General features: G+C 47.6%; 1 protein-coding gene across 1 annotated transcript; it reads left to right on the top strand.

Annotated features, from left to right (window-relative positions):
* The first annotated feature begins 19,639 nt into the window (after positions 1–19,639).
* Positions 19,640–51,763, top strand: FAIM2 (Fas apoptotic inhibitory molecule 2). The gene is made up of 12 exons (XM_042780543.1): positions 19,640–19,654; positions 22,747–22,942; positions 26,096–26,196; positions 26,606–26,670; positions 27,136–27,189; positions 34,262–34,312; positions 34,637–34,676; positions 35,361–35,398; positions 35,968–36,055; positions 36,352–36,447; positions 38,108–38,161; positions 51,614–51,763. The coding sequence occupies exons 1-12, from the start codon at positions 19,640–19,642 to the stop codon at positions 51,761–51,763; spliced, it is 948 nt and encodes a 315-aa protein (XP_042636477.1).
* The last annotated feature ends 20,032 nt before the right edge of the window (positions 51,764–71,795 follow it).

Genomic DNA, 71,795 nt, shown 5'->3' on the forward strand with positions numbered 1-71,795 from the left:
TCCCAGATGCTGTGTGCACATGTCCCATACTGGGCAGGGGTGAGGGGAGCCAGGCCAGAGCGCCAACTCTGATGGCAGGAATGGGAATAATCTGCTCCTTAGAAGGGGGGCAAAAAGACCAGAGGTTGGATGCAATGACCTCAGAGAGTCCTCGCTTCTTGTCTTCCATTTTCCACAAACATGTATGTGTGTATAGAGTTTGGTCCCCATGCTCTCTGGGAGATTATAATCTAAAGGATTTAAGGATTAAACTCTCCAAATACTCTGAGCACCAGAGCCACATTGGCAGGCTTGGTGCCATCTCAGCCAGCTCTTTGCCGCCTGGCTTCTCTCCTCATCCTAATCCTCTTTGCCCATTAATTCGGTGAATGTCTTCAAACACTTACTCTATGGCAGGCACTGTGCTTGGCACTGAGGATATAAAGATGGATCAGACATGGTTTATTTCATCTCAGGGAGCTCCCAGGCTCCCAGGGAAGCAGAAGTATGAGGGTGAAAGAGAAAATACCTGCTCCATACTCCCCTTTTCCCAGAGGCCTTGTCAGGCTTAGCTACCCTCCGCCCACTCCTCCCCATCTCCAGCCTAGTCTGGATTGATCTCATTCTGGTGTGTCACAACCCCTCTCAGTGTAAGTCTCCCCATAACGTCTCCCTGTGGTTTTAGGAGAGTGGGGAATGGTTCAATCTAGATCAACACTCTTCAATAGATAGAAATATAATGTGAGACACAAATAAAAGTCACATATATAATTTAATTTGTTTTAATAGTTACATTATAAAAGTGAAAAGAGCAGGTAAAATTAATTTTACTAATATTTTATTTAACCAGTATACTCAATATATTATCACTTCAATGTGTAATTATATCACCAATCAATATTTTTAACCAATTCAAAATATTATGAATTATGTGTTTTGCATTTTTTTTTCAGTGCTGTCTTTAAAAAAATTAAGTATGTACATCATACTTACAGTATACCTCAATTTGGACTAGCCCCAAGTGCTCAGTAGTCAGATGTGGCTACTGGCTGCTGTACTGGTAACACAGATGATCGTTCCTGGGATTTGGTCTAAGGACCTCTGGTGGCACAATGCCAAAGGCATTTGACTGCTAACCAGAAGCTTGGCAGTTCAAACCCACCAGTCACTCCATGGAAGGAAGATGGGGCAATCTACTTCCATAAAGATTAACCACCTTGGAAACATAATAGGGGTTACTCTGAGTCAGAATCAACTTGATGGCAGTGGGTCTGTTTGTTTGTTTGTTTTGGTTTGGAATTTGGTCTGCTTTATTTAGTTTTGGAGCTGGGAGCTCAATCTCATTTCACAAGAAACAAGCTCTGTCCTCCTTGGGAAACTTTTCCAGGAAGAAGAGTGGCTACAGTCCCTGCCCTGAACCCTAACCCAGGGTGTCAAGTAGAGAGATGGGCTGAGACTGGTGAGAGTGTGGCACATCAACCAATCAGAGAGCTGAGGGCCAGGGGCCCTGGGGAGCTCCCATGTCCAGCCTGTGGGCATGTAGAGAGCCTAGAGACATCATGTCCTTGCCTTGCTGTCTCCTATATTCTGAATGCCTTTCTTCCCCTTCTTCCAACTCCATCTGCCAAAATGCTACCCTTCACAAATGTGTAAGCTATAAAATTAAATGAAAAAAGAGTGCAGTGCACAAAGAAGAGACCAGAAGGAAACACATGTATATTTTATGTGTATTTTAATCATGGTTTTCTCTGGGCTTTGCAACTAGGTAATTATGTTCTTCTTTCTACTTCTCTGCATTTTCCTTACAACTATATACATATAAACACACATACATCAATTACTTACACAATTGGAAAAACTGTTGTATACTGCTGTTTTGTCGTATCTGACTCTCATTGTGAGGAGTGGCTGGTCGTGGGTTTGAACCTTTAGCCTTCTGGTTACCAATGTGTACTAATACACATTTTTTTAAAAAAAAATTTCACCTGGTCTTTAAAGCTATTTAAAATGCCAAATTCTCTGAGAGTTTCCCAGCCTCCCTCTAAAAGGCTTAGTTAGCTTCCCCCTTTTATGGTTCTTACTACAAGGCCCTGGTTCTGTGGGCCTGTCTTATCTCCTCTCCAGCATCTTGGGGGTAAGGTCTGCATCCCAGCATCCCCAAGGGCCAAGCACAGTGTCTGCGACATAGTGGGGGTTCTGTACATTTTGTGGAGTGGATGACTGAGGCAAGCTAGAGCCCAGGGCTCCAAATAGATTTTATGCCTTAGGATCCTACAGAATCCTGCTTTTTCTTCTTCTTAGTTGAGCTACTTCCCTCCCTGGCTTCCATCCCCAATGTCTAAAATCACAAAGCCCTCAAGCCTAGAGGACAACTTGAGTGGTCACATTGCCCACTCCTCATACTCTCCTCCCGGCCTCCTCTTGCCAAACCTTGAGAGATTCTGTATTCTTCCACCTGGGTCCAACCTTGATAGGTTGAGGGCATGTCAGAGAAGGCATTCTCTTGAATTTAAAGTTCTCTAGAGGCTCAGAGCCAGGTCACCTTGCCTTCAATTCTGGCGTCAGTCCCTGCTCTGGGACACAACCTGTTCTCCTGGTTTTCTTTTCTGGACTTCCTGTAGCCCCTCCAGCACACCCAGTGCAACAGAGCCCTTGGCGTGGTCTGCAGGCTGGGTGTGAGTGTGCGTGGTGGAGGTGCCCATGGATAGCTGTCAGGCCTTGGCAGCGGCCTCTGGAAAATGGCACCCTGGCCAGGGTTCATGCTCCGGTCTCTCTCCAGAAGAAGTCTGCAGATCTGTCTCACTTCAGTGACTGTCAGCTGTTTCAGCAAAAAAGCTTTTTATTGTTTAGAATGAAGCTGATCAAACACTTGAACAAGTCCTGAGACATCTCCCAGACCTGACTGTCACCAGCGCTACAGAGAACAGCCTTCACTGCCTTGACTACACAAACACCACTGACATATTTGTGAGGCTCCTGGCTCGTGAGATGGAGCTTTCAGCTTAGGAGGAAGGGAGAAGACGTGGCACTTGTTAAGAACATAGAGCATGTCACACCATGCAGGGAGAATTGTTTTAATCATTTAACCCTCTCATCTCAGTGAAGTAGCTGCCATTAGCCCCATTTAACTGGTAAGGAAGTGGTTCCAGTGGCAGGTCTACATGTGGTTGAGAACTGGATGCTGGGGTCTGACTGCAGGGGCTGGCTAGCTGGCTCCATCACCTGCCAGCTGTGTGTGACCTTGGACAAGTTACTTCACTTCTCTAAGTCTCAATTTTCAGATCTGTAAGATGAGGGTGTAAGATGAGGGTGAGGAGCTCTGGTAGCATAGTGCCTAAGGCACTTGACTGCTCACCAGAAGGCTGGCGGTTCAAACCCACCAGCCACTCCTCAGAGGGAAGGTTGGGCAATCCTACTTCCGTAGTGATACTGCCTCGGAAACCCAAGGAGGGGTCGCTATGAGTCGGGGCCGACTCGACGGCAAACAACAACAACAACAAGATGAGGGTGATAAGAGGACCTATCACCGTCACGAGGATGGAATAAAACTATGTAGCACACTTGGCACAAACTAAAAATCCAAACCCACTGCCATCAAGTCAACTGCAACTCATTGTGACCCCCACTGGGTTTCCAAGGCTGTACATCTTTACAGATGTAGATTGCCTCATCTTCCTCCCATAGAGCAACTAGCGGGTTTGAACCCTCGGTCTTCTGGTCAGCAGCCAAATGCCTTACCTACTATGCCACCAGAGTTCCATATACACTTAGCACAGTGCCTAGCATATGGCAAGTGCTCAATAAATGTGAGCTATTGTTATTGCCCCAGTCATATGACATAGCTGGTGAGTGAAAGGGCTTGGTATTAAACTGAGGACCCTAAATAACTATGGCAAAACTCCGGAGGTGAACCACTACTCCCTCCTCTGTCTTTCTTATCTCTATCAACCCTAGTGGTGCAAATGGTTAAGCGCTTGGGTGCTAACTGAAAGGTTGGTGGTTCAAACCCACCCAGCAGCTCTGCAGGAGAAAGACCTGGTGATCTCCTTCCTTAAAGATTACAGCCAACAAAACACTATGGGACAGTTCTACTCTGCCACATGGGGTCACCCGGAGTTGAAATTCATTCAGCTACACCATCACCACCACCCAATTGCTCAAGCCCAAAATTTCTCCCTCTCTCTACTTTCTGCTGCCAGGCAGTCTTTCACCAAGTCCTAGATATTTTCTTCCTGGATTTGTGGAATTCTCTCTACTTTTACTACCTCCACAATAGGCCAGGTCCTCTCACTTCTCCCCAGTGAACACATCGCCTAATCTCCCTTCAACGACCTGCCTGCCCCCTGACTTCCCAAAGTCCTCATTTGCCTATGAAGCCAGGTTTAATCTTCCCTGCTTCCCTCTTCCTTTCCTCCCTCTTACCTACATATCTGTCATTTATTTTCTTCTTCCCGTCTCACTGGCCTTCTTTAGTGCCTCATCAGAACCTAATGCCCCAAGCCCCTTCTCATCTTTGCCCATGAGTTCTCTCTGCTTAGCACGCTCTCTCCACACCAACTCTACTTCTTCCTTCAGTCTCCTAGAGGCATTCCCTGACTCCCTCAAACTAAACTATTGCCCTTGTACTCTCCCCAGGTAGTGCAACTGATTAATGCCCTCATCTGCTAACCAAAAGGTTGTTGGTTCAAGACCACCCAGAAGAAAAAGCCTCAGAAGAAAAGCCCAGTGGTCAACTTCTGAAAAAATCAGCCATTAAAACCCTATGGAGAAGTTCCATCCTGATACACATGGGTTCATCATGAATAGAGTCAACTGGATGGCAACCCTCAAGGCAATTTAGGCTTTTATTTCAAAGCACTTGCCATTATGTGCAATTACATATGCTTTGTGTGGTTATTTATTTAAGTTCTGGCTCCCCCTCTTAACTGTATGCTCCATGAGGGCAGACATTGGATCTCTTGCTAACTTCTGTACCCTCAATGCCCAGCTCACTGCATGGCATGCAGGCAGTGCTGGATAGATATTAGTTGAGCTAATGAGTGCTGGTAGCCACCCACACATGGGAGGAACAGCACACATGCTGCTGGACCAAACTGCACTGAATGATGGAATTACTTCCGGACTTGGCATCTCTCAGCTTCCATGGGTGCTGCAGGGAGGGCCAATGAGTCCCAGGTGGGTGAGGGAAGTGCTGATTATGGAAAGGGGCTCCATGGGAGGAAGATGAGGCAATCTACATCTGTAAAGATGTACAGCTTTGGAAACTCAGTGGGGGTTGCTAAAGGGGTTGGTGGGGAGATCATCGATATCCACTCATCCCTCCCCAGAGACCTAGTCCAGCCTCCCATTGCTGAGCAGTGCTGGATCAATTATGGACTGACCTAACTGCTTCCAGCTGAGGTCATGCACCAGCTAGAGATGTGCCTGGTAGGTCGAGGTCTCCCCTGACCCTCTGGGCCTTTGGGCCCCTCCTCGCTTTCCACTGCTCCCTTCTCTTCTCCCCACCATTCTCTTCATGTCCTGGGACCATTCTGGGGATAGTTGGTATCCTCCCAGACTCCCTGGAGTTGAATGCTTACCCAAAGGGTAACTATACTAGGCTCAAAAATGGTGCAATTTTGAACCTAGTATAGTTTGGCCAAGGGTAGAAGACTTGGAAGGGAGAAGCCTGAAACCTCACCTCATAGGCAATTGCCTTCAGTGCCTGTGACTACAGCAGGCCTTGTATGAATCAGCGGCCAACTTCACTCTGGGTCAGGCCATCTTTCTCTGGGATTAAGCACAAAGCTGGGGCCTCATGTTTTCATTCTTCCATGCCTTTATTCCTGTGCCATTATAGTTTCCTGAAGGGCCTTTCTATCCACCCCTACCACCATGGTCTTTGTCTACTGAATCCTACCCTTTTCCTCAAGATGGGTTCAAAACCACCTCCCTTGAAGCCTTTCTGATCTCCCAACCAAATGTAACCTCTCCCCCTTCTGAATCCCCTGAAAGCACAATTGATAATCATCCATCATGTGTAGCTTTCTCTGCGGGAATATTAGGGGACAGCTGTCACTTTACATTCTAGAATTTTGTGGTGCTCTGTAACATGCTATACAAGTTGGGGCTGGCTATAAACTTCTGAATGATGATAAAGATCAGTAATGACCATTTGACACACAGTAGGTGCTTTAGATGTGAATTCCTTGAGGGTACAGATGAGTGTTCCACACTGTGAGCTCCCTAGCACTTAGCATGGGGCTGCCATCACATAGTAAGTCCTCAATCCATGTTTCTGGATGGATGTTCACAACAAAAGCATTCATTTGTCAAGCCTACCACATGTCAGGCATTGTGCTAAGCATGTCCATGTGTTAGCTCACTCAGTCCTCACATCCACCCTCTGAGGTAGGCACTAATATTCCCCACTAAAATGAAAGCTCCACAGGGCAAGGACCTGTATCTGTTCTACTCACTGCTATGTTCATATCGATGCTTGACATATAGTAGGCTCTGTAGCATAGTGCCTAAGGCACTTGACTGCTAGTCAGAAGGCTGGTAGTTCAAACCCACTCCTCGGAAAGAAGATGGGGCAACCTACTTCCGTAGTGATACTGCCTCAGAAACCCAAGGAGGGGTCGCTATGAGTCGAGTCCGACTCGACGGCACCTAACAACAACAACAACAGAGAAATACCAATTAAATGAGTGAATTAATGAGTGAATCTTCATTTTACAGATGAGAAAACAAGCTCAGAGAAGTTTAGCAACTTGCCTAAGGTCACTCATCTGTTGTTGTTAGGTGCCGTTGAGTTGTCTCCAACTCATAGCAACCTTATGTACAGCAGAACAAAACACTGCCCACTCCTGTGCCATACACATGATCTCTGCTATATCCGAGACCATCGTTGGAGCCACTGTGTCAATCCATCTCATTAGGGGCTTTCCCCTTTGTGCCTAACCCTCCACTTTACCAAGCATGGTATCCTTCTCCAGAGACTGATCCCTTCTGACAACATGACCAAGGTAGGTGAGATGAAGTCTGGCCATTCTCCCTTCCAGGCAGCATTCTGGCTGCACTTCTTCCAGGACAGATTTGTTATTTCTTTTAGCAGTCCATGGTACTCTCAGCATTCTTTGCCAATAACAAAACTCAAAAGCATCAACTCTTCTTTGGTCTTCCTTGATCATTGTCCAGCTCTCACATGCATATGAGGTGATTGAAAATACCATGGCTTGGGTTAGGTGCACCTTCGTCTTCAAGGAGACATCTTTGCTCTTCAGCACTTGAAGAAGGTCTTTGGCAACAGGTTTGCCCAAGGCAACACGGCGAAGCGTGTCTCCAGGCACATCCCTGACAGGTACCGTGCTCCTTCTCATACTTGAAGGGGGTCTTTGGCAACAGGTTTGCCCAATGCAATACATCTTCTGATGTCTGGCCTGCTGCTTCCATTGGTGTTGTTGTAGAACCAAGTTATATGAAGTCTTTGACAACTTCAATCTTTTCTCCACTTATCGTGATGCTGCTTATTGGTCCAGTTGTGAGGATTTTTGTTTTCTTTATATTGAAGTGTAATCCACACTGCTGACTGTAGTCTTTAATCTTCATCAGTAAGTGCTTCAAAGTTATCCTCACTTTCAGCAAGCGAAGTTGTGTCATCTGCATATCACAGTCTGTTAATGAGTCTTCCTCCAATTCTGATACCACATTCTTCTTCATATAGTCCAGATTCTTGGATTATTTGCTCAGCATACAGATTTCACAAGTATGGTGAAAGGATACAACCCTGATACACTCCCTTCCCAATTTTAAACCCCTTATTCTGTTCGAGCGACAGCCTCCTGGTCTATGTACAGGTTCCTCATGAGTACAATTAAGTGTTTTGGAATAACCATTCTTCTCAATGTTATCTATAATTTGTTATGATCCACACAGTCAAATATGATTTTGCATAGTCAATAAAACATAAGTAAACATCTTTTTGGTATTCTTTGCTTTCAGCCAAGATTCATCTGATATCAGCTATGATATCCCTGGTTCCACATCCTCTTCTGAATCCAGCTTGCATTTCTGGAAGCTCTCTGTCAATACACTGCTGCAACCATTTTTAAATTATCTTCAGTAAGATTTTACTTGTATGTGATATTAATGATATTGTTCAATAATTTCCACATTCTGTGAAATCACCTTTCTTTGGAATGGGTACAAATATGGATCTCTTCCAGTCAGTTGGCCAGGTAGCTATCTTCCAAATCTCTTGGCATAGCCCAGTGAGTGCCTCCAGCGGGGCATTCATTTGTTGAAACATCTGAATGGGTATTCTGTCAATTCCTGGAGCCTTGCTTTTCACCAATTCCTTCAGTGCAGCTTCAACTTCATCCTTCAATACCATTGTTTCTCAACCATATGTCACCTCCTGAAATGGATGAACATCAACCAAATCTTTTTGGTACAGTGACTCTGTATATTCCTTCCATCTTCTTTGGATGTTTCCTGCCTCATTCAATACTTTGCCCACAGAATCTTTCAGTATTGCAACTTGAGGCTTAAATTTTTTTCCACAGTTCTTTCAGCTTGAGAAATGCCAAATGTGTTCTTCCCTATTGGTTTTCTATCTCCAGGTCTTTGCGTATTTCATTATAATAATTAACTTTGTCTTCTCGAACTGCTCTTTGAAGTCTTCTGTTCAGCTCTTTTATCCTGTCAAGTTTTCTATTTGCTTTGCCTACTCTCCATTCAAGGGCAAGTTTCAGAGTCTCTCATCTAGTAAATGACAAAGTCAAAATTTGAACCAAAATGACTCTGATTCCAAAGCCTGTATTCTTTACCACTGAACTCTACCAATTGCAAGGGATACAGTGTGGTCTGGAAGGATCCAAATGCATAGTCTCTACCTTTAGGGAGATTCTTATCTGGTGGAGAAGTAGAAATACACACACATAACAAAACATGTGATGGTAACAGGACCTGTGATCATTCCAGAAATTGGGCAGGGTGGCGCTGTTTTAGTTCTCTAGTACTGTTATAACAGAAAAAACACAAGTACATGGCTTTAACAAACAGAAATTTATTTTCTCACAGTTTAGGAGGCTAGAAGCCTGGATTCAGGGTGCCAACTCTAGGAGAAAGTTTTCTCTCTCTACTGGGAGGGAAAATCCTTGTCTCTTTCAACCTGTCTTCCTTGGTTCTGGGTGATCTCCACGTGGCATTAGTCTTTCTCCATTTGTGCTCCATTGCTTCTGTGCCGAATCTGCTCTTTATATCTCAACAATGATGGCCCTACAGATACAGCCTCATTTACATAACAAAGAAATCCAGTTAGCAAATGATATTACATCAACAAGTATAGAGATTAGGATTTATGATAGATTTTTTTTTGGGGGGGGGGGAACACAATTCAATTCATAACAGGTGCAGACACCAAGACACAGACAAAGGCTAGACTTGAACTTGATCAGTTTCCTGAAAGCTGTTTTTTTCCATTACTATAATCTGCAGGGGAATGGAACCAGGCCCACTTTGGAGTGGACTTGACACTGCCAAGAGCAGGTAGGGTTGGGGATGAAGAGGCTTGAAACTGACCCTCCTGCAGTCATGGGACACTGTTCCCTGCAAACACTGCTCCAGCCTTAGCAGTTAGCTAGCTCCCCCAGCCCCAGCTCCCTACAAAAGCCAGGAAGTTGGTGGTAGGAGGAGGGGAGAGAGAAAGGAGAAGACGGGATGTGGTTTCACACCTTACCCAGCAATCCTTGCAGCTGTGAAGAAGCATGATTCAGGATGTTGATGCTTGCCAAAGGCTTTGTGTCCCTGTGTTTTGGAGACCATATCTGGGGTGGGACAGTGTCATGAGGTGAGAGGGCTGAGGAGGTAGGAAACCCCAGCATAGAGGGGTTGTGCAACCAGGTGATGGTTGACCAGCATAGGAGTGTCGAGTTCTTCACTGTTTGCTTGCTGGGGGTGGGGAGAGGAGCAGATAGGAAGGGCTTATATGGATAGCAGTGTTAGGGTGGGGGGCCAGAGACATTAGCCTATCATCTTCAGGGGAACAACAGGCTTTGAAATTTGTTGGGGGCAGCCATGGCTGAGGCCCACGAATACCTAGGAGGTCACATTGGGAGCAGTCTGATCCCTGAGCTGGTCTGGATCACCTACCTCTTGCAACTCACCCTGAGAACCGTGACTGTTGTTAGTGACTGGTTCGTTTTGGGCATGGGTCTGTGTACGAAAGTATCAGGAAGGATCTGGAGAGAGGTGCCTGTATAGGCCTGACTGTGCCCACCACTGTGTCCACCTAGTGACTTTCCTATTCCTCTCCTCACCGCAGTCTCAGTCTTGCCACTGAAACCCTCTCAGGCTGCTTGCCTTCCTGTAAGAACTGGTCCCTGAGCTAGGGTAAAATCTACTCTTCTCTCCCTAATTTGGCCCCCAGCACCATGTAACTTTGGGTTAGTCACTTGAGATCTCTAGCCTTTCACTTCCAGGACCATAAAATGAGAAGCACCACCTCTCTCCACACTTTGGCCCCCTCCCCTCACAGGCACTTCCCCCAAACAGAGTTGGCTGGTCACCAGAGCAAAACTGGAGTGGGATGGGCTGCCATGGTGTGCACCTGAAAAGAAGGAAAGGAAATGGACCTACAACCTTCCCACCTCCCATCCCCATAGAGCAGCACTGAAAACACTGCTGCATGGCCTTCAGATCTCTCCACTCACCCTGGCCTGTTTACTTACTCCTGTGGTTTAGTCACTGTCCACATGGTAATGACTCAAGGAATCCCAAACCTCCATCAAGTTCAGCCCAAGACAGGGAACCCTGATGCTGTTCAACTCCAGAAGCCCCAAGAGCTGGGGTCTGGGGTGGGAGGGAAGTGGCTTTCCCACAGAAATAACAGGCCTGGTGCTTCTAGAGGTGGGCAGTGAGGATGCCTTGCTGGACCTTTCTCCTAGGCATCAGGAGCTCTAGCCAAGTGCCTACCGGACATCTCCACCTGGCCATCTCATGGGTACCTCAACTCATCCTGACCATACCCTAACGTCAGCTCCTGCCTCTCATTTCAATCATGGTACCATTTTCCCAGACACTCAGCCTCCAAACCTTCCCTCCCTCTATCTTACATCTAGCCTCTTCCAAGTCCTGTTAACCCTGTGACAAGCTGTCTTTTCTCTCATTCTTTTCTGCCCCTATTTTATTTTTCAATTATCAAAATTTATAGAGCACTTGCTACAAGCCAAGGAGCACTGGTGGTGCAGGGGTTAAGCACTTAGCTGCTAACCAAAAGGTCAACTGTTTGAACCCAACAATTGCTCTGTGAAAGATGTAACAGTCTGCTTCCAAAATCTAACCATTTCTGTAAAGATTATAGCCTTGCAAACCCTATAGGGCACTTCCAGTCTGTCCTATAGGGTTGCTATCAGTTGGAATCAACTCAATGGCAATGAGTTTGGTTTGATTTATGGTTGCTATATGCCTGGCACTTTCCAAGTGCTTTGCAAATATTAACTCACTTAGTTCTCACAACTTTCATTTTGTAGCTGAGGAAACTGAGTTCCAAAGAGGTGAACTGTTTTGCCCAAGGCTGGGATTTGAGGTGAGGCTCCTTCTCCAGTCTGTGCTCTGAACCTCTATTCAAAGTCTCCAAGCTCCTCATGATCCTTCAGTCTCTTCCTCTTTCAATCTCTCCCATATGGTGCTCTCAGATGAATCCTTTTTTCTTTCCTCTTTAAGAAAATGCTGTAATGACAAAAATTACTACAGCAGTTTGATCCTTCTGAAGCATGACTTGGAACATGTTGTTCCCCTGCTCAAAAACCTTGAAGACCTTCCCCTTCCCTATCTGATGCTAACAGAATAAAGTCCATCCCCTAATTGAAGATTCAAGGATGTGACCCCAAAATCTCCCCCACTTTCTTCAGACACCCCTTCCTCTAGCTCATGCCTGCCTACCCCTCCCCAGCACTGCCCATTGCCTTTCTGTAGGGGATGAGCTTGGAATGGACCTTATCCCCCATGAAGGAAGGCTGTATGTCTGACTCCTCTTTGAGCCACCAAAGCTTCTGCCACAGTGCATCACACAGACACACACACACAACAGACCTGATGAATGAAAAAGCAAATGAATAACTGCAGAACTGGGCTGCCTTATGAGGTTGGAAAGTAATTATTTCATTAAACAATATTTGTGGAACCCTTAAGGCTAATACTAATACCTAATACAGAACTTATGCTATGCTGGGCACTGTGTTAAAGATTTTATATATATTATCATTTAATCCTCTCTACAACTCTATTTTACAAACAAGAAAACTGAGGCTCTGAGAGGAAAACTAGCTTTATTAGAGTCATACAGTTGTTAAGGAGAAGAGCTGGGAGAACCAAGGCTGCCTTACTCTTAACCACCATACTTAACTGCCCAGATGCCAGAATAATGTTTAGACAAATGTTCCATTGTCTGGTTAATGTCCAAGGACCATGTAGTGGGGACATATATAAGCATATCTTGGAGATACTGTGGGCTCAGTTCCAGATCTCTGCAATAAAGCAAGTCACATGAATTTTTTGGCTTCCCAGTGCATGGCATAGTGCCCAAGGCATTTGACTGCTAACCAGAAGGCTGGCAATTCAAACCCACTAGCCATTCCTTGGAAGGAAGATTGGGCCATCTATTTCCATAGAGATATCGCCTTAGAAACCCAAGGAAGAGTCGCTGTGAGTCTAAATTGACTTGATGGCAGTGAGTTTGGTTTGGTTTTAGTGCGTATAAAAGTTAAGTTTACTTTATATTGTAGTCTATTAAGTGTTGTTGTTATGTGCTGTCGAGTCGGACCCGACTCATAGTGACCCCTCCTTGGGTTTCCGAGGCAGTATCACTATGGAAGTAGATTGCCCCATCTTCCCTCCAAGGAGTGGCTGGTGGGTTTGAACCACTAGTCTTCTAGTTGGCAGTCAAGTGCCTTTAGACACTATGCTACCAGAGCTCCTAAGTGTGCATTAGTATTATGAAAAAGCTAGAAATAATTTAAGAATTACCAAAATGTGACACAGATGCAAAGTGAGCACATGCTGTTGGAAAAACGGCACCAATAGACTTACTTGACACAGGGTTGCTCAAAACTTCAAACTGCAACAAAGCAAAACAAAACACAGTATCTGCAAAGTGCAATAAAGCAAAGAACAACAAAAACGAGGTATGCCTGTAAGTAATGTCAAGGCAACGAAGTTCAACATCTAAGAAGCATCACAGGGCTGAAAATGTCAAGTGTCTGAGGAATGTCTGGATTTTGTAAAATGTTACACTTTATTCATCCAAATATTTATTAAACACCTACTACCTCTGTGCCAGGCACCAGTTTAGGCCATGGGTATAAAGCAGTGACATAACATACAAAAATCCCTGCCCTAACGTAGCTGATATTCTAGTTGGGGGGAGAGAGGGAATAAACTAAACAAAAAATAGTTATCAGAGGTGACAATTGCCATGGAGAAAAATAAGGTTGGGTGTAGTGTGGTGGACAGGGGTATGTTGGTGGCACCAGTACTTTGTATTGGTTCAGGTGGTGTCTGAGCTGAGATGTGAAGTGAGAGAGCTAGGTAGCTATGTGGAAGATACTGCCAACAGAGGACACATCAAGTACAAAGGTCCTGAGTTAGGAGCATACTAAGAGGAGCAACCAAGAAGCCTGTGTGTCTGGAGCAGAGTGAATGGGGAGAGCAAGGAAGGGGTGAGATTCCCAAACACGTGAAAATGCCAAGGCTCTGCATAATGTCCAGTTAATATTAATAGAGACAATTGACTGAGTGCTTTCCACATGCCTGGCATTATACTCAGTCCTACTGACACAAAGATTGCTACAGACAAGTTTCCTTAAAGTCTAATGGGGAGACAGGAACTCCACAGGGCCATGTGACAGACCATATGTCCAAGTGTTATGAAACTACAGAAGGGGAGCATCTAGCCTGGACTAGGGGCTGTCTTAGTTATCTAGTGCTGGTTTGACAGAAATACCACAAGTGGCTGACTTCAACAAACACGAAATATGTGTTTCTCACATTTTAAAGGCTAGCAATCTCAAGTCAGGGTGCTGGTTCTAGGCAAAGACTTTCTCTCTGACTGCTCTGGAGAAAGGTCCTTGTCTCTTTGAACTCTGCTCCTGGGAGATCTTCATGTGGCTTGACGTCTCTCTTTCCTCATCTCTCTCTGTTAGCTTGTTTAATCTCTTTTCTATCTCAAAAAAGGAGCTCTGGTGGTGTAGTGGTTAAGGCATTTGGTTGCTAACCAAAAGGTTGGTGGTTCAAACCCAGCAGGTGTTCCGTGGAAGATGAGGCAATCTGCTTCTGTAAAGTTTTACAGCCTTGGAAACCCAATGGGGGTTTCTATGAGTTGGAAACGACTGGATGGCAGTCGGTATATCTCAAAAAAGATTGACTCAAGATCTATCCTACATTAATCCTGCCTAATTAACATAACAAAGAGAACGCATTCTCAAATGGGATTATAACCATAAGCATAGAGGTTAGGATTTACAACAAATATTTTTGAGAGACACAGTCCAATTTATAACATTCCACTCTTTGTCCCTCCAAAATTCATGTCCTTCCTACATGCAAAATACTTTTACCCTACCACACTATCTCATAAGTCAACTCCAAAATCTCATCTTCCAAATCACCTAAATCAAATATGGATGAGACTTTAGACATATTCTACCCAGGGGCAAAATCCCTCTTCATCTGTGAACCTGTGAAATCTAGAATACAAGTTATCTGTTTCCAAAGTACATGGCGGAACAGGCACAAGGAAGACATTTCTGTTACAAACGGAAGAAATTGGAGGAAAAGAAGGCGATAACAGGCACTTTACATTAGCTCTCAAAGTTTGAAAATAATCTTCTGTTCTTCGGGACCATTGGGTAAGGGTCCTGCCCTCTAGATTCTGAGTTTTGGCCACATCCTCTGGATTCTGAATGGAGACCCCTTGGCCCTGAACTTCAAGTCTGCCACCCAGGCACACTGAGATGGCAACTCTACTCCCTTGGCTTTGGGCAGCCCCATTCTCCTGGTCCACCTGAGTGACGACCCTACCCCCTTGGCCCCACAATGCTCCATTCTTCTGTCCCTTGAGCATGGCAGCCCTCACCCTTCAGCTTTGGGTGATGGCTCCACCTTCCTGGCACACCTTAATGACAGCCTGACACTCCAGAACCAAGTTGGTGAAAACTTGACTCATTGAAACCTAGAAGGTGGTGGTGGTCCACCCTTTGAGATCCAGGAGACCATGTCCCCATCCTTTGAAGCCAAGAACACCCTGCTTCCTGTGCTCCTTCCAACAGTACGCTGATCTCTGAGCTGCTCTAGGGGTGATCCTTCTCTTTTCTTGGAGAGTGACAGATGTAGTCCTTATGGTCTATTTCCTGTAGAATTCCAAGAGGCAGATAGTGTTCTTTCATTTCATTCTTTCTCTGTCCCCTTCAGTTTGAGCTGATGGGTTTTCAGCTGTAGTAGTTGGATAGATCCATTAATCACAGGGTTAATCTCTTTAATAAAAGATTGCATAACCATGTCCTTGGTGAAAATTCTAGGACATGTGTTCTTAGTTTTTATAATAGAATTTTCCAAATCTTTAAGTTGTGTTTTCATTTTGCACAGTTCATTTTTAAGCCCGTCTCTTTCCTCTTGCATTTTACTATAAACATCTAGGAGAAAGGAAACCCATATAGCATCTTTAAGACCTTGCTTAGAAATCTCCTCAGCTTCATATCCAAGTTCATCAGTTACAAGTTCTATCTTCCGCTGAACATTTGAACATAATTCAGACAAATTCTTTGCCACTGCATAAAATAACATCGCCCTTCTTTCATTGTCCAATCACATGTTCATCATTTTCTTTTAAAGCCTCACCAGAAGCACATTTACTGTCCACATTTCTAGCAACATTCTGTTGCTAGTGCCATATATATTCTCTAAAATGATAGTTTCCCTACAATGTTCCTCACTTCCTTCTTAGCCCTCACCAGAATTGCCTTTGATGTCCATAATTCTATCTATAGTCTCTTAAAAGCAATCTACACTTTTACTATTGTTAGATGCTATCAAGCAATTCCAACTCATAGTGACCGTATGTACAACAGAATGAAACACTGCGTGGTCTTGCACCCCCCTCACAATTGTTACTATGCTTGAGTCCATTGTTGTAGCCAACGTGTCAGTTCATCTCACTGAAGATCTTCCTCTTTTTCACTGACACTCTACCAGAAGCAATGTCCTTCTCCAGGGACTGTTGCCTCCTGATAACACATCCAAAGTATGGGAGATGCAGTCCCACCATCCTCACTTCCAAGGAACATTCTATCTGAATTTTTTCCAAGACAGACTTGCTCATTCTTCTGGTAGTCCATGGTATATTCCATATTCTTTGCCAACACCACAATTCAAGCACATAATTCTTTTTCGATTTTCCTTATTCATTGTCCAGCCTTTGCATACATTTGAACCAACTGAAAATACCACCATGTTCACCTATTAGACACCTTAAACTCTTCCAGCCTCTACCCATTACCCAATTCCAAAACCACTTCCATATTTTAGCTGTCTGTTAGAGCCACATCCCACTTGTCTGCTACCAAATTGTCTTAGTTATCTAGTGCTGCTAGAACAGAAATTCCAAAAGTGGGTGGCTTTAACAAGCAGAAATTTATTTTCTCACATTTTAGGAGGCTAAAAGTCCAAATTCAGGGTGCTGGCTCTAGGCAAAGGTTTTTTCTCTGTGAGATCTGGAAGAGGCCCTTGTTTCTTCAGCTCATTTCCTGGTCCCTTGTTGTTGTTTGCCGTTGAGTCGGCCCCAACTCATAGCGACCCCTCGGGTTTCCGAGGCAGTATCACTACGGAAGTAGGATTGCCCAACCTTCCTTCCGAGGAGTGGCTGGTGGGTTTGAACCGCCAGCCTTCTGGTTAGCAGTCAAGTGCCTTAGGCACTATGCTACCAGAGCTCCTCCTGGTCCCTTAGAGATCTTCATATGGCTCAACATCTCTACTTGCTAGCTTGCATTTAGTCTCTTTTATATTGCAAAAGAGATTGACAAAAGATACACTTTACCCTAATCTTGTCTCATTAATATAACAAAGACAAACCATTCCCAAATGGGATTATAACCACACACATAGAGGTTAGGATTTACAACACATAATTCTGGAGGACAGAGTGATAACAGGAGTCAAGGAAGCTTTCTGAAGGAGGTGGCACCTGAGCTGTCCACCAGGAGAAGGAAAACACATCCAGAACGTAGAGGCAGAGAGGACGGGCAGACTAGAACCTGGAACAGCCAAGCAGAGTTAGAGCAACAGTACTAGTTAGAGCAACAGTACTGGGGGCTGGGAGCAGCCTGTGACATGAAGGAGTAGGAAGCAGAGCTGGGGAGAGAGAGAGATAAGGTTGGGAGATGTGAATAGGTAAACAGGGCATTTACTAGTATGTGAGGTGGAGAGAAAGTGAGTCAAGGAGACAAGGGCTGGGGAAGGAGGAGGCCAGAGAGGACAGGGAAGGGATCAGGTTTGTGGGAGCTGAGAGGGCCTCCTAGACAGGGAGCCCTAGGCTTAAATATGGGTGTGGTGCAGTTGGTGGTTACAGAGTGGGAGGAAAAGTATGAGTAGAGATGGAATAAGGACTTTAATAATTTAGGTGGCCACCAGAGTCCCTTCTTCTGGTCAGTCTTTGTTGTTGTTAGGTGCTGTCAAGTCGGTTCCGACTAGCAACCCTATGTACAACAGAACAAAACACTGCCTTGTCCTGCACCATCCTCACAATTGTTGCTATGTTTGAGTCCATTTTTGCAGCCACTATGTCAATCCATCTTATTGAAGGTCTTCCTCTTTTTTCACTTTCCCAAGCATGATGTCCTTCTTCAAGGACTGGTCCCTCCTGATAACATGTCCAAAGCACGTGAGATGATGTTTCATCATCCTCGCTTCCAAGGAGCATTTTGACTGTATTTCTCTCAACACAGATTATTTGTTCATTCTTCTGGCAGTCCATAGCATATTCAGTATTCTTCACCAACACCAAATACATCAATTCCTCAGTCTTCCTTCTTCATTGTCCAGGTTTCACATGCATATGAGGCAACTGAAAATACTATGGCTTGGGTCAGGCGCACCTCAGAACTCAAGGTAACATCAAGATGAGATGATGAAAGCAGAGGTAATTGGCCACTCCCACCTGCACCAGATCTTGGGTTCTCATTTCTTCTAGTAGGTCCAGATCTTTCTTTCAGGCAGATCCTGAGTCCTCACCACCAGCCCGCTGGAGCTGTCCAAGACACTCTGGTAGGAAAGTCCCCAGTTAACAAAAATAACAACTCACCCACCAGCCACTCCTCGGAAAGGAAGGTTGGGCAATCTACTTCCATAGTGATACCACCTTGGAAACCCAAGGAGGGGTCACTATGAGTCGGGTCTGACTCGACAGCACATAACAACAATAACAATATGCTTTGTGGTCTTCACAGTGCTTTCACCACCATAACTGGTATGTCTTACAATCAATCTAGGATGAACAGCTCTCTGCTATTATCCTCCTTTTCATAAGTGACTGCTGCAGCTCAGAATGGCTAAGGGCTTTGTGAAGGTCACACAGCCTAGTGGGTGACCAAGTTGGGATTTGAGCCCAGCTCTTGAGATTGCAAACCCCACAGTGACTCTGCAGTAGCTGTAAACGACAGGGCATGGTGACAGCTGAGTCCCAAGGACAAGACTGGGGAAGGAGGTGAAACAAGCTCAGGAAAGGGAGAGCAGGGAAGAGGGTGAGATAGAGGCACGGTGATAGAGGCTGATAGCAGAGGCAGGAAGAGAGAGCAGAGCAGGGGGTCGGAGAGCCTTTGAGACAGCACTAGGAGTCTCCAGAAAGACCTGGACAAATATCCCAGCAAGATGGAAAGAACAGAGGCCCATTCTTCCACACTATGTCTCTGTGAGACACGGTAGGGAGGGGTCTATTGTTTCCATTTCACAGGTGAGAAAACTGAGGCAAGGAGTGGTGCCTACACAGCTTGCCCAAAGGCCCATAGGAACTTAGGGCCCAGGAGGCCTGATAGAAGCTGGGCACAGTAGACAGACATCTGGGCCTTTTCCCCCTATAAAGTGGATGATGAAACAGATGAGGGAGGAGGTTATGGAGACAGAAACCAGGGCTGCATCCAAAGAGAGGAAAATAAGGCAGTGGCACGGATGGAGTCTGTCAGCGAGAGAGAGAGACGGTGGAGAGATAAGGCCCTGACAGTCGGCTCAGTTTCTACGCAGGTAGCGTCAGCTGGTGGCTTGTCATTGAGCCACGAGCCACGGGCGCCTCCTCCTGCCCCCCGCGGACCCATCCACTTGGGTTTCTCTGCACCATGATGCTCCACTGTCCACCGGGAGGGGAAAGAGGGAGCGGGAGAGTAGGTAGTGAAAGCACCTCCTCCCCCATCCACTCTGAAATCCGCAACATCCTCCGCCGCATCCTTCAGGCCCGGCCCCCTCTCTCTCACCCCACCCCCCACCCCCGCGCCCGGATGGTACGCTCCTGCTTGCCTGGCCCGGCTGCAGTGGATGTTGCTAGAACCCACGCGGAGGAAAGAAGAGACGCAGGCAGGCTGCGGTGACCCAGGCGGCCGCCCCTGCTTCAGGGACCCCTTCCCAGAGAGACGGCACCATGACCCAGGGAAAGGTACGGGCATCTCCCCCGCCTGCACCATCCTCCATCTGCCATCCTCCATCCTCCAGCTCCCTGCCTCCCTGCCATCCTAAGCAAGCCCTCTGGACCACTTAAAGCGTTCTCCCCTGGCTCTTGTGCAAGCGGTCCTTGCTGAAGTTGGGAGACCAAAAGAACCATTTAAGGTCATGAATGGGTCAGGGCCTCTTCCCATCTCAGGCCCACCTCTCCTTCCGGCCCTCCCCTGTCTCCCTTCCACCTGATGCTTTGGCTCACCGGACCCTTCACAGGCACTCAGCCCCCAATGAGTGACCTGTGTGTGTGTGTGTGTGTGCGCGCGCGGGCACACACACGCCTGGTGAGCCCCTAGAGGCAATGACTATAGGGCATTCCCCTCTGGTCCAGCCTTCTAATCCCAAACCCAACCACTTCATGCTCATCTTTCTCACCCTCCACTAAAACACTCCCCACCTAGCATTCCGTCCCATCATTATTCCACATCTGCACATATCTCCTTTGGTTGGGGGTTGCTATGGCAACCTGGCATTAGGATGCTCTAATTTTTGTTTTGTTTTTGGCTGAGACATCGGTTTGGATAAGACTGGATAAAATGTCTTTTTTGTTTGTTTGTTTGTTTGTTTTGTTTTAGGCCTGAATTGTAGATAACACTGGGGCAGACTTGGCTGGCCTCATAGGGTTATGTAACTTCAACAGCCTGTGGAATTATACAACCACCAGGGTTTGGGGGAAAGAGGGAGGGTCTTCTGGACCTCTGTTTGGGGGTGCCAATGATCAAGCAGAGAAATCAGGACAGGGAGGTCCCCTACCCTCCCCCTTTTTGTCTCTGAGATGAACCTCAGAGCCAATGTCGTCTTTGCAGATCCTCAGACCCTCTTCTGCCTGTTTTTTTAAGCTAATCAGGCCTCAAAATGATGTCATTGGGTGATGCCACCTCCTGCCATTGGTCAAGCCTCACTTGGGAATGCTGGATGTGGGGAGGGGGCAAGGCCCTGGAGGCTCCTGGTGCCTGAGGGGCAGGGTGGGGCTGGTGAGGAGGACCAGCTTTGGAGTAGGCTGAAGTAAGCATCCTTTTCCCAGACCTGAGCTCCTGGTCAGCCTGGGTCTGTGGGCTGGGATGGATTGTCCCAGGCATGATGAAGGGGGCTGGGAAAGGCAAGGAAGCTGATGAGCCAGGGCTCTGGGCTCTTCCCCAAGAAGGCCTGGGGAGTGTTCAATATTGTGAAAATGAAAACCTCCCCCCTCCTGACCCTCTCCACCCCCCTCCCACACCCACCAGTCACTTTGCTGACGTTGCTTCTTGTCTTTCGGTGAATGCGTTCATTCTGCCCCTGCTCCAGCCTGCCTGGCCCAGCTCACAGGCTTTCTGAGGGATGGATAATATTCCTCCAGTTCAGTGGGCCCAGGACTGAATGGGAACCAGAGACCATCTGGTCTTTGCCTGCTTCTGGGCTGACCCAGAATTGGCTTGCAAAGAAGAATTCTGCAGCCTTTTCAATAGCCCCTCAGGTTTATCATGTTCTTTTTGGAACGAGACCTAAGTCCCATGTCCTGAGGTACTGCCCTTTGGTTGCTATTTCTGTTTTCATACCACCCACTCCACCTCAGTCTTCCTTTCTGTGGCTGTGCCATGCAGGCCCTGAGTTATTAACAAGCTAAAGTTGAACACTGTGGGGCAGTACACATCTGAGTGTATAAGGACTTGAGATTTCAACCTGCCATTGGCACATTTCCTTCGGGCCCTCAGTTTCTTCCTCTGTATATTTAAGGAAAGGGCTGAACTAGATCACTTCTGAGGTTCCTTCCAGAAGTGACATTTGGTGATTTGGTTCTGGCTTGGTGGAGAGGCTGAGACTTGGGTAGGATGAGGCCAGAGCATGCCCTTAGCAAGAGACCTCTTGCCTTCCCTCCACATTCCCCATTCCTCTTTCTCCTTTCTCTTTCCTCCCCTCTTTCTAGCTCTCTGCTCTCCTTCTCCCCATTCCCCCTGTGTTCATCTCCAGTCCAGCTGCAGGAAGCCAATCTCAGTAGAAGATGTCAGGCTCTGTAGCCCAGTAGGCCAAGTGTGGCTCTGTGACCTTCAGTGAATCATTTCTCTCTGATCCTCTGTTCCCTCATTTAAAAACAAGAGTCTAAGTGGCTTATTGCTTCTATGAACAACTGCTTCCTTTGCCATCAGACCAGAATAACTGGATGGTGCCCAGTTACCATTACTGAACATTTTTATCAAAGATTCTTTAGAAGAATCATGATCAAAAGGGAGGAAATACGTAATAGAATTGCAAATTCTCATGGAATTGAGTTTTTCCAGAGCCACAGAGGCTGGATGAACTCCCAAAATATCCTCCTGAACTAATCTTTAACCCTTTAATCAAAATATATGCCCTGAACTCTTCTTAAAGCCAAACAATAGTTTACTTAACTAGGAAAGAAGGTCTTTGTAAAGCATTATGCTCTTTTAAGAACTATCTATATGGAATCAAATTGTCAACAGCAACTCGAAAGATTAGATAGGAATCTTCGGGGGCAGTGAATCTATGTTAATGGAGGATGAACAACTTAGAAAAGGAAGGTGAGAATTGTTGCACAATTTAAAGAGTATAATCCATGTCACTGAATTGTTCATGTACAAACTGTTGAACTGATACAGGTTTTGCTGAGTATATTCCCAACAACAACAAAAAACAGGAGTCCAAATGCAACTAGTGGGGAGATTAAGAACCTTTAATTTAATAATACTTTTGAGGGTGTGCTAAGTGCCAGACCCTTCTCTGGACCCTAGAGAAGCAGCAGAACCAAATAGGCCTAGTCCCTGCTCTGGCCCTAACTTTCCACCAGTGGTGGGCACTATTCAGAGTTTTCTCCTTCCTCAGTTTTTATCCTGGTTCCACTGCATGCCCTGGCCGGCTCTGACCCTCATGGGGCTCAGTTCTTCCTTCTGTCTATAAATAAGGATGTTCTTGTCTGTACCACTCTTCTAGTGCAGGTGAGAAGTAGCCAGGGAAGTTCCAGGTATTGAGGGGCTGGTGAGGAGGGCTTGGAAGGCTCCCTTTCCCTGGTGACCATCTCTCTGTGCCTCTACTCCACAGCTCTCCGTGGCTAACAAGGCCCCTGGGACTGAAGGGCAGCAGCAGACCAATGGTGAGAAGAAAGAGGCTCCAGCAGTGCCCTCGGCCCCGCCCTCCTATGAGGAGGCCACCTCTGGGGAGGGGCTGAAGGCGGGGGCCTTCCCTCCAGCCCCCATGGCTGTGCCCCTCCATCCCAGCTGGGCTTATGTGGACCCCAGTAAGTCTCTCAGTTCCTGGAGGCTGAGCGTCAGGGGGCGTGGCAGGTCCAGATGGGAAAGCTGGGTAAGGGGAGGTTAGTTGCCCAGAAAGTAATGTTCTTTGTGATTGTTGTGTGCTCTGTTGTCAAAGGCTTGGGATTTGGAGACCTCTTCTGAGGGCAGAGCAAGAAGGATTTCATGAAAATGGAGAGATACAATGTCTGTGGTCAGGGTGCTCTCAAATGGGGAAGAGGGCATTTTTCAACATCGTTGAGCTAGATCATGGAGGAGTTGGATGAGGGAGAAAAACCAGGGGCCAGCTAGAAGAAAAGGATGCAGAAAAGAGGTGGAGAGGAGGTAGAGTAGACTGAGGAGGGCAGTCTGAGGCTTAGCTGGCCAAGGCTTAATGGGAGCTGGCTCCAACAGGCCCACCCTGTGAGAGAATGTGTAATGTTTACACATTGGCTACTCTGAAACCTTAAGACCATTTGAAAGCCCCTGGAGGCCCCAGGGTTGTTGAGGGTCAGGGGACTGGGAATCCCCATCACTAGTCACTCTCCTTGGCTCTTTCCTTCCCCAAACCCCTGTTGGGGGTGGGGAGGGCAAGACATGAGGGAAGTGTGTGGCTACAAGCCAGGACCTCAGTGTCCCTCACAGCTGACATAGTTCACAGCAAACTCACCTGGCTGACTGTGACTTTCTTGCATACCAAGAACCCCCAGTGGGAGGGAGCGACTCTGTTGAGTTGAGCTGCCTCTGGAGAACTTTGCCTCAAGGCTGAGAATGTAGAGCCCCCAACCCTCACCCCCAGCTATAAGGACTGTCAACTCTTGTATCTTCCTTGGCCTTTTCAGCCTCCCTCAGCAGCCTTTCAACCTCCCCTCCCCCACCCTACCAAGCCCTCCCCAACCCCCACCAATAGCAAGATTCTAAAAGGGATCCTAGGGACAATGCCCTGGACAGAGCCTCTGCTCACAGGGACTGGGGCATCATGGTCTACCACTCTTATCAGAAACCTCCTCGGCCTAGCATCCATACCTATCCCACTGTGACCTACTGGAAGATCAACGAAGGTCTGGCATTTGTGGGAGCCCCTCTCACTGCCCCAGACAACCCACAGGAATGCTTTCCTTCTCCTTTTCTCCCCTTCCATGGCCTGGCCACTTGGGTTTTTGGCAGGGAGGAGGTGGACAGAAAAAGAAGGAGAGGTGATGGATAAGAAGATGAGAGTGTCCTAGCCTCAGGCTTGCAATGGGTCCACCTCTCTCCTCTCCCTCACTTTCCATATCTTGGTTGCCTCAAGGAATGTTTTCCACAGAACTGTCAGGACAGGAATGAAGCTCATTTCTGTCAACAGTTGACAAACATTTACTAAGTGTGTGCACAGTGCCCGGCCTTGAGCTAACTTCTGAGGATGCATGGAATTGCAAGACCTACCATGATGTCTGCCCTCACAGAGCTGGCTGTAGACAGCTACAACACAGAGAAATAGATGTTGTGACAGAGGCTGGGCAGCTCAGTTAACTCTGATAATCAGGGAAGGCTTCCTGGAGAAAAGGTCATCCATGCCGAATCCTAGGAGCTCTGGTAGCATAGTGCCTAAGGCATTTGACTGCTAACCATAAGCCTGGCGGTTCAAACCCACCAGCCACTCCTTGGAAGGAAGACTGGGCAATCTACTTCCATAGTGATACCACCTCAGAATCCCAATGAGGGGTCGCTGTGAGTCAGAAACAATTCGATGGCAGTGAGTTTGGTTTTGTTTGTTTGCTGAGTCCTGAAGGATGGACAGGAATTAGCCTGGTGAAGAGACAGGGAATTGAGTATTCAAGGCTGAAGGAATAGAATATGCGGGATCCCAGAGGCAAGGGAGCATATGGCTAAAAAAAATATACTCAGGCTAGAGAAAAGTGGAAGGGAGTAACATGTAGTGGGGCAGGAGGGCTCTGCTCATGCTCAAAAAACCCAAAAAACAAACTCACTGCTGTGGAGTTGGACCTGATTCACAGCAACCCTTCCTGGAGTTTCCAAGGCAGTATCACTACAGAAGTAGATCGCCCAACCTTCCTTCCGAGGAGTGGCTGGTGAGTTTGAACCGCCAGCCTTCTGGTTAGCAGTCAGATCCCTTAGGCAGTACGCCACCAGAGCTCCTGGACCATGGAAATTTTTGGTGAGGAATTTGAAGTTGAATAAAGGGCATTGAGGAGCCATCCAAGAAGTCTAAGCAGTGCAGTGTCATAGTCAGTTTGCCTGTTTTGAAAGACCAAGAAGGAGGCTATTGTTGTGGGGGGTGGAGATCATGGGGAGCTGGTGGGGGCAGCGTAGAGGGACTGAGTGGGCACATTTGAGGGCATGAGAATAGCTGTCTGAGGACAGCAAGGGCAGTGTACTCCCCATAAGGCACAAAGCCACAGGTTTTCATCATTATCTTGTTTAGTCCTCATGAGGTGGTTGTCATTGACCATGTCATAGAAAATAAGTTCAGAGAAGGTTGGTGACTTGCTCAAGGTCACACAGCTAGGAAATCCATACTCAGATCTGTCTGACTATGGAGCCTGTGCTCTTCCGAAAGTCTGAGTTCTGAGACCAGGGTCTGAGTTTTCATCCCGTCCACACCCCATTTCTTGCCCTTGTCCTGTCTTTATCTCCTTTCCAGACCTCCCCATAGTCCTGTTTCCCAGCTGGAGCACCAGCAGTTCTACCTTCTCCCCACATTTCCACATCCAACTAGTTTCTCATCCCTGCCCCAAGGGACTCAGAGTGGGATGGGCTCAGGACCTTTGGCCCTGGGATATGCTAGGTGGCACAGGGAGAGTGGATGTTCTTCTCTGATCCCTGACTCCCACAAGGGAGCCAGTGTCCAGAGAGATGTGATGGCGAATCAGATGGAAGGGTCACTTTTGTTTGTTTGGCTGCTTCGAGCCCTGGTCAGGGTTGAGGGGGAAGAGAGATGACAGCTCATTCCCAGGACCCAGAGCAGGAAAAGCAAGAAGTGACCAGAGAGAGATCTGGGGGTGGGGTGGGGTGGGGGCTTGAGAATGGGGCTAGAGAAGAGGGCTTTAGCAGGTCCAGAGAGCCAGTTTGACAGCCAGGCAGCTCTGAGCAGGTGAAATTTGGGACAGTATTTATGTGTATGGGGTGCCCCTCACAGCCCCTTCCCCTGCCCATCCCAGGCAACTCCAACTATGAGAGTGGTTTCCCCACGGGAGGCCTCGAGCGTTTTACCACCTTCAGTTGGGATGACCAGAAAGTTCGTCGAGTCTTCATCAGAAAGGTAACTGCCTCTCCCAACTCTCTGGCACTGGGAGACTGGGTTTGGGGAGGCCCTTGAGCAGACTCTGACCCAGCCCTCTGCCCGTGCAGGAGCCATCCCCCTCCCTTCTCTTATACTCCTATCTGGCAGCACCTATGGGGAAAGTGCCTCCTTAGTTCTCACCTACTACCCTTGCTGCAGCCTAAGCACACTGTCTCTTCTTTCCAGATACTGTGGGCCCCATTCCTGTGGGTGTGGGCTCTGGAAGGAACTTTTCTCCCCTTTCATCCTGGGTCCATTCTAATGACCCCTAGAAAGGAGGGTGTGGCTCCAGAGGCTGTCTGGGACGGAGTCACTGGGAGACTAAGGGCTAGACCTATCTAGCCTCACAGGGCTCCAAAAGCTGAGTGGAACCCCCTTCCACTCCCAGGTCTACACCATCCTGCTGATCCAGTTGCTAGTGACTGTAGGTGTCGTGGCTCTCTTTACCTTCTGGTGAGTTGGACCAGCACCTTCCAGGGATGACATTATCCAGGCATGGGCAGGGGGACCAGAATTGGACTTCTCTCGGAGTGTTTGCCTGAGGAAATTTGTGCAGGGGCACGTAGGAAATGGGGCAGTGGGTCCAAAAGACCACTTTCTGTGTGGGGAAGAACCTCAGTGCACTGAGGGTGAGGGGTTCTCCTTCTAGAGTGGGCCCGGGGTCTGCATGCACAGATGCCTCTGGACCTGCAGATGTCTGTGAGGCATTCATTTCTCTCAGGTCCACCAGCCTCACACCAGGTATCACAGGCACCCACAGACCAGGACTGTGAGCTGGGGGCCCTTGAGCTTCCAGGGGCTATATTTCCTCCTTCTTCCTCTCAAATCCCATGAACTGTGTGGGGCAGGGCAGATGCTGAACCAGAAATAGAGACTGAGGGTAATTTCTAACTCTCTCCCTCCTTCCCTTCTCTGCAGTGACCCTGTCAAGGACTATGTCCAGGCCAACCCCGGCTGGTACTGGGCATCCTAGTGAGTATGCTCTGACCCCCCCCAGGGTTCCTCCCAGAGGAAGATCAATGACACAAGGAGCTCTGTTGACAGATCCCAAGCCCATGGCCTCCCCCAACCCTGTAGGAACTGTCCTCAGAGATGTCCCAGTTCTGCTGACAAGGAAGGAAGGGTGGAGCTGGGGCCTCACATTGGTCCTGAGGGGAAGGGGGGCTGGGACACCTTGGCTCACACTAATGATAATCTTGCTGCTCCTATTAATATTGTTGTTATTAATGCTTATGAATTACTAATCATAATAACTACCTATTAGAGTGCCTAATAAGGGCTGGGCACTGTTCTATGTGCTCATGTACAGTATGGCATTCTATCCTCAACTTGTAAGATTACCTCAGAAACCTGAGGCTCCTAGAGGTTGAGTAATTTGCCTAAGGTCACACAGCTAGTCAGTGGTGGAACTGGGATCCAAACCCAGGACTCAGGTTAAGGACTGCACTCTTAACTACTCTGCTCGGTTGACTCCCTTCAGCATGTGGGCCCCACTTGGCTCCTATTTGTCCTATATTCTTTAAGTAACAGGGCAGATAACTTGGGTGAAGAGATTTGAAGGTGTAAGTAGTTCTGACGCACCAGTCTGGGCAATTCAGGGGTCATTCTGGATTAATTACAGGCCAGAACCACCTGAGATCAGAGCAGAACTGCTCTGGCTACAGCCTCTTCCTGGAACCATTGTGGGCCCCACCCTGTCCTGGCGCTGCTGGGGAGGAGCCCTCTGGCTGGGAAGGGGCTAGCAGTACAAGGTAGCTCAAGAGGAAAGGAGTGAGCCCTGAGTACAGAGCACTCATTCCACCTTGAGGGTTCACCTCAGAAGATGGACCAAGGACGACTGGGGATAGCTTTTTGTCCCAGGGATGGGAATGGGTCAAGCAAAAGTATGGAAGTGAGAATGGAAGTGGTACAATTGGTATTTCAGGGACTAGACCAGCCAAGGTCTGGGAAGTTCTATGTGCGGAACCCTGGGACATCTCAGAGTGCAGTGGATTTCATTGGTGGAGTTATGAATGCCCAGCCAAGGCTTTCCTAGGCTTCTTCCTGGAGGGGAGTTGGTAGGGAGGTGGATTCAGCCCTCAGATCACCCAAGCCCCAGTGGTCCCAGAGTGTGCCTGGAGTTAATACAAGCCAGCCAAAGGCTGACAGGAAGCAGACTCATCCTGGCCTCTGAGGCTCCTGGGAGGAGCAGAACTGGCTCAGTGAATGTTGGGGTGAGACAACACATTTACACCCAGACAGAGCCTTTCTTAGGGCGCAGGACAGAGGACTGTCTGCAGACCAAGCAGGGAAGCATGTGCCATGGGGAACTGGGAGGCAGGCTAATGAGCCCCCAGGGACTACGTGCGGGGGCCAGCCCACATGGCTGGTTGGCATGGCTCCCAGCACATCAGCATTGTCTGGCAGCATTGGATGCCCCATAAATTCAGGAACGGAGTCCTCGGCCCCCCTCCAAGCCTTCTGTGGGAGAGTCTGTGGGAGCCCATGCTTTAAGTAGAGGCTGACAAGGGCACAGCCCAAGAAAGAGCAGAACCCATGTCATTGAGGGGTGTGCGTGTGAGAATGTATGGTCAGGTGTGGAATCCTTCCACCTCTTTCTGGCTGGAGGTTGCGGGGAGGCGGGTTGGGGTAGGTTTGTGTGTGGGGGTGGGAGGGGAGGGAACATCATCACTGTGAGTCAGAAGTGGGAATGAACTGTATGCTTTTCCTGGGGTTCTCCAAATTCTTGGGGGAAAAACAAAACACTGCCAGTGAGTCAGTTCTAACCCATAGCAGCCCCTACTGGGTTTCCAAGGTGGTAAATCTTTACTGGAGTAGATTGCCCAACCTTCCTTCCAAGGAGTGGCTGGTGGGTTTGAACCGCCAGCCTTCTGGTTAGCAGTCAAATGCCTTAGACACTTAGCCACCAGAGCTCCTTAAGAGCTTAAATTTGGGAATTCTGCTGACAAAATACTGCCCCATTCCTCCAGGAAGCCTATGTGGGGCTCTGCCTTGCCCGCTCCTTGTCCATCAGTTCTATCCATTCTGCCCCCTGAGTCTATCTCTGTCTGGTGGGTCTTACCTCCTCCAACACACCACATGTCCCCCAGGGCTCTTTTAGAATAACAATAATAGCAATAAGAATAAAGCAGTTTCTTTCCTGTGTGTGAGGCACTGTGCTAAGTACTGTACATTATATTTCCCATTTGATCCTTACCACAACTGTCCTAGGCAGGTACTGTTATTATCTCCATTTTATGATAAGGAAACTGAGGCTCAGAGAGAAGTTATTACTTTCTAAGCAGCAGTGGCCACATTGACATCCAGGTCTTTCTGTTGCAAAGATGGTGCATGTACCTTCTATATTCTGCTGCCTCCTTCAAGGTCCAGAACCAGGTCCTGGAGGAAGACAAGGTGGGGGAGGACACTGGGTTTGGCAGCTGGCCTTTACCTGATCCTCACCACTCCCAACACACACACACACACACACACACACACACTGTGAACAGCCTGTGGGTCCTACCCAGGCTCTGACATGCAAGTCAATCTTTCACTTGTTCTGTGACTCATTCCTTGCCCCCTGGGATGGCAACCTCCCCTCCCGCTTCCTAAAGCAGTCATCTCCCTCAGTGAATTTTCACCTTATTGTCTGATAGCTCCCACTGAGCCACTGCGGGAACCGTAAGGCTCCCTACAGGGAAGGAGTAAGGTCTGAGTGTGGGGGGAAATAAAACAGGCAGAGTGTGAGACCAGACCTGGGGCTGAGTTGAGCCAAAGCCTCTCCAGGAAGCTGTCAGTCACCCAGCTTCTAATTAGAGTAACAGCTCTTGGGCCAGGTCCTTCCTTGCCTTGTGCCAGACCCTGTGCTCAATGTACATTGTCTCCTTCAATGCTGTAACAGCCCAGTGAGTTAGTACCATTATTTCTGTTAAACAAACGAGAAAACTGGGGCTCAGCAATTAGGTAACTTGCCCAAGGTCACAGCACAGTAGAGCTGGGATGTGAATGCTGGCTTGTCTGGCTCTAGAGCCTCGTTCCTGACTGTTCACTGTGTGTCTTCAGTCCCTCTGCCCATCCTCCCTAACTCTTGAGGGTTGAAGAGCTACAGACCAGAGAGAAAAAGAGACCAGCAACCTGTCCTCGGGAAGCCTCCAGTTTAGCCAGGGTGACAGGATGCTCACCCAGGACACAGATAGACATGGGTATTATTATTATTATTGTTGTTGAAGTAACTGGCCATTGACTCAAGTGAGTGCAGATGCCAGAATGTTTCTTAACCAGGGCCCCAGTGGGTAGGAAAATTTTACTGTCCCACATGGAGCAGGTTGGTTAGAACCCCGTCCCCTAGCACTAGATATCAGTAGAACCCTTCTCCCCCACCTCCAGTCACTGTGACAATAGACCAGTGTTTTTTTTTTTGAACCACTGAAGAAACTGAAGAATAGGAAAGGATTAAGATAGAAGGATCATATTCACCAGATTTAATGTTCAACCCCTATATACCACCTCTTTGGCCAAAGTTTTCAGAATTAAACCACCACGTCCTTCTCCCTAGTTTGTCTTAGTCTGGAAATTTCACTGAAACTTATGTACTATTAGTGACCCTGTTAATATTTGAAATATTGGTGGCATAGTTTCTAGCATCAGAGCAACAGGCAAGCCACCACAGTAAGACAAACTGACAGACCAGTGGTGGGACATTTCATTCAGTAGATATTTAAAGCGTGTACCTACCAGGTGCCAAGGTCCTTGGATAGCACAATGGTCTATGCGGAACTACTAACCAAAAGGTTGGCTGTTCAAACTCACCCAGCCATATTGCAGAAGAAAAACCTGGTGATCTACTTCCATAAAGATTACAGCCAAGAAAATCCTATGGGGCAGTTCTACTCGGTAACACATGTGGTTGCCATGAGTTGGAATTCACTCAACAGCAACAGGTTTTTTTATTTTTTTAACCCGGTGTCAGGCACAAAGGTTAGATGTTGGAATACAAAATGAATGTTGTAGGCTGGCCACTCAGCTGCTCCATCTGGGTAGGGAGTCAGATGAGCAGGCCTACAGGGTATGGGGGTACAGGCTTCCAGGAAGCCCCTCTAGCCCAGGCATTGGTGTCCTTGCCAACTCATTCTTTCCAGGCAGGAGCAGAGTGTGGAGGGCAAGTTGAGAGTGTGTTGTGATAAAAAGGCAGAGTGGAAGAGGCACAGCGTGGCCAGACATGGGCTAGAGAGGGAATGAGGTGGGTCATGCCGAGCATTGCCAGGTCTCTGGGAATTTTAAACGGGAGTCATGTGATCAGATCTGCCTGTAGCTTGGAGGGTAGAAGGCAGGGCTGGAGGCAGGAGGACCAGATGGATTCTTGTAACAACAGTCCAGGCCAGTGGGGATGGATGGAAAGTAGGGGGCAGATTTGAGAGCTGCTTGGGTAGGAGGATCAACAGGTCCAGGTGATTAATTGGCCAGGGCGGGATGAGAGTCAGGGATGATTCGAGGTCTCTGATTGGGTGACTTGGTAGATGCATGCAGTCTTCTGCAGTAAGGGATAGAGGAGAAGGAGCAGGGAAGGCGAAGGGTTCAATTCTAACCTGTAGTGTTGTACATGTTTCTGAATAGCCAGGCTTGCCCAGTAGGCAGTTGGATTTTCAGGTTTGAGATCGAGAAGGAAATTTTAGTTTGGAAATATGAGTGTGACCATTTGCCTGATAAAAGGAGTCAGGTGAATGAGTGACCCCCAGCCCCCAGGAGAGTATGAAGAGAAAGAACCCAGCCAGAACTCTGCGTTGAAGAAACCAGGCATATTCAGAGATGCCCTGAAGGGCAGTGGAAAGGAGTGGCCAGGGAGGTAGGAGGGAGCCCAAGAATGTGTCATGGTAGAACCAGGGGAAGCAGTGGGAGTGATTAAATGCTGTTTAGAAATAAGGTAAGTTAAGGACTGACAAGTATCAATTGCACTCAACAAGGCCACAGAGACATGGCAAAACCTGTTCTCATAACACAGGCTTGAGGCTGAATTTGTTGGGTTGAGGAGTAGCTAGAGATGGAGAAGAGGAAACAGGGAAGGGAGACAACTCCTTTAAGAAGCTTGACTGTGAAAGGGGATAAAGTAGCAGTAGCTGGAGGCAGGAAAGATGTTGGTTAAAGATGTAAAACAGCAAGGAGGTTTGGGCAGAGGACAGGTGCCAGGGCAAAGGTTGAATATATTAGAGATCACCATGGCAGTTGAGGGCTGGGACCCAGAGCCCTGGCTGAGGGGCTTGGCCTGGGATGGGGGGATTGATCAGAGAGCACATAGATGTGATTCATGGAGGAGCCCTTCCTCATCAACTGGAATTTTTCTGGGACACATCAGGCCAGGCTGTGTGGAAGAGTGAGGTGGCTGGGAGGTTTGCAGATGGGAAACTTTGGAATGGCTCCCAAGGGGGTGCTGAGAGAATTGTGGGTGGAGAGGGGAAAGGATGACATTGCCACATTGAGGGCCCTCTGTAGTGGGCCCTCACCACACACCAGTGTAGGAGACCACACACTGGTGGTGACACCAATCTGGGTAGGAGTGGGCATGCCCCATCCTTGGGTCCTCAGCCCTTGTCTTCTACCTCCCGCACTGGCCTCCACCTCCACTACCCTCCAGAAAACCCCCAGTCCTCCATCCCTATCTCTGGGCCCCTCAGCTCCTGCCAGCTTCTCAGTGCACACGGCCACCTGACCCAGCAATTCATTCCACAACCATTTTCTGCTCATGCCAGGCGCTGGAAGGACAGAGGAGGGCCCCACCATTGCTGAGCTTACGGTCTAGTAGGGTGAACCAAAAAGGAAGCAACAGGATAGTTACAGGCAGTGAGAAGGGGTGTGAAGGGAGCAAAATAGGCAGGGTGGATAGGAGTATAAGCAAGAACTCTGGAGCCAGAGTGCCTGGCTTCCGGTCCCGCTTTGACTATGTGGTAGCTGTATGACTTTGGCTAAGTCACCTCACCTCTCTCTGCCTCAGCTGTAAAGTGAAGAACATACAGTTGGTTGGATTCAAAACAAAATTCACAAAAGTAAAATTGATTTTGTCACATGCCGAGAGCTATGCCGAATCCACTCAAATGAAGTGATGTGCAAGGTACCCTGCTGCAGCCTCCCGCTGTCTCACAGACGTTCAGTCCCTCTCCCCCTCTCCTTGTTTGACAATCGTTCACCTCGCATCTCGTTCGTTCGCTGCTTGTGCTGTGTGCACCCTTTGTTTCTGTGGAAAAAAAATGGCTTCCAAAAAGCAATTTAGTGGTCAAAGCAATCCCTCAAAGGATAAGCAAGAGTGTAAATGGCTATATTTATATAGCATTTGCGTTGTATTAAGTATTATAAGTAATCTAGAGATGATTTAGGAGCTCTGGTGACATACTGCCTAAGGCATTTGACTGCCAACCAGATGTCTGGTGGTTCAAACCCACCAGCCACTCCTCAGAAGGAAGACTGGCTGATCTACTTCTATAGTGATACCGCCTCTGAAACCCAAGGAAGGGTCACTATGAGTTGGATCCGACTCGAAGACAGTGAGTTTGGAGTTTTTTTTTTTTAGATGATTTAAAGCATAAAGGAGGATGTGCACAGATGATATGCAGATACTGTGCCATTGTATGTAAGGGACTTGAGCATCGCAGATTTTGGTATGGGATAAGGGAGTCCTGAAACCACCTTCATGGAGGAGATAAGAGGATGAAATTAGTTAATATTTGTAAAGTATTCCAAGCTGTGTCTGGCACATAGAAAACACTGTAATAAGCTTTTTGTTTTAAGTAATACAGCATCTGGGGAGAGCACTTGGTTTGGGTGGGTGAGGGATAGCTTTCCCCCGGCACCTAAGATTCAGTATTTCTGAAAGCAGACTACCCCCTTCCTCTCTTTTTGGAGTTGGACCACAGCTCTGCCCACCACCAGAATGGCCATGGCCTTCTCCCCTCCTCCACTCCGTTCACCCTCCCTGCTGCCTGTGGGCAGGGGTGGCAGAGAGTGGGATGTGCTGGGGGGCTGGTGGAGGGTCTCAGAAGGGCCTGGCTGATGTATTACATCCATCTGTCTCTCTCAGTGCTGTGTTCTTCGTGACATACCTGACCTTGGCCTGCTGCTCTGGACCCAGGTACGATGATGGTTTGTGGGAACAAGAACAAGATCTTGGAAGCTCTGCTGTGGCTCTGACAGCCACCAATGTGCTGTGTTCCCGAGAGGGTTTCATCCCTCTCTGGGCCAATGTCAAACACGCCTGCCCCTCCCTCCCTCACTTGGTGCCTCTGAGGTGGGGGGAAGGTGGACGGACAGATAGGGACAGATGGAGGACATAGGGATGAGGCTGAAGGAAGAGGCTCTGAGGAGTACAGATAGGGCCAGGCAGAGAGCTGCAGCGGGGACCCAGCCTACAGCCTCTGGCACCTCACTATCCTCTGAACCCTGGCTTGTCTTACAGGAGGCATTTCCCCTGGAACCTGATTCTCCTGACTGTCTTTGTAAGTGATGAGAGCTTGGGGAGGGAGTTAGGGTGTCCTGAGGACAGATGTCGAAGAGAAGAGAGGGTGGGCTTTGAGGGCCAGGAAGTCTGTGTCAGGGACGTTCATTGTGAGGTCCCTGGGGGCCAGGAGTATTTTCACCCCATTTCTGCCAAGAGGGAGTTCTTATGGCACAGTGGTTAAAGCCTTCAGCCACTGACAAAAATGTCAATGGTTCAAACTCATAAGCCACTCTGTGGGAGAAAGATGTGGCTGTCTGCTTCTGTAAAGATAACACCTTGGAAACCCTGTGGGGCAGTTCTACTCTGTCCTGTGGTTCAGAATCAACTGGAGGGCAACATGGTTGGTTTTTGGTTTTTCTGCAAAGAAGTTCCGCCTTCTCCTCCCTCCCCACCCCTTTCCTCCTCCACCCCAAGCACAGCAAGGGTTACTTTTCATTGTATGCATCATCCTGCCTACAGCCGCAGACAGTGAATGAGAGAAGGGAGGGGGGTCTTAGAAAGGGGGGAAGAGCAGGGATGTGAAAGAGCTGGCACAGGCCTGTTGGGGATGCTCCTTAACCAGCCTGATTCCTGGAAGTCATAATGTTCAGGGGTGAAGCAGACCCAGAGCTGATGCGACATGCAAGGGGACTGGGCTGGTTCCAGACTCTGAGCTTCACCTCACTCTGCTCTCTTCCTTTAGACCCTGTCCATGGCCTACCTCACTGGGATGTTGTCCAGGTAAAGGGAACAGATGGGAGTGGGGAGGGGGACCCTACATTAGCCTGGGAGTCAAGGGCTGGCCACACCCTGAGGGAAGTTTTCCTTCCTGGACCATCTGGATTGGAGGGGGCTGGGGTGGCTTCAGGCAGACAGGATGCACCGACCTAGAGCCTTCTTCTTGTCCTGGACAGTGACCCCAGGACTTGGCCAGGGCAGTGGAGTAGGCATGGGGGATGGTAGAGAACAAGGTGATACCTCTCAAGCTGCAGCTCAAAAGACCCCAGACTCATGGTTACGCAGTTACCTGCAAACTACCTGCAGGCACTAGCAGAATCCCCTCCCCACTCCTTGTTCCTGTGTGACCTCTCCCACCTGTTAAAGATTCTTCTAACGTGACTTTTAATGTGAACATGCTGGGGAGGGGTCCCAGCGGAAAGGCTGAGAATGCAGAGAGCAGGGAGGAAGGGACACAGGCTTGGGCCAGAGGTGGTGGGATCGGGTCCTGGCAGAAGAGTGGGCCTATAAGAAGGGCTCTGGAAGGCCTGAGCCTGCCCAGAAACTGACCTCTTGGCCTGATGGTCCTGCAGTTACTACAACACCACGTCTGTGTTGCTGTGCCTGGGTATCACAGCCCTCGTCTGCCTTTCAGTCACCATCTTCAGCTTCCAGACCAAGGTCAGCTCTGTGCCCTGGGAGCAGTGACCCCTGGCCTGAAGCTGGGGTGGGGTGGGGGTGAGGACTCCAAGCTTGGACCAGGGCTGAGGAGAGGTAGAGGGATGAGCTGGGCCTGGAGAAGCTATCTGGGGAGGGCAGGGTGGAATGCCGGGTCCTGGGGCTGAGCACAGGCCCTTGGCCTGCTGTCTAGGCCTCAGCCGCCGGCCAGTACCATGCCTGGCTGGGGCCCTCAGGAATGCCACGCCGCTCTGTGGAGGCCTGCAGGGCCGGCAGCTGACACCATCCTGTCCCCGCAGTTTGACTTCACCTCCTGCCAGGGTGTGCTGTTCGTGCTGCTCATGACTCTCTTCTTCAGTGGCCTCATCCTGGCCATCCTCCTGCCCTTCCAATATGTGAGTCTCTAGTCAGACCCCCACATATATCTGCAGGCCCCTGGGGAGGTGGGGAGAGGGCCTGCCCATGTGGATGCTCTACCCTTCTACACCCTTTAGCTCCAAACAGTCCTGTCTGGCCCCTCACGGCACCTGTCACAGGCGTGTTGGCTATGTGGGCAGCCTGAGAGCTAAGCAAACAAGGCAGCTTTTCTTGGCAGGCTTGAGCACCTCCACGAGCCACATCCGGCTTCACCTTCTCCACCCTCCCCTCTCAATGGAGGTGAGGCTGAAGGAGGGTGGAGAGTATTTAAGCTCTGGGCAGAGGAGGGAGCACTCCACGGGGTCAACCAGGCCCAGAGGGGCCCAGAGGAAGGACCAGCCATTAGAACCTAGCTGCCAGGCCAGGCAGGAGGTGGAGCCATGGGGCTCTGAACATACCCCTGCCTACCTGAGGAAATCTGAGAGGACTCCTGGGCTCATTGCCCCAGGCCACTGCAGATGGGAATGGGGATAGATTGGGGACATCACAGGAGGGGTCTTGAGGTTTGAGTCCTGGGAACCCAAAAGGGAGCTATTGGACCCCTGCTGTGGGCTCAGTGGGCAGGGCAGAGATCCCTTAGCTCACACCTTTGGCACAAGCACTCCTATCACCCCAGAGAGCAGCTTTCCTCACCCCCCATCCTTTGCTCCCATCCTGCCCAACCCCAGCCTCAGGGCATTTGGCTCCCAGTCCAGGACATCAGGATTGGTTCTGGCATTTCTTTGGCTCTTCCCAGGATCCTGTTGACAAAGGGAGGGGCCGGAGCTGGCCTGGGGGCCCTCTGTGTGTATAGGATAGGGAAGTGGCCACAGGAAGGGGCCCCCAGAGCTACAAAGAACCCTTTGTTGACCCAAGTCAAACTGATAGGATTCCTGAGTTTCCAGGAATCCCTGGGGGTGTACCCTGTGGAGGGTCTGGCTGGGGTGGCACCCCTTGCAGAGCTTTCAGACACAGCAGAATGCTCCTGAGACCTGGGTGTGGGGAGCAGAAGAGGGGAAGGGATGCTGCCCCAGCCTCTGCAAGCAGTCCCATTGTGCACAGCTGGCAGGCAGCCGCTTACCAACCCAAGTCTTTGTCCCCTTCCATCTGAGCCCCTTGTCCCCACAGTTTGAGCCAGGAAGCTCCACAGAAGAGAGACAGACAGACCCTCTACTGGACAGGGATGAGCACACACCAAGAGACAGGAGCAGCCCTCAGGCCAGAACCAGGCTGGGAGGATGACAGCCCCAGTGGGATATGTCATCCTCTCTCCTTGAGCCTGGGGCTGTGTGTTGAGGAGAGAAGCTCCTGGGGCGGGGCCTTGGGAGCTCCCCTGCCAGCTTCTCCATGATCTCTGTCCTGGGGCTCCTCTTACCCAGTGTGAGCACACAGAGCCTTAGCACTCCACTGGGCCCTGAAGTTTCTTATGGACAGCTGGGGAGGGCTGTATGGTAAGAAAGGAGCCCTCATGGGAGGGAGGGCTATCCCACATCCCCAGGAGAAGCCACCTGGGAGGGCAGGGAGGAATGCCCAGTTCTGGGTCTGAGCACAGAGCCTTGGCCTGCTGTCTAGGCCTTAGCCTCAGAACCCTCCTTTCTACCCTTCTGCCCTACCGCCCTGTCTCACCATCCCTAACTCTGCTTTACCTCTGCCCTGCAGGTACCCTGGCTCCACGCAGTCTACGCAGTGTTGGGAGCAGGAGTGTTTACATTGGTGAGTGGGGCCTAGCTCCCTGAGGGCACTGCCTTCTCAGTCTTCTAATTGTGTCCCCAGGTCCCTCCATCATTCCTATCTTCCTCACAGTTCTCCCTGGACCCTTTTGAAGCACCTGTTTTGGGGGCTAGGTCTAGTGCTATGTCCAGGGAATTCCATCTGGTCTCCAAGACAGACCACCTGCCCTGGGCAGAGGGTAAGAAAAGCTGTAACAGCAGGATTGATGCTTTAGACAGAGGCAGAGATGGATGAGAGGAACCCCTCACACCTGGGGAAAGTCAACATTGCTTGTAGGGGTGGGAGAGTGGGAGTGTCCTGGCTGCATGAACCAAGGAAATATTTGCTCTCCTAGGGGTAATCTAGGAAGGCTTCTTGGAGCAAGGGAACTTCCAAGTCCCCTGTGAGAGGCACACTGTAAGACTGAGCTTGTTCTTTGTTGGTGTCAGTTTTGGAAGCTGAGGGTTGATGACAATGATTATGGTGAAAGTACCAAGAATCACTAATGTTTGCTGAGCACTTATTTCTCCCCAAGCAAACTCTCCATGTGCATTTAATCCTCACCCTAAGTCTGTACCTAGATTCTGTTGTTATCACTGGGTCCCTGGGTGGTCCAGGTTCTTGGCTACTAATGGAAAGGTTGGCTTTCAAACCTACCCAGAGGCACCTCAGAAGAGGGCCCTGGTGACCTGCTTCAGAAAAGTCACAGCCATGAACCCTGTGGAGCGCGGTTCTACTCTGCACACATGGGGTCACCATGGATCCAAATCAACTCAACAGCAACCGATCTGGTTGTGTTATCATCACATTACAATGAGGAAACCAAAGCTCAGAAACACTGAATCATCTGCCCAGGGTCACACAGCATCTTAGGACGTGGTGGGGCCAACTTAGGAACCTGGACAGTCTGGCTCCTGAGCCCCATTTAGGGTCTGAGGCTAGGTGGGGAGGGGGTAGGACAGACTGGGAGCAGATCCCCAGAGGTCAGAGTGACCAAGAACAGACACCTGCTTAGAGCAGCCCAACCCAGGACTTTGCTCAGGTGGACTCCAAGCATGTGGATATGGCAATGCTCCTGACCCATCCAGATGGGCAGGTCATTTGATGTCATCTTATTAGGGGGGAGGATCCCAAGGTAAGCATGCACTGTCAGTAGGAATAGTAACAAGACTCATCTCCTCATTGGAACATTCAGCTCAACTCTGTCTGGTCAGAATTCCGGCTTAGTCATAGAGTTTAGAGCCTTGTGGGTGAGAGATTGGTGGTGCAGAGATGGGGAGAAGGGTGGGGATCAGAACTGTGAGCAAAAGCATGAGGGTTTGGGATAAGGATCAAACCAGAAATGGGGGTGTGGTAGGTCCATTCATTCATCTTCTCTACAGGTCATTATTGAGCACCTACTATGTGTGTGTGAGGTTCTGGACTGTAAGCCGGGGTTGCCAGTGAGTGGCACCTCATAACACTCAGTAAATATTTCTGGGATGAATAAATGAACTTGAGGGCTGGACGGGACTAAGTAAGGATCATCTAGTGAAACTTCGAGCCCCTCCTCTTACCAATGACAGAAGTGAACTCGAGAGAAGTTGAGTGATTTGTCCAAGGTTTCCTGGCAAGATGATGGCAAAGCAACCAAGTGTGCGTTTGGTCAAGACTAGAATGACCAATTCATCCCAGTTTACCTGGGAATTTCCTGGGTTTTAGTCCTATAAATTCCACTTCCTAGGGAAAATCTTAAATCCTGGGCAAACAGGGCTGGATGATGATGACTCTGAGGCACTAACTTCTCTGGCTTCTGGACAAGAGATCCTTCCTGCAGGCAATGCTTTCAAAGAAAAAGCTTCCATTTAAAGGATGGTGTGGGGAATTGGGCTAGGAAGGAAGAAGTTCACAGGTGGGGAGGCCTCAGAGGCCAGTATGCGTCTGGGGACAGAAGGACCAAATCAGGGAAAATGAGGCTGAGAAGAGTGGAAGGAGGTAAGCACTGATGGAGGGCGGGGAGTTCAGTTGGCTTCTTGTAGATCAGGTCCCAGCAAGTGTGTGAGCTCTGAGGGAAGCTGTGCATACAAGTGGGGCTGAATGAGCAGTAATCTCTTGAATTTGTTTAATAATCCCTTGTGTTATTAGGACAATAAAAATAATCTCAAGCATCTGTTCCACCCTTCACATTTTACAAAGCACTTCTCAGCCTCTGACATACCATGTATTTTTCTGATTTGTTATTGGTCTCCCTCCAACAGAATGTAAGTTTCTTGAGGGCAGGGGTGCTTGACTGGCTTGTTCATCACTGCATTCCCAGTGCTAGGACAGTGCCTGGCACACAGTAGGTACCCAAAGATGTTGACTGAATGAATGGATGCCTGAGAGGTGTGATGAGGGTTGTGCCAGGCCCAGTGAGGTGCTGTCACAGCAAGGCAAGGAAGCATTGGCTGCACAGTTGATTTCAGCGGCGTCCCAGTAAATATTCTATGAGTCACTGGGGAGGAGAAAACACATGCCTAATTACCTTGCTAATGTCTCATTGCCAGATCAACACACCAAAGCCCTTGCTTGGGATCATCCTGCAGGTTATGTAAACAATGGTCAGGCCACTGGTGGTGAAGTCCCCAGCTCCAGCCCCTGCCCACCTTCATCTTCATCAGGAAGGAAGACATGTGGCAGGTCCTCTGGGTCCCATTAGGTAGAGGCAAGTTGAGGAGGGGATGTTGGGAATAACTCCTCCCCACCCCACCCCCTGCTGCCCCCGGGTTCTCTCTGGCAGAAGTGGTCAGGGCTTTCAGAGGCCCAGCCCCACATGAATCAAGGCCCCCATGCCCTGCTGTTAACTTCAACTCAGAAGGTCCTGGACCTCGCTCTGACCCTGCTTCCAGCATCAGTTCTGTCCTGTGGAGTCATGTGTGGTCCCCTGGCTTCAGCCCATTCCCAGAACAAGAGTCCAGCACTCACTGCTCAGTCTATCAGTGGGGGATTCTCAGTACAAAAGGGGACCTTCAGCACTGTAGTTAGGTAAGAATCACAGACTGCATTCTGTGCCGTGAGAAAGAGGTAAAGTGAAATGTCAGAGAAGGTCCCAGAACTGCAGTGGGAACCACCCCCCACAACTCCCACCAGCCTGTGCATTGAAGGCGTTGTGAGAACCAAATTATTTTCTCTCTTAAGAAACTTTGAACCCTGCCCCTACTCTGAAAGATTCTGCCATCTTTGAGGACAAGCCCCCCCAGGCCCCACCCCAGCTGGACTGCGCTGAGATTTGGGGGTCAAAGGAGCTAAGACTTTTTTTTTTTTTTTTAAAGAAACTCATGGAAAGGCAGCCAGGGAGTGTGAGGTCTGGGCTAGGCTGGGGTGCTGGGCAGGGTGGAGGGCCCAGGGCAGAGCAAGAGGGCCGAGGCAGAAAGTGAGGCTGCAGGACCAAGTGCCTGGCCCGCGGTTTCTAGCTATGACCTAGCCTCCAGTGCCCACATGACTTTGGACTAGTTGCTATACCTCGAGTTGGCCTTTCCTTGGGGAAACTAAGGTCTCTAAGCCATCTAAGGGAGCTCTGGTAGCATAGTGCCTAAAGCACTTGACTGCTAACCAGAAGGCTGGCAGTTCAAACCCACCAGCCACTCCTCGGAAGGAAGATGGGGCAATCTACTTCCATAGTGATACTGCCTCGGAAACCCAAGGAGGGGTCGCTATGAGTCGGGTCTGACTCAACGGCACATAGCAACAACAACAACAACAAAGCCACCTAAATTGGGAAGCCAAGTGCCAGAGACCTAGGGAAGAAACTAGGCACAAGACTTTAGAAATTAGGTGGCGGGCCGAAGAGGGGCAGAACTTGCTCTTCATTGCCCAACCAGTTCTGGGACCCCGGGAGGCACTGACAGTTGAGAAGCAGGGGAGAAACACCATGGTCAGGGCATTTAAGGAAGATTAGTGAGAAGCCATGTAGATAGGTCACAGGCTGGGAGACAGATGGGATGCCACTGCAACATCCCAGAGTCAGGAGGAGGGTGACAGGAAGAAAGTATGCGGTCAGTACTGATGCTTCCGGGCTGACAGCATTGGGGTGAGTGAAACTTGGGTAGAAATACTGGGTCTCCAAGGCTGAGTGTTGACTCCTGACCCTGGCAGGGGGCACAACCATCTGCCCTCAGTTCCTAGCAGGTCCTCAGGGAGTATGTCCTGAGACCCAGAGAGAGTGGCTTTGGCCAGCAGGGCTGGGATGAGAGCCCCATTTTCCCTGACTGTAGGCCCAGCATTCTTCCCTCTCCATTTCACAGATGGGAAAATGGACGTCTAGAGAGGTCCTCCAGACTGATTCTCCCACTGCAGGAGGGCTGAGCTCTGACACCCCAAGGCCAGGCTTTCAGCAGTGACTTCTGTCCAGCCCCTGCAGGGAATCTGTGTTCCACCAACTCATGACCAGCCAGCTGAAGCCATAGCATCTGGGGGAATTTGGGAGAAATACTCCAGTCTCCCCTCACCCCCACCCTCACCCTTCAGCCTACCTACTTTTCTAGTGGGGGGCGTGAATGTATGCTCTACCTCCTTAACAATTACGGACACACTTTGAAAAGTAAAAATGGCCACACAAAGCCAAGGCAGGGAATAGTCTTATTTCTGATTGATCTTTATTTCATTCCGTTTAGAGGCTCTTTGCCTCTGTAGTCTATAGGAGCCGGAGAGATCTTTCTGCCGAGAACCTTCTCTATTCTGCCACCACCCCCCCAGAAACAGCCCTGATACCCTACCTGAGGCTTAGTTCAGTGGATTCCTCTAGGATTGGGCGGAATGACCGGTAATTGCTCCTTCAGGGGAAAGTGTGTGCTGTCCCCCTGCCAGGCCTCACCTCAGTCTCACTCCCTGAGGTGCTAATCCCCAGGAACCAACGCCCAGCTCAAACCAAGAAGTTCACAACAACCTGACAGGGAGAAGGTGAGAGAAGACCTCTCCTCCCCCCCACCCCACCCCATCCCTGCAAACACTGGAGCTGGGGGACTGAAGGAGGGAGACGGGCAGAGGGACATCTATACTGGTATGCTGGGCAGGGCAGGGAGGGCACACTGGGCTCATATTTGGGATGGTGGTTCTCCACAGAGAACCAGGAAGAGGTGCCATCAGAAAGGCTGGAGGAGTGTGTGAAGTGGGAAGTTCTGTAGGTGGCTAAACTAGACTCAAGACCTAGTTCATCCTCCCTTCTTGGGTTTCCAAGGTGGTATCTCTACGGAAGTAGATTGCCCAATCTTCCTTCCAAGGAGTGGCTGGTGGGTTTGAACCATCAGCCTTCTGGTTAGCAGTCAAATGTCTTAGGCACTACGCCGCCAGAGCTCCTAGTTCATCGTCTTACCACTGTACAACTGTGAACCTCCCTGTGCCTCATCTTTAAAATGGGGCTAGTGTTACTTATCTCACAAGGCTAATGTAATGATTAAAGAAGATAATATGTGAAGGGGGAAAAAGAAAAAGTAAATTTAGCCCAGCACTTGGTACATGGTAGTTTGTCAATACTCAAAACTCAACTCATTGCCATCGAGTCGGGTCCAACTCATAGCGACCCCTCCTTGGGTTTCCGAGGCGGCATCACTACAGAAAGTTTGTCAATAGGTAGTTGCTTTTACGTTTATTGTGACTGTTGACCTCATAATTTAGAACACCAGAGTTTGGAGCCAGGGCACATACATTCAAATCCTGCCTCTGCCACATTCTAGTTGTATGGACTGACCAAATTGCATAATCTCTCTGTGCTTGAGTTTTCTTATCTGTGAAATGGGGATACTAATAGTACCCACCTTATAGGTTGTTGGGCCTTTTAAATGAATTGATACATGGAAGACACTTCCAACAGTGCCTGGCACTGTGACCAATAAGCATAACTTAGTAGTAGTAGTAAAAAGGAGCTCTGGTGGTGTAGTGGTTAAAGCATTTGGCTGCTAACCAAAAGGTTGGTGGTTTGAAGCTGCTAGCCACTCCGTAGAAGAAGGACGAGACAGTCTGCTTCCATAAAGATTTACAGACTTGGAAACCCAGTGGGGGTCGCTATGAGTTGGAATCAACTCGATGCAGTGAGTCTGGTTTTTGGTATTAGTAGTAGTGCAGTCTCTCACCAAAGGGTTGGTGGTTTGAGTTCACCCAGAGGCACTTGGAAGAAAGGCTGGCAGTCTACTTTGGAAATATCAGCCATCGAAAATCCTGTGCTGCCCAGTTCTACTCTGACATACAGGGGTCACCGTGAGTCAGAGTTGATGGCAACTGGGCTTTTTGTCAGTAAGAGTAAGTTGTCTAAGGTCAGAGGCAAATGTGAACTTAGCTCTATGTGACCCTGTTGTTAAGCTCTGTATTGTACACGCGCCCTTCCTCACAGAACCACCCCTGGGCTCTTTCATACAGTTGCATACAGTACTCCTTTTCATTCGGGGCCAGGATTTCTGGCTCATACATCTTCCAGACACTGTTCCTTCTGGGCCTCCTTGAGGTTCTTCCCAGGTCCCAGGCCTGCATGCAGATGTCTGTACTGTTTACATTTCAGATACCCAGGCCAAGGAAGAGGAGAGAAGTAGCTTCTGTTGGCATCAGGCAAGAAATGGACCCCAGGGTTCAATCTCACTCCCCTGCTCCATCACCCTCTCCTTTGTCCCATCCTAGGGCACAAGGACATAAGGCTGGTTATCTCTTTCCAAAGAATTCCCAAAGCCCAGGCTCACCCTCTAGCTCTAAAAGTGGTGGCAGGTCCTGGTGGGCTCAGGGCTCCCGGCATCCCCCACAGAACTCTGTGTTACTCTTGGCTTGGAGCTCTGTTTGCTTCCCTTCCCACCTTTTCCATTCTTCTACACACACACACACACACACACACACACACTCTCTCTCTCTCTCTCTCTCTCTCTCTCCATCACCACCATCATAACCACACACCACACTTACACACACATGCCACTACCACCACTGTAACTAGCACACATCATACCTACGTACACACCACACACACCACCATCATAACCAAGCACACATCACACCTACACACACACACACCACATACACCACCACCACAACCACACATCACACCTACCCATATACCACACATACCACCACTGCCACCATTACCAAACCCACAGCTACAAGCACATACCACTACCACACACCATAAGCAAACACACACCACACCTACACACACCACTACCACACACCATTACCACCGCACACAAAGCACACACTGAACCTACCACACACACACATATCACCATCAACACACACACAAAGCACCCACCACATCTACACACATACACACTCAAAGCAGTGCCACTTGGCGGAAAGAGACTGTGATTTGGAGTTAGAAGATGAGCTGTTCCCCTGGCTGTGTGAAGTGAGCAACTCCCTTGTGCTCACAGCCCCTCAGTCTCCTCAGCTTCGTGATGGGGATGATGCTACAACACCCACCTGCACAGAGGCTTGTGATGGGAACTAAGTGAAAGTCCTCGTGAGGGAGTTCTTCCATGTCATTTCTCCCTCTTCTTTTTTTAATTTTTAATTACATAATGGGAGCTCTGGTAACGCAGTGCCTAAGGCACTTGACTGCTAACCAGGAGGCTGGCAGTTCAAACCCACCAACCACTCCTCAGAAGGAAGGTTGGGCGATCTACTTCCATAGTGATACCACCTTGGAAACCCAAGGAGGGCTCTCTATGAATCGGATCCGACTCCATGGCACATAACAACAATAACAACAACAATTACATAATATATGAATTCATGTTTTTCATTAGAAGATAGCAATGCAGATAAAGCAAAAGTTGTTTTGACCACACCCATCACTGCCCTTCCCAGAAGTAACTGCTGTAGTCACTTGAGTGTCTGGCCTTCCAGGCCCTTTTATACACATTTTTCTCAGTATTCACTGTATACGACAGATACCGTTTTGTCTCGTAAGATTTATTTGTCAACACAAACAGGATCATATGACACAGATTTTTCGGCAACTCGCTTTTTTTCATAATAGCATATGTTGGAGATGTTTCCACCACTTGCTGATGCCCTGTTGGCAGAGCCCGGGGCTGTCTGCAGTGTTTCACTGTTAGAACATTGTCGTGAGCAGCCATGGACATGCCAGTCCATGCCTCCTGCTGGCATTTCTCTAGAACAGACATAGCCCACATGTTTGTTTTTTTTTTTTTTTCCTGCCAGTTCAACACATTGCAGCCTCAGCTTTGTATGTTCAGGACCTGTCTGTCAGTGACCCTGAGCTGGCCTTTCCATGGCATGGCTGTCCCTGCACCCTCAGTCTTGCCCTTGGAGGCCACACTCAGGAAGGACAGTAGCCTGGCCTCAGTAGGGCCAGGCCATTGTGTGACCAGGGGGTCCTGGCCAGGTCCAGCCCTAGCTAGTCAGGTGAACCAAGAAGGTTTGCCTTTGGCTCCTCTGTCCTCCACACATGCCCCTCCTCCCCACAGGCCCACCCACCCCATCCCTATCTCTGCCAGGATAGGAGACAGGGGATCTGATTGCAGCATTAGAGAACCAGCCACAGCAAGCCATGACCTGCTCTGAGACACCTTTCCTCACTGCAAAGTAGCAATAATAATAGCCACTTTCTGGGACAAACAGAATGGGGTAAGAAAATATTAGTATGTGAAAAACAAACAAACAAAAAACCAAACCTGTTGCTGTCAAGTCAATTCTGAGTCAGAGCAACTCATGTGAGGGAGTGACACTGCTCCATACATACCGTATGTCACCGCCCCACAGGGTTTCCTGGGTTATCCTCTTTGCAGATACTGATCACCAGGACCGTTCCGCAGCATCGGGTGGTTTGAACCAACAGCCTTTCAGATAGCAGTGGCGCACGAACCGTTGGCACCACCCAGGGACCTGTTTGTGAAAGCGTTGTTAAGTTACTTGCCTCCTGGTCCCACTCCTTCCTCTTGTCCCAATCCCACACGCTCTTCGTACTGGGTCTTGTATTCAGCTGGCTGCTTGCTAAAGTACCTACTGTCCTCTAAAGTGTTAGCCATCCACTCAGTAGTTAGCTCGCAACTAAGATCTTTTTTAAATAATATATTATTTTCTTTATTCTGCTGTTGGGAATACACACAGCAGAACACACACCAGTTCAACAATTTCTACATGTACCATTCAGCAACATGGATGACATTCTTTGAGTTGTGCAACCATTCTCACCCTCCTTTTCTGAGTGGTTCCCCCTCCATTAACATAACCTCACTGCCCCCTAAGGTTCCTAGTTGCTTTTGGCAGTCTGATGCCTTATAGATAGTTCTTCAAAACCAAAAAATAAAAACCAAACTCACTGCCATTGAGTCGATTCTGACTCAATTCTGACTCATCGTGACCCCTTTTGGGTTTCTGAGGCGATAAATCCTTACGGAGGTAGATTGCCCAGTCTTTCTTCCCAGGAGTGGCTGATGGATTTGAACCGTCAACCTTTTGGTTAGCAGTCAAATGCCTCAGGCACTATACCACAAGAGATAGTTCTTAGCAGAGCATAATGCTCAAGGCAGACTTTCGTTAATAGTTAAGCTAAACTGTTGTTTGGTTTTAAGAAGACTTTGGGAGGCATGTAGGAGCTCTGGTGGCGTAGTGCTTAAGGCATCTATCTGACTGCTAACCAGAAGGCTGGCGATTCAAACTCACCAGCCACTCCTCAGAAGGAAGGTTGGGCAATCTACTTCTGTAGTGATACTGCCTCTGAAACCCAAGGAGGGGTTGCTATGAGTCAGATCCGACTAGACTGCAATGAGTTTGGTTTTTGTTTTTTCAGGGGATATATTTTGGTTTAAGGTTTAAAGATTATCTCAGGACGATACTTCAGGAGTTTATCCAGCCTCCATGGTGCCAGAAAATCTGAATTCTGTGAGAATTTGAAATCCTGCTCAGCATTTCCTCACTTTTGATCAGAATTCTTCTATAGAATCGTTGATCAAAATGTTCAGTAATGATAGCCAGGCACTGTCCAGTTCTGGTCTCATGGCAAAGTAGGCATCGGCTAAGATCTTAACTAACAGCTAAGACATGAACTATAATCAAGATGTCTGCTCTCAGCCAAGATGTGAGCTGACAGTGCTTACCGTCACCCAAGAGGTTATCAGCAGGTTACTTCCCCCTGAATATATACTCAAAATAATGCCTTTTGCTCTTTCTCAATGGTCAGCTCCATGTGGGCAAATTCCCTGGGACATAGTAGGTGCTCAACAAATATTATTGGGAATAAATGAATGAAAAAAAGCCTTCAATTGACTCACAGGCATGAGGTCACAGGCGGTAGGGTTGAAATTTGGGGTAGCCCATCCCAGATAGTAACATGTAGATAAGTATCCTTGGCCATTGGCCAAGGGCAGGAGCAGTCCATCTCCTTTCTCTCCAAGAGGAAAACCAGCTTGCTGATCTAGGTGGCCTCCTGGGCAGGCGCTGCTTGGAGGGGCCGCCTCCAGGCCTGATCAGGTTCGTGGCTTTTAGGTTGAGAGATTCAATTTCATTAGCTCACCCAGGGGTGGTGAGGCTCTGAGAAATCAGCCAAGCAAGCTACTGACTGATAAGCCAGGTCGGCAATTTATTAACTTACGCTGGTAGCTGTGACCACTAAGCAGCCTGTGGCATTGAGTCGGCCCCTCTGCTTGTTCCTTCTTGCTCCAGGAGGAAAATTTACTTGGGAAACCAAATCAGAAGAGGCAGAGTAGAAGGGAGCAAAACGTCACTAAAGAATAATAACAGTTGATGGTACATACACAGTCATAGTTAACCCCCAAAACATCAGGCATGGGCACTATCACCAACCCATTTTGTAGATGAGGACATTGAGGTTAAGTGGGTGGCTCAGTTACTGAACAATGGAGCCAGGACTCAAATCCATGTTTTGTGACTTGAGTCTCATGTTCTCTCGTGCCCTCCCCTCCATGCAGCTGAGCTCAGAGAGCTGGGCGCGCCCTGTGCACAACCCCCAGCCCTGACTGTGGCTCCATTCTCTGGTTTCCCTTCAACTCAGATCCTCCTGCTAGGGCCACATGGCTTCCCCTAGTAACAGCGCTGCCTCCCTGGTGAGATGGGGAGACGCCTGAGTCTTGTGAATGCAGTTCCCCAGAGGGCATCTCTTCTGCAGATGATAACAATAAAACCACATTAATAGCCACCATTCATTAAGGGCTTGCCATGTGTCAGGCACCGTGCCAGGTGCTTTGCATGCATTATCTCATTCTCAAAACAACCTTGTGAGGCAGACACTCATCTCCCTTTTATAGATATGGACTGACAGGCTCAGAGAAGTTAAGTTCCTCGCTCAGAGTCATACAGCTAGTGAGCAGAGGAGCTGAGATCAGAATCCAACTAAATTTCAAGTCCATACTCAGTCATCCCCCACCCCCACCACACCTTAGAGGGTGACATGTCTTGAAATCTCACATGCTGGAGTCTCTGGCCCCCTGTGCACTGGAGGCGTTGGCACCGAGGCAGGGATTCTCCCAGGCTTTCATGGGGCTGCATCCAAAGCAACTCCAAGTCTGGGCCTCAGAAGTTAAGGAGTTGGTGGCTGGGGTGAGGAAGAGGGAGCTGGGCAAGGTGAAGTGCAAGCTTCAACGTCAGGCTCTAGCTCTCCTCTTCTCCATCATCTTCCCTGTTTCTCCAACCACACTGATCTCCTTGGATCTTCACTCCATACTCCTAAGACCTCCAGTTTTCATTAGGCCTTCTCAGCCTCCAAACCCCTATTCCTCCTTCAAGCACCAGGTAAAACGCCACCTCTGCTGGGACACCTTCCTCCTGCACGATCAGTAGAACCCTTCTCCACAGCCCTTATACCACTATTAAAGCATTTACCCAGTGTTACTATACGCATGCACTGCCGTCAAGTTGGACCTGACTCATAGAGACCTCTCCTTGGGTTTCCGAGGCGGTATCACTACGGAACCTTCCTTCCGAGGAGTGGCTGGTGGGTTTGAACCACAGCCTTCTGGTTAGCAGTCAAAGGCTTAGGCAATACACCACCAGAGCTCCCTAGTGTTACTGTAAGTATCCCCAAATCTGTTGGTGCAGTGGTTGAGTGCTTGGCTGCTAACTGAAAGGTCAGCGGTTTGAACCCATCAGCTGCTCTGCAGAAGAAAGATGTAGCAGTCAGCTTCCGTAAAGATTACAACCTTGGAAACTCTATGGGGCAGTTCTCCTCTGTCCTGTAGAGTCGCTAAGAGTTGGAATTGGCTCTGTGGCAACATGTTGATTTGTTTTTTAAATCCTCCACCAAGCTCTGCTTTGTGTTCCTCATTATCTCCTCAGCTTTCAGCAAGTACCTGACACACAGCTATTATTCTCTCTATATTTGCTGTATAATGAACGAGTTTTGAGGACCTAAAGGAGCACAGGTCTTCCACGTCCAAGTGACGGAAGAACTGGGCACAACCCAGTTAACAAGAATGTGGATTGATTTAAAGAATTCCAATCTTGTGTGGACCAATGGTTCATAACTTTTGAGACGCTGGTGAACTTTTGACTTCTCTTGCCAGAAAAGTGCACCATGTCTGCCAGTTTCACTTGCTTCTTCCACAGAGCTCTGCTCCCTCGGCCTGGACCCCAGAAGGTAGCTTTGTGAGAAGGGTGGGATTCAGAGCAGACCGAGGCAAGGGGGCAGCAGAGTGGCAGAGAGGAGTCGCCTCTAAGAGAATAACTGTTCATAGGCCATAAGACCAAGAAGACGCCCTAAGGAAGAGCCTGTGTCCTGCCGGGGGATCCCATTAACCCTGTGTGGTGCCCTTGCTACCCATAAGCAGCAGAGCAAAATGGTTAAGTGCGGGAGCTCTGGAGCTGGCCACCTAGGGTTCAAATCCTGCCTTTGCCACTTCCTAGCTGTGTAACCTTGGGCAGATTACTCAACATCTCTAAGCCTCCATTTCCTCTAGGAATAATAGACACTGTCCTTGATAGGGATGTTATAAGGATTAAATGGGCTGTGCAGGCAAAGCCTCTGGACCAGTGGCACGGAGCAGACACTCAGCCCACACTCCCCATTGTCAGAGTGCTCATTTATCCTCCAAGAGCAAGGCCCTGAGGGAATGACAAGAATACTAGGCCTCAGCTTAAAGGGCTCTCCCTCCAGAAAGCCCTCCCTAACTCATGTAGGCCAGGTCCCTGGTTCTCAGCCCCTTGTGGCACTTGGTACCACGCATCACACTTGCAGTTACTTCCCTACTAGACTGTAAGCTCTGTGAGGGCAGGGATCTTGTCTGTCTTGCTGACTGCTGAATCTCCAAGCCTGGAACATAGTAGGTGCTCAGTAAATAGGTATTGGATTGAATTAGGGAGGGGAGGTGTTGGGGAAAGTTCCAGATTCTGGCTGTCATAGGGAGATCACTGAGCAGCCAGGCAGCAGGTTGTAACAAAATTGGGGGTTGGGCCTGGGTGGGGGTGCTGGGCCCCCTTCACTAGTGTCCCAGTGACCAGGCCGTCTGACTCCTCCTCCTGCTTTCTCTGTCTCCCTGTCCCCAGTTCTTGGCATTTGACACCCAGTTGCTGATGGGGAGCCGCCGCCACTCTCTGAGCCCAGAGGAGTATATTTTTGGAGCCCTCAACATTTACCTGGACATCATCTATATCTTCACCTTCTTCCTGCAGATATTTGGCACCAATCGGGATTGAGTAGCCCTCCTCACTCCCCACCCACCCCCACCCCGGCTTCCTCCAGAGAATGCTCCCTTTCTGGTCCTCTGACCCTTCCCATGCTCTTGCAAGCCCAGATATAAAACTAGCTGCCAGCCCAGCCCTCGGCCAGTGCTCACTACCCCAGCCCAGCCCTCGCCCTTACCCTGCAGCTTGTACATATGCTATTGGAGGCCTGGAACCTAGGTCACCTCAGCCCCTGTACTGCTCCCCCGCCCCCACCAATTACATCTCCCAATCTGGGACTGTCAAGGCTGCTGACTCCCTTGCCATCTGCTCCTCTGGGTTTCAGGATCTGAGGGCGAGGGGGAGGAGCCCAGCAGAATCGCAGATGTGGGAAAGAGACCCCAGGAGCCTGGCTGAGACCCCCAGCCCCACCAAGATTCCTCTTAAGGTTGCTTGACCTTGGGGCAAGCCATCCTGTGTCCAGTCCACCTCCTCTTTTTTTTTCCCCCTGCTAGTTCAGGCATTGACACCTTGTAAGGAAGGGGGGCATGGCTGGGAGAAGAGGAGAGGGTGCTCAGGGTGCTCTGTGGAGGATGTGGGAGGATGGGGGTGGACAGAAAAGCTGCCCAGGCTGCCCACCCTCCCTCAGCTCTAACAAGAGAAGAGGGACAGGAAGCCAGGGCCACCTGCCCTTTGCCTTGGTTTACCCTCCCTGGTCAGACACAGCACTGCTGAGACAGGAGGTGGGGTGAGTAGACCCTGCTCCTAAATGGGGGCCTGCCCTGGGGTTCCGAGGGAAGTTTGAGCAGAGCTAGCTGGGAGGTCTGGGCTGTGCCGTGTGGCCAGTCCACCTGGCCTCCTTCCACCTGAGAGGCCTTGGAGTTGCAGGACTGGACCCTGTATCCTTTCACCCTCTTCTCCTGAGCCCCCAGGCTGCTCCAACAAGCCTGAGGCTGATTAAAGTGTGCTTGGTCCCTAGATGGCTGGCTGTTCCTGGAGGTGGGGTCCTGCTATCTACTGGCTCACTCCATCTGAGGGGCATCCTGCCCACTTCATAGCCCTCCCCACATCTTATTTCTTACTTCTGCACACCTTATTTCCTGAACCCTCCCCCACCTGCTGCCATTTGCTGGTTTATCTCTTGCCAGGCCTCCTGAGGCCTCAGTTGGCAGTGCCCACAACCCTACCCCCAGTTTTCCTGGTCACTCAGCCCAAAATCCCTAAGCCGCCTCCTTTCCTTATCTCCTCATCTTCCAGTTTGGAAGCTGACCAGCTGATGTTAACAGCCAGGGCCAAATCCTTCAGCTGGTCCCATGTAATGAGGCTGGGGCTCCTTATCAGCCTCCAGGTGGCTGGGATCTCAGGTAGGGTGTGCGTCAGCCACCCAGCCTTCCACAGGCTCTGTGGGAGGGGACCTGGGGGCAATGTCCGGGGGAGTGTACATGCAGCCAGTTATGAGCCAGTGGAAAGTTACTAGCTGGAGACAGGGAAACTTCTAAAGGATACCAGGACCCTCCCTCGGACTCTCCCTTGAGGCTCTCCTTTCTCCTCCCTTTGCTGGGGGCTCTGTTTGCCCCCAGGGAGAGTGACTAGGTATGTTATCCATCTGTTCCCTGTCCCACCTTTCCCCACCCTATTTGTGTCTTTCAAGAAATATTGCCGAACCACTTGAAGTTTTGTTCCATCTTGAGCATTTGAGGAGAGAAGGAACCTAAAGCGTGGGAGGGGTGGAAGTGGTGGTGTGAGATCAAGGTTGTCATGAGCAGTGGAGCCTGCCCACTAGACGCTGGTCTAAACCCATTGCAGCAATTCTGTGAGTCAGTGTTCTGCACATCCCCATTGCAGAAGAGAAAACTGAGGCACTTGGGTTTGGTAATAAGCCTGAGGTCAGTCCTCCCTAATCATCTGGAACTCAGACCTACAGCTGCCTGACTCAAAAGGTATGACTCTCCCAGAGGAGCTAGGGCTTGAATGAGCTGCAGGAGAGCCCAGAGAGATGGAGGTTAGGCCTGGCCATTCTGAGGACTTAGGGTGGGAGGCAGGATTGCTGGTTTCTGACTCCCATTCTTGCTGGCAACAAACTTTTGGTATTAGGCAAGTGTTTCTCACTACCTGTGATTGTGTTTTCCTGTCAGCAAGATGGAAGAACATGGCCAGGGTGGAGGGGCGGTGGAAGGCACCAGGACATTTACTTCACTGACTTCCTTGCGCAGTTGTCACCTCTCCTCTGAGACTCCCCTCCTTCCCCCTAATTTCTGGCCCCACTTCTAAAGGGGTTGCCTCCCTGCCCTGCCATTCCCAGCCTGGGCCCTGGTCAAGCTTCCCAGAATCCATTTCTTTGAGTCCACCTGTTCCTGGGATAATTTATGCAAAAACTGGGAATTGAGAAGCTTATCCAAGGCTGAACTCCAGAAGCCTGGGGGAGGGGGCAGACCCTTGGCAATAAACAAGATCAGGGCTCCAGTAGTCACCACCCCCAGAAAGCGCTCCTTTGCAGCGATGAGAAGGCCAGCAGAGTCTCCTGAAAATATGCTGGGCCCAGAAAGGCTTCTGGGGCACCACTGAGCTGGCAGCAGAACCAAGGTCCCTGAGTCTCTCTGGTCTGGGCAGTGAGGAGCTGCAGGAACACCTGGATGGGTCTCGGAAGGAGGAAGGGCGAGGGATCAGGAATGCAGGATTATGAGAAACCGAAGCTGGGCAGGTGCCACAGGCTGCGGGGGAGGAGGGGAGTCAGCTGGCCCCTCACATTTTTGGCAGGGGTAGGACTGGGCCGGGGAAGGAATTGTTTGGATTCTATAAAGCTAGAGGCAGCCAGGAGTTGGACAGCTGTGATATGAGGCTGGTGGTATCCTGTTGAGGGGGATAAGGTCCTCTCCTTGGGGCTATAGATTGGGTTGAGGAAGAAGATGGAAGTCCCTGAATTCTCCCCACTAATTCGCAGGCACAAGTGTGGCTCCTTCTGTATTATCTGGGGAAACACCAAGAATCTTGGTTCTTCTGTCCCCTGCTGTTCCTCTCACAGGATCAGGTAGATACCTTGCTTCCAAAAGGCTCTGCCCCTCTCCTTCCCTAAATCCACTGGGGCAAAGTCCCTGGTGCCTGTAGGCTCTCCCAGGCAGGCTGAGATTTTTGCACAAGGACTTTGCTGCCCCCTCGTGGCTATTTGAGAAAAAGCAGGGAGAGAAAGAGGCAGGATGCCAAGGGGTTAGAACGGAATGTGGCCACCAACTTTCTCTTTCTTGGTTCTTCTCACATCTCCTCAGGCGTCTCTTCTCATCAGCCTCTGGCTGTTCCCTTTGGTCCAAGGATTGTTGCATCCCCTGACACTGTTTATTTTGTGGGCTGCTCAAAAACAGCCCCCCTACAACATCCCCTCCCCTGAGCTGCTCTCCTGAGTGTCTGAGGGCAGAGATACACCACTAGGGGCAGGTCCTGTCTGCCACACTCCCAGACACAACTTTTCTTGTTCTGACCTCCCCCAAGGTTCCCAGGTTTCTGCACCTATCCCCTTCCCTGGCCTCACCTCCCGGGGTCTGTGACTGATTGGAGATAAAAATAAAAGTAATTATGACTCCTGAGCCGTTTCCTTTGCCTTTTGCTTGTTACCAGTATATTTCAGACGGTTGGCAGAGTCTGTGCGCGTGCAGTTTAACTCAGTGTGAGGTTTCACCCCAGAGCTGCTGCTCTCAGTCTAGCTAACTTTGATTTAAGTCTCCACATTTGTATTTATGTAGGAAAAAAAAAAGTATCATGGGTCCTCCTGCTAAATAAATGCTTTACACTTGCTCTCAGGATCCCAGAGTGGGAAGGAATCCCCAAGAGTCTGCACTGTGATGGCCTGTGCTTCAGGCTTTTTCACCCTTGACTTAACAGGACTTATATCACGTAGTCTTAATAAATAGCTTTTGAATGAATGGAGGAATCAATCAATCAATCAACTTCAATCCTTTCATTTCAACCCACTGCCATTAAGTCAATTCCAACCCATGATGACCCTATAGGACAGAATAGAACTGCTCCATAGGGTTTCCAAGGCTGTAAATCTTTATGGAAGCAGACTGCCACATCTTTCACCTATGAAGCGCGGGTGGGTTTGAACTTCCAACCTTTAGTTTAACAGCCAAGCACTTAACATTGTGCCACCAGGACTCCTCTTTTTCATTTTACCTAAGAAGCAGCTAAGGAGCAGAAGATGTAGTTATACACAAGCTAGTAACTGGGACTGGGATTAGAGTTAAGTCCTTTCTCAAAGGCACCTGAAGTGATGATGATTTAGGGAGACATTCTCTGTGGGAGACTTAGGACTGGAAGGACAGTGTAGGAGGGGAAAACCATCATACTAGAGTAGTGGGAGACATTCTCCTCACCTCTGAGAAAGTTTTGGTATAAATTCAGCTGGACCATGTTGATTTGGGTGAGGGGAGGGGTGATATGCAAAGAGTCTGTGACCAGCATGATGACACTGGGGAAAGGAAGGACACTGAAACATGCACATAAGATAGAGACAACAGAGGCAAATACTAGTGCATGCACAATACTGCATTACCACTAACACCAGACACCAGACTATGGATAAATGCATAGACAGGTGAGAAGATCAGGTGGGGGTAGGTGAACAGGAATATACCCTAGACCAAGGATAGATTTGGCTGAAGATAATCTTACATATGCACTTGTGCTACAAAACTAGCCACATATGTTACAGAAGCAAAAGAAGATAGAATTGGAGTAACTTCTCAGAGACAAACACCCTGAGAGAGAATCATTGGGCCTGCTGACTCAGGACTTAGTCTCAGGGGACATCATGCTCAATTGGCACAATATAGTACATAAAAATCTTGTTCCACTTTGGTGAGTAGTGACTGGGCTCTTAAAAGCTTTCATGTGGCCATCTAAGATGCAACTATTGGTCTCCTCTCATCTGAATCAAAGAAGAGTGAAGAAAATCAAAGGCAGCTGGAAACAATTAGTCCAAGGATAAGATGGACCACAAGAACCTCAGCCAGCCTTCATGACCCCAAGACCAGAAGAACTAGATGGTGCCCAGCTACCAATGTCAACCACACAGAAAGGGATCAAAACCTGAGATCCTGAATAGCGTGGGAGGAAAAATGTGGAACAAAACTCAAAAACACAAAAATAACCAGAAAGACTATGAGCCCGGGTTACCCTTTGGGCCTAGAAATGGACTCACTCCCATGGATTGGCTCTTAGCCCAACAGGAGAAAGACCTATGTGCAGAACACCTACCCCAGGGCAAAGCACTCACCAACTCTAGAGAAATGCACCCCTTAGAGCAATCAGCCATGAGACACCAGAGGGGCAGCATTCACATAGAGGGAAAGCTGGACAGACAGGAATGCATAGTTAGGGGCACAGGCAGGGGGTAGTCACAGGGACGGGAGGGGAGGAGAGTGTGTTATGGTTGGGGATGGTAATAGGGGCATGAAATCAAATGTGCACAAACTGTTGAATGTAAAACAAATTTGCTTTGTAAAATTGCACCCAAAGCACAATAAATTTTTTTAAAAAAAAAGGAAAAAGAAAATAAATAAATTCTGCTGGAGCCAGGAGATGAACTAGGTCAATAATTAGGGGAGTCTGAAGAGATAATAAAAACAAAAACCAAACTCACTGCCATCGAGTCAATTCTAACACATAGCGACCCTCTTTGGGTTTCCAAGGCAGTAAATCTTTACAGAAGTAGATTGCCCAGTTTTCCTTCCACAGAGAGGCGGATGGATTTGAACCGCCAACCTTCTGGTTAGCAGTCAAATGCCCAGAGCTCCCTGAAGAGAGAATAAGTAACATTAATTAAGCATGGACAAAGCATAAGTACCTTGGTGGTGCAAACGGTTTGCACCCCACTACTAACCTGAAGGTTGGAAATTTGGATCTAGCTGGCAGTGCCACAGAAGAAAGGCCTGGTGATCTGTTTCTGCCAATAAAACCCTCTGGAGTGATTCTACTCTGTAACACATGAAGCCATATTGGGTATCAACTGGACGGCAAAGGGCACACAAAGCACCTTCACAGGCACCGAGAGATGGGTGGAGAAAACACCAGCCACACTGTGGGAGAGAAAACAAGCGCAACAGCTCAAGACCACTTGGCTGAACCCCAAGTAAACGCTCATTCATGTTGCCCCTGCAAAGAAGGGACTGGTGAGAGAACGTGGAGCAGTGGAAAGGGGGAAGCCTCTAAATCAGGGCTTGAAGAGTGGGAAAGGCTGAAGAACAAGAACTGGTGGAAAGGAAGGGATGGGGCAGGGGCTGGGGCAGCTCTTGGCTCCTTGTCTCCCCCACACGCACGCCAACCAGCCCTCAGCCTCACCATGACTCTTCTCAGCAGTCCATCTGTGTTAGTTTCCTAGGGGTTCTAGAACAAATTACCACAAACTGAGTGGTTTCAAACAACAGGAATGTATTCTCTCACTGTTGGAAAAGCCAGAAGTCTGAAATCAAGGTGTTGGCAGAATTGGTTTCTTTTGGAGGCTCTGAGGGAGAACCCATTCTATGCTTCTTTCCCAACTGGCAATCCTTGGCGTTTCTTGGCTTGTTGCTGCCCACCAATCTCAAATGTCATCTTCACATGACATTTTCCTCCACGTCTCAAATTTTCCTCTCTGTTCTCTCATTAGGATACCTATCATTGGATTTGGGGCCGCCCTAAGTCCAGAATGATCTCATCTCAAGATCTTTAATTTAATTTCATCTGCAAAGACCCTATTTCCAAGTAAGGTCATATTCACAGACACAGGCATTTAGGACTTGGACATATCTCTTTTCAACCCACCATCCATTCCAATGTGGAAGCCACTGCCTCAAGTGGTGACCACAATGTACACCTCCACCCCTGGGAGAGTCCTCCCACCAAGGTTCTCCATTCCCATTCCCAGCTTCCAAGTGGAGCTGGAGAAATTCCACAGCTGAGCTGATCAGATCCAGCTCACAGATGCTATCTACCTTGATACAAGTCTGGCTACTTCCACCAAACTTGTGTCTACTCTTTCACTGACCATGCCCACTCCCTAGTCCCCATCCCGCACATGACCAAGATAGACTTCCTTCTCAGCCTACTATCCCAAAAGCCCTCTCCAGGGTCAGGTCCCTCTGCATTCTTTTGGGATAACTCTGCCTAAAGGAATGAGCTTCACCTGTCCCTCATTAACTCTGTTCCCCTTTGTTGGCTCCTTTTCCTCCTGAGCCATTGTGTAAGAAGTTCAACTGCCCTGAGGCCACCACACTAGGTGGGGGGCTATGTGTCGACACTCTGACCAAGAGTTCCAGCTGAGCTCAGCCTTCCAGCCATGCCCGCCAAGGTGGCAGACATGGGAGTGAAGAAGCCATCTTGGAAATGGACTCTCTAACGTCAGCTATTCCAGACTCCAGCCATTTGAACCACTGCCTGACATTTTAATCCTCCCATTTGTGGCTGAAGACAAATAGAGTATAGACCAACCATCTTCTGTGTTCTGCCCAAATTCTTTCCACAGAACTTGAACATAACCAAATGGCTGTTGTTCTATGCCACTAAATTCGAAGTAGTTTGTGATGCAGCAATAGATAACTGGAACAGAATTTGGCACCTGGAAAGAGGCACAGCCATAACAAACCTGAAGACATATGGCATTGGTTTGGGGACCAGATGGTGGGTCCTGACAGACCTCCAGGAGACTGTTAGGGAAAGCCTGAAGGGCCTCAGGAGAGCGTTGGTGAAATTTTGAAGGAAAATGTTATTGGAAGCTGGAGGAACAGAGACCCTTGTTATGTAATGATGGAAAGCTTAGTTTTTGTCTGCACTAATGTAAAAAATAGAAAAAGTAACTAATGAACTGATGGATCTAAGATTTCCAGACAGAATGTTGAAAGTGTTGATTGGCTTATTTTAGCTTCGTATCATAAGATACAAATGGTGAGAGAAGAGCTACAAAAGTGATTACTCTGTTTTTGAGCAGAATTTGGAAGAGATATAAAGGGCTCAGGACAGTGTTTCCAGCCAGGAGAGAATTTTCAGAGTAATAAAGGACCTGAGGGCAAAGGTCAGATCCAGGACACAATGAGGAAACACTGGATGAAGAGGAAGCCAAAGCTGTGACTGTGAAGCCTTTGTTAAGACCTCAGAAAAATCTAAGACGGTGCCTCCTAGAACCTTTCAGACAGACAGAAATACACCTGTGGATCTTAAAGCTGTGTTCTGCAGACTCACTCTGTTAATAAAGCATCTAAAGGTTTTAAGAATATTATCCCTTAGCAACCTTGTTAGGGGCACAAGAGAGGGAAGGTCCTGCATTAAAGAGATTTATGAATATGATTTTTGTCTAATGGAGTGATCCCCAATAAGATGCATAGAAAACCAGAGTTTTTGTAAAGACAGTTACATTGGTAAGCACCATAAACTTGGAACAGAAACCATATAAAATGAAAAGAGATCTTAGGACTTTTGAACCTCTATGGGCAGAAACAGGCTGAGAAAACTACTCAGCTCCAAATGTGGGCTATTTTCTATGGAAAAGAAAGGTTTACTCAGAAGGCAAGAGGGTAGAGTTAAGAGCTGCAAAGTATCAGCTTATGGGCAATGAGTTTTTGCAACGGGGAAGGAACAACCTGAAAAAGGAGGGTGAGAGTGATTGCACAACTTAAATAACATAATCAGTGTCACTGGATTCTACTTGTAGAAATTATTGAACTAGTGTATGTTCTGCTGTATATATTTTCAACAACAAAAACAAAATATTTTTTAAAGAAAAAGAGAGAGAGAGAGCCACAGAGAATCATTACCAGGGAGTAATACTAGACTCTAATCAAGGAACTCTACCATTCATCTATCACAGTTTATTGTACCATGGTGGCTTGTGTGTTGCTGTGAGGCTGGAAGCTATGCCACCGGTATTTCAAATACCAGCAAGGTAACCCATGGTGGACAGGTTTCAACGAAGCCTCCAGATTAAGACAGACTAGGAAGAAGGAAGGGACCACCCACTTCTCAAAGTATTGGCAGTGAAAACCTTATGAATAGTAGTGAAACACTGTCTGATATATTACTGGAAAATTTTATGAGTAGCTCTGACACATGGTCTGCTATAGTCCCAGAAGATGGGCCCCTCAGGTTGGAAAGCACTCAAAATATGACTAGGGAAGAGCTGCCTCCTCAAAGCAGAGTTGACCTTAATGATGTGGATGGAGTAAAGTTTTTGGGATCTCCATTTGCTAATGTGGGACAACTCAAAATGGAAAGAAACAGCTGCAAACATCCATTAATAATCAGAACATGGAATGTATGAAGTATGAATCTAGGAAAATTGGAAGTTGTCAAAAGTGAAATGGAACACATAAAGATTGATATCCTAGGAATTACAGAACTGAAATGGACTGGTTTGGCCATTTTGAACCAGGTAACCATATGATCTACTATGCCAGGAATGACAAATTGAAGAGGAATGGAGTGGCATTCATCATCACAAAAAATGTCTGTCCTGAAGTACAATGCTGTCAGTGATAAGATAATATCTATATACCTACAAGGAAGACCAGATAACACTACTATTATTCAAATTTATGCACCAACTATTAAAGCCAAAGATGAAGAAATTGAAAATTTTTATCAACTTCTGCAGTCTGAAATTGACCAAACATGCAATCAAGATGTATTATCACTGGTGATTGGCATGCAAAAATTGGAAACAAAGACGAGTCACCAGCAGTTGGAAAATATAGCCTTGGTGATAGAAGTGACTCTGGAGATCACATGATAGAAGTTTGCAAGACCAAGGATTTTATCATTGCAAATACTTTTTTCAACAGCATAAAGGGAGGCTATATACGTGGACCTCACCAGAAGGAATACACAAGAACCATATCAACTACATCTATGGAAAGAGGAGATGGAGAAGCTCAATATCTTCAGCCAAAACAAGGCCAGGAGCTGACTGTGGAACAGAGCATCAAATGCTCATATGCAAGTTCAAGTTGAAGCTGAAGACAATTGAAACAAGTCCACAAGAGCCAAAACATAACCTTGATTATATCCCACCTGAATTTAAAGACCATCTGAAGAACAGATTTGACACATTGAACACCAATGACCAAAAACCAGACGAATTGTGGGATGACATCAAGAACATCATATGTGAAGAAAGCAAAAAATCATTAAAGAGATAGAAAAGGAAGACCAAAAGGGATGTCAGAAGAGACTTTGAAACTTGCTCTTGAAAGGAGGAGAGGAGGTAAAACAAATGGAAGAAATGACAAAAGAACTGAACAGAAGATTTCAAAGAGCAGCTTGAGAAGACAAAGTCAATTATTAAATGAAATGTACAAAGACCTGGAGTTAGAAAATCAAAAGGGAAGACATGCTTAGCCTTTCTCAAGCTGAAAGAATGAAAGAAAAACTTCAAGCCTCAAGTTGCAATATTGAAAGTTTCTATGGGCAAAATATTGAATGATGCAGGAAACATCAAAAGAAGATGGAAGGAATGCACAGAGTCATTATACCAAAAAGAATCAGTTTTCATCTATTTCAAGAGGTGGCATATGATCAAGAACCCATAGTATTGAAGGAAGAAGTCAAAGCTGCACCAAAGGAATTGGTGAAAAACAGGGCTCCAGTAATTGATGGAATACCCATTGAGCTGTTTCAACAAACAGATATTGCACTGGAGGCACTTACTCATCTATGCCAAGAAATTTAGAAGACAGCTACCAGGTCAATTGAGTGGAAAAGATCCATATTTGTACCCATTACAAAGGAAGGTGATCCAACAGAATATGGAAATTACTGAGCAATATCATTAATATCACACACAAGTAAAATTTTTCTGAAGATAATCCAAAAACGGTTGCAGCAGTATATTGACACGGAGCTTCCAGAAATGCAAACTGGATTCAGAAGAGGATGTGGAATGAGGGATATCATTGCTGATGTCAGATGGATCTTGGCTGAAAGCAAAGAATACTAGAAAGATGTTTACTTGTGTTTTATTGACCAAGCAAAAGCATTTGACTGTGTGGATCATAACAAATCATGGATAACATTGAGAAGAATGGAAATTCCAGAACACTTCATTGTGTTCATGAGGAACCTGTACATAGACCAGAAGGCTGTCGTTCAAACAGGGGATACTGCATAGTTTAAAATCAGAAAGAGAGTGCATCAAGTTTGTGTCCTTTCACCATACTTACTCAATCTGTATGCTGAGCAAATAATCCAAGAAGCTGGACTATATGAAGAAGAATGAAGCATCAGGATCAGAGGAACACTCATTAACAACCTATGATATGCAGATGACACAACCTTGCTTGCTGACAGTGAAGATGACTTGAAGCACTTACTGATGAAGATTAAAGACTTCAGTCTGCAATATGGATTAAACCTACATAAAGATGACAAAAACCCTCACAACTGGACCAATAAGCAACATCACGATAAGTGGAGAAATGATTGAAGTTGTCAAAGATTTCATATTACTTGGATCCACAATCAACACCAATGGAAGCAGCAGTCAAGAAATCAGACGACATATTGCACTGGGCAAATCTGCTGCAAAAGACCTTGTTAAAGTGCTGAAGAGCAAAGATGTCTCTTTGAAGACTAAGGTGTGCCTAACCCAAGCCATGGTACTTTCAATCTCCTCATATGCATGTGAAAGCTGGACAATGAATAAGGAAGACTGAAGAAGAGTTGATGCTTTTGAGTTGTGGTGGTGACGAAGAATACTGAAAGTACCATGGACTGCAAGAAGAACTAACAAATCTGTCCTGGAAGAAGTACAACTGGAATGTTCTTTGGAAGCAAGAATGGCCAGACTTTGTCACCTGCTTTGGTCATGTTGTCAGCAGGGACTAGTCCCTGGAGAAAGATAATATGCTTGGTAAAGTGGAAGGTCAACAAAAAAGGGGAAGGCCCTCAATGAGATGGATTGACACAATGGCTGCAGCAACGAGCTCAGGTATAGCAAGGATTGTGAATTGGCGCTGGGCCAGGCAGTGTTTTGTTCTGTTGACCTAGGGTTGCTATGAGTTGGAGCTGACTCAATGGCACCTAATAATGACAATGAAGAAACTAGTAATGTGCTCAGCAGGAGTTCAGAACTGCTGTAACCAGTGACTGCATGAATCAGTTATCTATTGTGATTACCCTATACCTGTCCCACCATTTTATGTTGTCTGTGTGTGTGTGTGTGTGTGAGAGAGAGAGAGAGAGAAAGTGAGGGTAAATAGCTTATCTCTCTAAGTTCTTGTCTTCAGGTGGAGAACAACCTTACCCAAAGAACCAAACCTGAGGGGCCTTGTGTGCATATATCATTGCTGTCTAATCAATTCTCACTCATGGAGACCCCCTGTGCGTCAGCGTAATGATCTATGCCCCCTCGGAATTTCAATGGCTGATTTTTTGGAAGTAGATCACCAGCCTTTCTTCCTCAGAATCTGCATTTTAACAAGAGGCCTAGGTCATACATTGTCACATTCAAGTTTAAGAAGCTCTGATTTAAGGACATTGGGCTTTATTCTGTAGGTACCAGGAAGACTTTGAGGGCTTTAAGCAGGGAAGTGATGCGGTCAGATCTGCTTCCCTTGGCTTCCATAGAGGAGGATGGTTCTTCATCACTTCTTCACAATCTTCACCAATTCCTCTTCCACCTACTAACCCCAAAGCACTGCAGTCCTCCTCCCACCGCTTCCTTTCACAGACCTTGCTTCAGCCACATTATCCTGAACCCACCTTAGGAAATTCTTGAATGCATGATATCCCTTGGGTTTGGGAGATGATAAATGAAAATGTATTATTCTATGAGTCTATAAAATAATACTCTACACAGCAGGGTGACCTTGTGGAACTCATTATGCACAGTATTGGTACATGCTGAAAACATAAGTAGGTTCAAAAAGCACTTAGAAAAATTCACAGATGCTAAGTCCATGGTGAATTAAGAGGGGAAGCCAAGGATGCTTGGAGACATGGTTCCTAACCTTTTCTTTGTAGTAACCTGTATTTTTTTTTTTTCTGATTATGAAGCTAATACATATACATTATGCTAACCTTGGAAAATACATTCATTTGAAAAAGAAAATAAAAGGGCAGTGAGAGAAAAGATGAGAGAGGATTAAAAACATGCTGAGAAACAACAAAAAAATATGTGTGTGGCTACATAAGTAGATATGTATGTACATATGTGCATAGGAAGGCATATGTGAGTACATGCACATGCATGTATAAGTGTACCAGTAGGCATATGCATATACATGTTTGTGTGCTGTATATATTTAGATCTGTAATAAAGTACACAGTTATGAAGACTGCCTCAAACCAAAACCAAACTCACTACCATCAAGTCAAATCGGACTCATAGCTACCCCCATTGGGTTTTCGAGGACGTAAATCTTTATAGAAGTATATCGCCCCATCACCCTTCTGTGGAGTGGCTGGTGGGTTTGAACTGCTGACCTTCCAGGTAGCAGCCATTTGGCTTATATCCAAATACCTCATGGAATTGATTTACTGGGTTAAAGGGCTTAGGACCATAGTCTCACAGGACAACTTAGTCAATTGGCACAACACAGTTCATAAACATAATGTTCTACATCCTAGTTTGGTGAGTAGTTTCTGGGGTCTTAAAAGCTTGTGAGCAGCCATTCAAAATACAATTATTGGTCTCTACTCATCTGGAACAAAAGAGAATGAAGGAAACCAAAGACTCAAAGAAGAAACTAGTCCACAGGACTAATAGCACACCTGAACCATGACCTCCTCTACTGAAACCAGGACTAGATAGTGCCTGACTATCACTATCAACCATTCTGACCAGGGACTCAATAGAAGGTCCCAGATAGAACAGGAAAAAAATAAAGAACAAAACTCAAATTCCTAAAAAAAGAACCAGACTTACTGACAGATAGAGACTGGAGGGACCTCTGGCACTATCACCCCAAGATGCCCTTTGAATTTGGAACTGAAGCCACTCCCAATGGGCACTTTTCATCCACATAACAGATTGGCTTATATAATAAACAACATCCTCTATGAGTACTATGCTCCCTTAAATGATCAACTATATGAGACCAAACAGTCAACATGTACCCTAAAGCAAAGATGAGTAGATGGGGAGAGGCAGGGAAATTAGATTAATGGAAACAGAACAAACAGAATGGAAATAATGAGAATGCTGACACATTTTGAAAAATGAAACCAATGTCATGGAACCATTGGTATTAAAATTGTTAAATGAGGACCAGATTTGCTATGTAAACTTTTACCTAAAACACAATAAAATATTATTTTTAAAAAAAAAATACAAAGAAAATAAAATAATGATATGTGGCGGGGGGGGGGGAACACTGGGAGAGAAAGAGGTGTCAAGAAGAAGAAATATATCCAAAAAGGAGGAGGTTAGGACTGGAAAATGCAGAAAGAAGCTCTGAGAACCAGTAAGAGACCCTTGAGTTTGTCTTTATGGATGAATTGAAGGCTTTAGAAAAAAGTGGTATGGTGAGGACAGGGACTTAGTCAAGGATTTTTGACAGGAAGGGTATTGAGGAAATGGTGGCAGTGAATGTAAATTACTAACAGATCAAAGTAGGTCATGAAGAGTAAAAAGATCTGTGTCTGCAGTTAGAAATGAAGATGGAGCCTTGAACTTGAAGTTCAAGTGTGAACATTTTCAGATAGGAGAGATATGGGTGTGGTGAAAAGCTGTGGGGGCGGAGTGTGGAGGGAACCAGGACGCTAGACCCAGCCAGAGGAGAGCATCAGGTGGAGGCGGTCAGTCAGGACCTAGCTGGTGCCCAGCTGGCCCCTAACTCATGGTTACCCACGCACAACGGGACTAAGCCTCATCCTGTGCATCCCCATGATTGGTTGCAGATCAGACCTGTGATCAATAGGGTTCTCACTGGCTGATTTTCAGAAATAGACAGCCAGGTCTTCCCTCCTAGTCCATCTTAGTTTGGAAGAACCACAGAAACCTGTTCCACATCACGGTAACATGCAAGTCCTCATTGATAGATGAGTGGGGCTGTGCATGAGGTGCGTTGGCTGAAATCAAACCCCAGGCTCCTATGTGGAAGGCAAGAATTCCCTGCTGCCACCGAACCATCAGTGTCAGGACCTAGGGCTGCAAATATAAAACTTCACCCAAATGAGATTCAGATAAAAGGGGAGATGTTCATGAAGGTACAAGGATGAACTCACATAAGGTTGAATGGAATCCAGACTTCAGTAATGTTATTTATCCACCATTTCTCTTTGAGTAGGCCTTATTCTTTTCTTTTTCTTTTCTTTTCTATTTTTACTTTTATTGTTGTGAAAACATACACAATAAGACATTTGCCAATGAAACAACTTCCCCAATTACAGCTCAGGGACATTGATGACATTTTTCGTGTTGTGCCACCATTATTGCTATCCTTTTCCAAAATATTCCACCACCATTAGCACAAACTCAGTGCCCTGCACACAAAAGCTTCCCCTTTCCCCCTCCCTCCTACCCCTGGAAACCACTAATAATCTTTACTATGTATATATATATATCTATCTCCCATACCTGGTAACCAACAAAGAAAGTTTCCTTCCACATATAAACCTTGTCATGAGTTTTTACAATAGTGGACTAATAAAATATTTGTCTTTCTGTGATTGGTTTATTTCATTCAGCATAATATCCTCCAAGTTCATCCATATTATGCGGTGTTTTGCAGACTCTACATTATTCTTTAGAGTTGCATAGTATTCCATTGTGTGTATGTACCAGTTTGTTTATCCATTCCTTGGTTAATGGGCACTTAGGTTATTTCCAACTCTTTGCTATTGTGAATAGTGCTGCAATGAACAAAGGTGTACATGTATCTGTTTGTGTCCTGCCTCTCACTTCTTTGTGATAGTAGGCCTTATTCTTTCTTCCCACAAATGGGCTTTCTCCATGTGTTGGGGAAAATGCCAACCATTTTCATATCCCTCCAGCAATGTGATCCTGAAGAAAACACCAATCTTCCCCCAATAATTTCTGCTAAATTATCCTAGAGGAACTAGGACAATTCTGATAGGCCTGATCTAGGTCAAGGTCCATTCCCTGAACTTATCACTGTAGCCAGAAAGAAAGGATACCCTGGTTGGCCAATGTCCACTCCTATGGAAAGGGAGGTGGGGATGGCAGGGCACTGTGACTGACAGTCTAGCCAAAACCACAGGAATGGGGGAAAAGCAATCTCCCAAAGGACAGGAAGGGAAAAGATGAAACCACAGCTATCTACTACAGGGTGGGAGCTGAACTAGACTTTGAAGGATGAATAGCATTTGGGTAAGTTAAGAGGAAAGAATAAATTTGTTCCAGAATGAAGAAAACTACTATAGTAGACATTTCTCTTTTCTTTTTTAAATTTTTGACATTAAAACCTCCTTCTGATTTTGAGACTGTGCCACTGAGATTCAGTGAGATCAGGTCCCCACTATCCACTTCCTAAGATAAAGCTGCCAGATACTCTCTCTCACTGTCCCCAAGCAGCATCTGACCTTGGCTCAGACCAAGGCATGTTCCTGCCAAAATGCAGGGAGAGTTGAGAATGACTACAATCAATGTCCAGGTCAGTGATGTTCACTGGTAGTGTCCAAGCCAGCTCATTTCTGCAGTTCGACCGTGGTCTTGATTTCCTCTGCATAGTTCCCCTTGGCTCCTGCCCATTTTTTTCTCCCCTCCTTCCTTTCTCCCTTTCTTCCTTCATCTCTCTCCCTCCCTCCCTCTCTCTCTCTCTCTCTCACACACACACACACACATACTCTCTTCTCTCTCTCCACCCCTTCTCTCCTCTCTTGTCCTCCCTCTCTTCCCTTCTTTTCTAATTTAGGTTTTAGCTTTATAAAAGTTAATCATACACATAATTTAAACACTCAAAAAGTTCCAGAGATCCTGTTATGAAAAGCCAGACCAAAACCAAACTCACTGCCATTGAATTAATTCTAACTCACAGCAACCCCACTGGGTTTCCAAGGCTGTTAAATCTTTACAGGGAGCTCTGGTGGCATAGTGTCTAAAGCATTTGATTGCTAACCAGAAGGCGGGTGGTTCAAACTCACCAGCCACTTCCTCAGAAGGAAGTTTGGGCAATATACTTCCATAGGGATACTGCCTTGGAAACCCAAGGAGGGGTCTCAGTCTGCCTCATCACTCTTCTGCAGAGCAGCTAATGGATTCGAACCACTGGCCTTTTGGTTAGCAGCCAAATGCCTTAACCACTACAACACCAGAGCTCCTTGTTATGAAAAGCAGTGGCACTATATTTCCTGTTCCCCAGAAGGTCACCATTTAAACCTCTTTAAACTACTACCTTTAAATAATTGAATAACATGCTTAGATTGCTATTTCTTGAGTATTATTATCTATCGGAAGGAAGGTTGGGCAATCCTACTTCCGTAGTGATACTGCCTCGGAAACCCATGGAGGGGTCGCTATGAGTCGGGGCCAACTCGATGGCACATAACAACACAACAACATTATCTGTTGACTCCCATCACGAGCAATAAGGATTTAGCCATGTTTCTCATATTCATACTCTTAGTACAGACACAGACACACTTGTGGGCATGTGTGCATACACACACCTACACACACACACACTTTCTCTTTCTCTCCTTGACCACCTCCATCCTTCTGATTTGGTTATATCCATAATTGTGGCTGGGTTAATACTTAATGTTTATATTATTAAAACTGCAAAACCTGTTGACCACTGAACTACGTAGCATACAATTAATTATTCCTTTTCTTGCATCACTTTTTGCTTTTCTGGAAATTAGTAATTATTAGTGTTACTTATTTGTCCATTTGCTTAATTTTCTTAGTAATAACTTATTTCTTAGTAATATCCTTAGTAATAATTTATTCCTAAACTCTCCCTTAGGTGAGAAAATATCCTCTCAATATGTTCAAATACATTAGATGTTCTAATTTCATCTTGTTGGTGTTATCTTCTCTCCAACCTTCAGTGGTGGCTTTAAAATCTGCCACCCAGCTATTGTCTTGGAAGCTTCCTTAATGTCCATCCTAGGTACAAAAAGGCATAAACTCTAAAAAAAAACCAAACTCACTGCCATCGCGTTAGATCCTACTCATAGCAACCCCTCCTTGGGTTTCCAAGGGAGTATCACTATGGAAGCAGATTGCCCAAACTTCCTTCCAAGGAGTGGGCTGGTGGAGTTGAACCGCCAGCCTTCTGGTTAGCAGTCAAATGCCTTAGGCACTACACCACATGAGGTCAGCATCTTCTGACTTCCCCCAACTTCACAAGAGGGAAACAGAGTCACCATCAACAGCCCAAGGCTTATTCCTATGAGGCCAGACATGCCACCACCTTCCAGCCTTTTTACCAGTTCTGACACAAATTGTCCCTCCCATGATACTCACTACTTCTCTGCTAGGTTCAATAATTTGTTGCAATGGCCACACAGAACTCACAGACAATACTCACAATTATGGGGTTTATTAGGGAAGTAACAGGCTATAATTCAGGTCCAGGAATGCTCACAGGATACAGTTCTTCGATCAGGACAATCTCCCCTCTGTTATGCCCTCAGGATTGCCTCTCTGGTCCTTGGCCTCTCAGCCTGGCCTCTGCCCTGCTCAGGCAAGTGTTACAAAGCTCTTTTAGCTCTGCCAATAAGTACACCTGGGTGCACCCCACTCCACCAGCAGGCCCCCTGCCCAAATGAACTCAGCTTTCTTGCTCCATGGGCAGACAAGCCCACTGCTCTGTCTCATACCTCTTGGGTCCACAGCAGCCGTCTCTCAGCCGGGAGTCTCAACCAGGGATCTCTGCCAACAAGGTCCAGTCCAGGGATCTTGGGTCCAAGGACTCTCTCTGCTCCACTCCATCTCCAGCTATTCTCTCTTGATGGCAGTGAGATCCCCCTTCTGTCTGTCAAAAAACCAAATCACTGCCATCAAGTTGATTCTGACTTATGACAATCCCCATCAGGTTTCTGAGGCAGTAAATCTTTACAGAAGTAGATTGCCCCATCTTTCTTCTGCAGAGTGGCTGGTGGGTTTGAACCGCCAACCTTCTGGTTAGCAGTCAAATGCCTTAGGCACTACTCCATCAGAGCACCTTCCTTCTGCCTCTAAGAGGGCTCATTTTAAGCCCAGCAGAATGACAAAACTAACCAATCCCCACATTAGATCTGCAAGATCCCACCCAGTAATCTGGTAGGAGTCTCAAACACTAGTTAGAAGAGCCATACCAAGTAATTCAGTGCACCACACTAGGGATCCCCATCACCACTGTCCTCTTTTAGAATCCTGCTTTCTTGATTCCACGAGCTTCCCTTTCTTGGTTTCCCCCCTCATTTTGGTGGAATACATTCTCTAATCGCTTCCTGAGAAAGAGTTCATGGAAGATAATGTTTTTGGCTCCTCACGTGACTGGAAATGTCTTTGTTCTGTCTTCACACTTAATTAATCATTTGGCTGTGAATAAAGTGAAAGATTTAAAGTCATTTTCCTTTGAAGTTTTCAAGGCATTGTTCTGTTGCCTTCCAGCTACCAGAGTGGCTGCCAAGAAATCTACTAATATTCTGATTCTTAATCTTTTGTATGAAATCTGTTTTGTTTTGCTTTGTTTTCAATCTTTCTGGAAACATACAGGATCTCCTCTTTATTCTCAATGTTCTGAAATTTCACCATGATGTGTCTTGTTGTAGAACTAGTTTCATCCATTATACTTGGCATCTGATGAATCCTTCAGTTCTGGGAAATTCTCTTGGATTATTTCTTTCATATATTTTCTCCCCCTGCTTTTTCTTTCTGGAATTTGTATTATTTGGATGTCAGTCTGCCTAAGCTGGACTCTCTCCTCTTTTCCTTCTCTTCGTCTTTCTTGTTCTACTTTGTGGAAGACTGCCTCAGTTTTATTTTCCAACTGTTCTATTGTTTCATTGCCGCCATTATTATTATTACTAGACAAGAGTGCTCTCTTTTTTAAATGTTCTTCTTTCCTGACATTTTATTATGAAAGTTTTCAAACACAGAAAAGTTGAAAGAATTTTATGGTAACATCCATTTGCTCATCAATTGGGTTGAATT

The sequence above is a fragment of the Orycteropus afer genome, unplaced genomic scaffold (genome assembly GCF_000298275.1).
Source record: "Orycteropus afer afer isolate SDZICR_OR568_19922 unplaced genomic scaffold, OryAfe1.0 scaffold00045, whole genome shotgun sequence".
NCBI lineage: Eukaryota > Metazoa > Chordata > Mammalia > Tubulidentata > Orycteropodidae > Orycteropus > Orycteropus afer.

Coding starts and splice junctions, on each gene's coding strand:
- FAIM2 (XM_042780543.1), top strand. Junction 34,313..34,636: donor GCCTGCTGCTCTGGACCCAG/GTACGATGATGG, acceptor CTTGTCTTACAG/GAGGCATTTCCCCTGGAACC. Junction 38,162..51,613: donor GAGCAGGAGTGTTTACATTG/GTGAGTGGGGCC, acceptor CCCTGTCCCCAG/TTCTTGGCATTTGACACCCA.